The sequence below is a fragment of the Callorhinchus milii genome, unplaced genomic scaffold, assembly GCF_018977255.1.
Source record: "Callorhinchus milii isolate IMCB2004 unplaced genomic scaffold, IMCB_Cmil_1.0 Scaffold16, whole genome shotgun sequence".
NCBI lineage: Eukaryota > Metazoa > Chordata > Chondrichthyes > Chimaeriformes > Callorhinchidae > Callorhinchus > Callorhinchus milii.
In genome coordinates, this window is record NW_024704757.1 from 12,591,495 (window position 1) to 12,650,524 (window position 59,030).

The 59,030-nt window shown below is 41.9% G+C and overlaps 3 protein-coding genes across 3 annotated transcripts; all 3 read right to left on the bottom strand.

Moving 5' to 3' along the window:
- Positions 1–6,412: 6,412 nt before the first annotated feature.
- clec19a (C-type lectin domain containing 19A) lies at positions 6,413–18,443 on the bottom strand. The gene is made up of 5 exons (XM_007893730.2): positions 18,225–18,443; positions 14,353–14,530; positions 12,179–12,272; positions 10,693–10,825; positions 6,413–8,775 (listed from the first exon to the last, which is right to left on the bottom strand). The coding sequence occupies exons 1-5, from the start codon at positions 18,310–18,312 to the stop codon at positions 8,696–8,698; spliced, it is 573 nt and encodes a 190-aa protein (XP_007891921.1). The 5' UTR covers positions 18,313–18,443; the 3' UTR covers positions 6,413–8,695.
- A 4,916-nt stretch (positions 18,444–23,359) lies between these two features.
- On the bottom strand, positions 23,360–45,648 carry syt17 (synaptotagmin XVII). Its single transcript, XM_007893731.2, has 8 exons — positions 45,544–45,648; positions 44,040–44,057; positions 43,451–43,599; positions 40,294–40,439; positions 38,388–39,010; positions 36,494–36,614; positions 36,126–36,281; positions 23,360–24,714 (listed from the first exon to the last, which is right to left on the bottom strand). The coding sequence occupies exons 1-8, from the start codon at positions 45,556–45,558 to the stop codon at positions 24,518–24,520; spliced, it is 1,425 nt and encodes a 474-aa protein (XP_007891922.1). The 5' UTR covers positions 45,559–45,648; the 3' UTR covers positions 23,360–24,517.
- Positions 45,649–55,182: 9,534 nt separating this feature from the next.
- LOC103178802 (ITPRIP like 2) lies at positions 55,183–58,533 on the bottom strand. Its single transcript, XM_007893737.2, is given in 3 exon segments — positions 55,183–56,976; positions 57,436–57,856; positions 57,859–58,533. Coding segments are annotated over 3 exon segments (1,683 nt in total). The 5' UTR covers positions 58,379–58,533; the 3' UTR covers positions 55,183–56,234.
- Between the last annotated feature and the right edge of the window lie 497 nt (positions 58,534–59,030).

The window sequence follows — 59,030 nt, forward strand, 5'->3', positions numbered from 1 at the left end:
CCGGTCACTGACTCATCACAGATCAGGCTTTCTGCTCGCCTTTCAACTAAGCCCATGTTTGTGTTTGTTGCTGGCTGTAAAAAAAAAAGAAACAATCTGGAAAAAAATTTTTTGTTTCTGTCGCAGGAAAGAAAATCTTATTACGCTTCAATCACACATTCAAGGATTGTTGGAACTGTTTGACAATCTACCTCTGAGTGTTTTCTTTCCATTCAGCAGAAATTACCAATAATTAGCGGCGATTACGGGAAGTGTAAAATTCAAATGGAATTTCCCGACGCCAGAAACTTGGGAAGTTCTAAACGGTGTCACGGATTATTTGCTAAACATTGACTGCGAGGTAATTAATTTAGAAAGCTGTGATTTGTGCTCTATTGAGCAGTCACGAGTCAAAGACCAGATATCTGTGCTTCGGTGAACTAATTTTCTTTGTCAGAGAAGGTGTCTGAACTGAAGGCCGTAGACATGGGTGACTTCAGCCTACGATAAAATGACTTCTTATGCAAGCGATGAGAATAGAAACTTCCCCTGAGAAATCCTATTGATGCCTTGCTGGAAGGAAAGGCTACAATAATGTCCCAGATTGCTCAAATACTGTATAACGAAACAACAATAACTTGCATTTATATAGCGTCCTTCACACAGGTAGCATCTCAGAGAGCTTAGCAGTGGTAGAATTTGATGTCAAGCTAAGGAAGGGGGGGAGGTGACCATAGGCGCAGATACGATCTGAAGAGGTGCAAGGAGGGGACGAGGCAGAGGGATTGAGGCAGAGTAATACAGCTAGAATATGGTGATCCTTTTTAAAACCCTAAAATAATGAAAACTCTGAGGAATTGGAAATCTTGCAATAAAACAATTAAATCTCTTATAAAAGCACATTGCAATGATACAAAATTGCTGGCACTGGCAATAGATGTTGGGAGTTTGAACTTAAGGCCTTGGTGGACATTTCTATACAGCGCTGGATGAGTTCTGCATTGTTGGAGGTGCCGTCCTTTGGATGAGACATTAAACCAAACCCCTACCCAGCAGTAACAAGTTTAAGCCAGGGTGGAGTTATCAGGAGTTTACTGTCTATTAAAAGTAATGAATTTGGTTTCAATACTTTCCTCAATATTTTCTAGTGCCATTTGCTAGATTGTTTCCCGCCTCAAAGGGAACACTGTCAGTCACAGAGTGGGAAGAAATCATATTGACATGTTTACTGAACTGTTCGCCCACCGTGTTATACTGTCAGGCGTAATAATGTCCGTTTCTGACCAGGTCACAGAGTGTTCAGGCAAGTTCACACACACACACACACACACACACACACACACGCCACTCTTTGAAATAGTTTGGGAAAAAGATTTGAATTATTTCAATGGTGTCACACTGTGCCACACACCTTACTGAAGGCCAATTAGAAAAGGAATGCATTCCCTGAATCAGTGGCCTGTATCTGTGCTGGAATATTCTACGTAATGTCATGTTTTCCACAAATCCTTCACCTAAACAAGAACAGAACAGACCTGGGAAACGCTGATGTGAAGCGATATTTCCTGCTCAGTCGATCCAGTAAAAAAAAAAGAATAAAAACGTGCATTTTGTTCAGAATGGTGAAGGAGCGTTATCGTCTACATTCAACAATACTTGACGAGTATTTGCTGAAGAGAGGGCACTTGCCCCACATCTCCCCTTTAAATTGGCTACTGAAAAGTCTTAGGTCCTCTGTGTTTCGTTCAACACCAACAGTGGGTTCACGTTGGCAGTAACAAAAAACACAGGGTAAAATTTGCAGTATTCTGTAAAGCGTTCCCCAAGTTAGTTAGTTAAGAAACTCAGTTAAGAAGCAGGCCACCAACTGCTAGTGTTGCTTAAAAAAAAGTTAAGGAATACTGTAAATTTTACCCTAGTGTTGCTATCGGTAGCGGTGTTCAGCCCAGAGAGTGACAAACCAGCCCATCACTCGGGGTTAGTTTTACTTGTTAAGTGATAATAATTTTTTTGTGTGTGTATGCCTTTCGCAGCTAAAACATCTTAAAGTGCTTCACAAGAAATGGTCGCCGAGTCTGGTGACTGTGTGTTTGTTAGCAGGCAAACATGGCAGGCAAATTTTTGGCAGCAGGTCCCACAAATAGCCATTGGTGAATACCAGTTTATCTGGAGGCTTGTTGGCCAGGACACTGGGAGAAACTCCCTTCACTTACAGTTTCGCCCACAAAATACACAGTCAATCCACTTTACAGTTTATCTTGTGAAGCCCGCTAAAACGTCTCGACGAGGTGAAAGGCGCTATATCAAATGCAAGGATTATTATTAGATTGAATCATGGGCATCTTTAGCATCCAATTAAACAGGACCTCTCTCTGCTCTATTAACGTGGGGAAAAGATAGTCTAGAAAGGGGCAGGTTAGTGATACACTGACCTCCACCCAATCAGTGGTGCAACCACCAGTCGCAATCATATGAACATTGTGCTATCACAATAGGTATAGTGGATTAGTTGTTTGATTTGCATCAACATTCCTGGTTTATTGAGCACAGAGCTCCGGCATTGCGAGGTCCAGACTGTGATAAAAACGAAACGGTGTTAAAATATTTGACTTGCTTCCTGATGATTGTGCAACACTTGTGGGATTCGAAGCTACAGTGGTGTAATATTAATAATAATAAAAATCATAATATTTTTCATCCTTGCATTTGATACAGCGCTTTTCACGTCTTCTAAACGTCTCAAAGCACTTCACAGAATACTCTGTAAAATTAATTAACTGTATATATTTGTGGGTGAAACGCGGCAGCCAATTGTCCACAGCAGTGTCCCACAAACAGTGTAAAAGCATATACTGGATCATCTGGGTAGAGATGGCAAGGGAGCAACATTTAGTTGTGTTTTTTGAGTGTTTCCATGGTAACGTTGAAAAACAATATGCATGCCTTGCAGTTTAAACCAAGGGAAAGCTATGTTTTATTGGTGCTGTTTGTGCCAGCTCGGTTTGCTTTTCTTGGACAGAGAGGCACGTAAAGTGCTAATGTATAATATTCAACGTCATCGTAAAATCAAATGTGACAGTCAAATAATGGGTGCAGAAGTTGAACTCTTCCACTCTCATGGAAATGTTATTTGGCTGAAGTGGATATAGTAATGAAAGGAGAAGCAGTAGAAAAGTCAGGATTGGCAGAAAAGCCAAGCCTTTTGGAGAGACAAATAAGATAGCATTATTTTTACATTACGGTTCCATGACAAAGAATTTGAGAAGAGGGGATTGCGGGGGAGGAAGGGAAAGGGAATCCTGAGTAGGTGCTAGAGAAAAGAGCTTTTTATATTGAAGATAAAATTGTTTCTGGTTGCATTGTTTACGATCGGTTTGACATAAAAAAGAAGGGCTGCTGTATTTATAACTAGCAACAACTTACATTCACATACCACGTAGGATAATGTCTCAGAGTGCGTCTAATGACAGAGTCAGACACTTACCCTGGTTATTAAGAAAGTCACCTTGGAAATCAGAGGTGAAAAAAAAAGCATAAAAGATTGTTTGAAAATGCTATTCATTCAAAGGATGATGTGGCTTAATAGGATTCCTTAACACGAAATCTATGTTGATTGCAGAACCTTCAGAATGTATTCCCTCCCTTTATTACTGGATGATCGACCCTATTTATACCTTTGTTTCAAATTAATCTTTACTCTATAATAATCTTTGCACTTGACATAGTGCCTTATCACATCGTCATTGTCAAAATGTCTGATTGCTTCACCAGATTTTTGCTGTAAAGTATTGCGACTGTGTGCTGGTGGACAAATACCTTCGGAGTTCAGTTCAGCGCAATGGGTTGCAATCCTGATTGGAAAGTTCCTTTCTCAACCCGATTCAATCAAGAATCCCTTTAGCCTTCCGCACTTCCATGTTATTTCAGGCCTCAACCGTGCCTCACAGCAGATGAGATAATACAGCACACTGATCATTTTGAAAATTGCAGCCAGGACCCAATCAAATTATCCGTCTTAAGATACGCTCAATCTCTCTTTTCCGGCTTCATCTAAAATGTACATCAACTGTGATTCTAGCCACACAAAGAAATTATAATGAACTTTCACAGGACCAAATAACATCAATAACAAACTACTACGCACTCTGTTCTATGATGTATAACTCTTCCTTTAATTATGGTTAAGGGTAAACCAAAATGCTACTTTGCTATTGTATTTGTTTTGCATTCAATGACACAGAGTTCAATTATTCCACTTATCTGAAGCAATATAAATGGAAACGAAACAATAGCAAAATAATGCAGCTATAGATTATTTTCATCGCTGCTAAAACAGATTAGATGTTTTGTTGTTGCAGATCTTCCACAAGTGGCATGAACAGAAGAATATTTTGCAGCTGAGCATGTAATATAACACAATAGTTGTGAATTATGTGCTTACCTTCGCTGAGAGATATTCATCAGAAGCCATTGCTTGCCGCTGTTTCCCAAGAGGATTTGGTTCTGTCAAGAAGGCTTATTCGTGTTATGTGGTAACCAGGAATTTAACATCGTTGTAGGTAATTAATAGGAGAATAAGGTAGATCATTGACAGGGCTCCCATTAATGATAGGATCAGGAGTTCCAAATTTTACCCTAAAAGTATTACTATTATTATTATTTTCACCCTATAGATTAATTTGCAGTATGTTATTATACTAAACTGGAGCGCAAAGCATTGGGAATTTGGGGATGTTGGATCTCAAAGAGTGGAACAAATGGAAAAAATGGGGAAAAAAATGGAATCAAAAACTTTACAAGTGGATCCGTTTTTTGAGCTGCCAAACCGACACTTGCTCAGGACAGAATGTCTCTTACAAAAAAAAACACTGCCAGAGACTATTCCCACTCTCTCGCACCGTCTTCTCGATTACAGTAGCATTTTTAAGGTGCTAATGGGATTGGAGTCCCGAATCGCTGTACTTTTTTTTTAATGAGAACTGCAGCAAAGAAAATCCACAATAGAGTAAAGTGCCCACAAATCTCTCGTTCCTGTTCATATTCTTTAATTAAATATTATTAATTGCTTTTATATTTTCTGGAACGAACCCAGTTAAATCACTTCAGAATTCACAGAGATGAATGGATGGATGGAGTGGCAGCTATTGATCCCAGTTTCATAACATACCAGAAGGATATTTCAAGCACGTTAGGTAAAGAAATGGTTATTTTTTTTGCCAGTGTTGTGTCTGTAAAAGTGACCACTCACACCACCAAAGTCCCCAAGCCTGGGCTCTTGCCAACCTGCGCCTAATTCTTTCCGGGATTAGGTAAGCGTGTAGATGGGATACATGGACTTCTCAGTTTGGTTTGGATACTCTTAAGCACAGTGATGGGTTTCCGCATGTGTCAGACACCCGGTTGATCACGCCACACATCCTGTGTCTCCTCTCGTGAGACAGCAGATGGTGGAGATTTTCCAGGAACGAACAGTCCTAGCTCAGAATCTTCCGAGTCTGGTTTCACAGGCCACGAGAAGGTTTCTGCACTCGTTTCAGAGGAAAAGCTGGACAACTACTTCGCCAAATGCTACAGAGATTACTAAATGATGAAGAATTACTCATTTAAGAAACAGCTTGATGCTGTCATAGGAGGAGAGCAGGGCGTGGATTCTGGAAGGTTGAGATCAAATGGGCCAAAGGGCCTTCTCCATCTGAACCTCTTGTGCAATTGGCTGACATTTAACGGAGAAACTTATCATTAATTACTAATGAGTCTTTCAAATAGTGTGCGGCTGCTAATCCCGTAGATATATTCGCCTTTTTGTCTTTCGGCTTCTGTTGAATTTGCTTTAATATGCTGTCCCCAACCATCCCTGGAATCTTGTTATATTAATCTTGTTATCGTGGAGTCCTGTAGCTCAGTGGTTAGAGCACTCGCTTTGCAAGCGAGAGACCTGAGTTCAATTCCAGGCAGAGGGCGAAACCTTGGGCAAGTTTCCTTACTCCACACAGAGCCTAATAATAATCCCTCCAAAACCAAAACAATAACAAATTGGTCATTTTCAATCCACGACTGTTTGTGGGACATTGCTGTGCACAATTGGCTGCCGCGTTCGCCCACAAATATACAGTCAATTCACTTTACAGTGTGTCCTGTGAAGCGCTTTGGGACGTCCTCCCGACGTGAATAGCGCTATATCAAATGCAAGGATTATTATTATTATTATTATATCTTTGCCCACAAAATACACAGCAAATTCTCTAAGCGCTTTAAGACGACTCAACAAGTGATAAGGCACTACACCAAATGCAAGGATTATCATTATGTCTCTAACACATTCAGGTAATAATTAAGTTACGCAAATAACCTTTATTTAGAACAATTTCAGGCAAAGAAAATCTCCCCCCTCCCCAAAAAAGCTCTGTTTGTTATGAATAAATTGATACACGACTGAAAGATTATTTTTTTTATTTTATATTAAACTGTACAGAAATTAAAGACCTTTACAAGTCAGTTTAACAATAAACTATATGCACATCTCATATTTTCTGTAAAATACGGTCTAAGAAAGTTACAGCTAATTTTTCGCACGACTATTTGTCCTTAAAATACATTCATAATAAAAGGGAAATAGAAAATGCTATATATACCTGTAACTGTTCGCCAATCTAACATAAGAAATAAATAAGTTTGCTGTTACAGTAACATTATGCCTAAAATCACTGACAGTTTCCATACTCAATCCCAGTGTTTATGGCACGGCACTAACAAAAAAAATGCAATGACATTAATTTTAACTGAAGAGAATTTAGCATTTTATGAAATCAGTTGGACTCATTTTCATTCCAGTTCTCGAGTTAGGGAGCACTGTTGGCGGTAAATAAAAAGTATCTGAACTTCCTTAAGAATTCATAGCTTTTCAATCCGTGTGCAAGCAGATCAGAAATGATTTCAGGATCAAAAGCCTGTTAAGAACTTGAAAGTGTTAGCAAAAGGGTTCACTGATTTTGACAATAATCACCTGACAAAAGCCTTTGCATGTTTTGTCGGCTTATTCTCTGCCACCATCATTTTTAATTCTGCTATGCAGAAAATTGGCAGCGTTTAAAAGTACTCAGTAAGTTTCCTTATTTGCTTTTCCTTTCTTGGATACGGTGAAACTATTTTTTTTCAATAAAAAAAGAGCGATACAGAAAAAAACCCGATTGAAATCTGCCTTCATCAGTGGTACAGATTCTCTCCTTATACATCACTGTCCTGTACATTGTTCCTTACAATGACACAATGCACCTGGTTTACTGCTTTTCAGTTCTACATAAAATAAGTCTAACCAACTATTCAACGCAACCATTAAAAATGAAAAGGAAATCTTCACAGACATTACGTAATACAGGGGAAAAAATGCTTCACAGTATTTTGATAGCCTCAAAGAGCTTTTAGCACTCAGATGTTGAACAGAAAATTAATTTCTCTGTTACCATGAACAGTGTAAAGGAAAATACACTCAGCGGTGATTTCTTTGGCCTCTGTTACTTATGCTTTGCAACTGCTGAAAAAAGACAGCTCAACGCAAAACTGTTTGAATAGAAAATACCCATAGCCTTTTTTTCCCCCCTCATGAAAAATTATTTTTTGAATATTTTATCAATGGGAGTGGAATCTACCATTCACAGAGAGAGACTCTGGAGGGAAGAGGTCACTGGTGGGAAACCACATGTCCTCGCTTGATTTTCACTGGAAGAGAGTCAATTCGGAAATTGGTCTTCAACTGTAATGCCTCTTGAACTCACTCGCATAGAACTGGCCAGAATGAGTCATTGTCAACGTTTTAATTTATTGTAATCATCTCTCAGTATTTTCCAGCTAGTCTATAACTTGCTAATACCTGGAATCACAAACTACCGGCTTATTACTATATTTTACATTGGACGATTATCAGTTATGAATACAACTCCCCTCTATCATGTTCAGGTTCACTAGCCAGTGGCAGTGGTTGCTGGCAAAATTTAGGGCCAAACTATCTGACATTTTCAACAACTAAAACATTTATTTCTAATGCATCTGAAAGATTGAAAGTAAAATGTATTGGACAAATTAAACAGACCCAAGATTTGCATAAAAGCGTCTCTGATGGCATAGTATGGTTCTTCGAAATATAACAACATTCGGATTGTAAATTGACTGTATTGGAAACTGACAATATTACTGAACTGTTATTTCAACTGCAATTTTGCATCGCGATGATTTATGAGGCGCAGGTACTCATTTACATAGATCTTTTGAAAAACTATGTGCATCTTTAACAAATACACATTATTGGTGTGGGTGCGGCTGAGACATCCAGCACAAGGCACGTCAAACCTCCAATTTACGTTGTTGGAAACCAAATTGAACCAATCAATCAAAAATCACTAGCGTACGTACATTGAGATTGAAAGTCATTCGGAGAATATTGCATTTCTCTGCTTTGACATTCACCGTGAAGTCACACTGTCCATCAGAAAGGGCTGTGATTAATTGAAACCTGAAAGTAATGAAATCAGAAGAAAGACCTGTATTTTTTTGTCCAGTGCCAACATATTGATGCTGTGTTGGTGCAATACAGTACTTCAACCCGAGCTACTAAAATTGGTTTCACCAGTTGGCTAGGATGCCGTTTGAGTCAATGCTGTTAATTCCAGGGAAACAACCTTCAAAGCGAATTGGAAACATCAGTCCATGATGCGTATGCTGGCTAGTTGTTCTCTAAGGACGGAATTTTACAAACAAATGGAAATTCGCGGCTGCAACGGTTGTCATTCCAGGACCTGAGAGCTGGGAATAGAAAAGGAGAAATTTCCGCGAGTTATTTTGCCATCCAATTGTAATTTTTTGAACATCAAAAACAGTCAGGGGGAAAAAGTACATTTTATACTCGACAACTGCTGAATGGAAAATGTTACTAGTTTTGCACCAGTGTCAGCATGATACCATTTACACATTACACTTAGCCTGGATCGGACGCAGTGCATTGCCCTCTTCACTAACAGTGCCTTCCCGATTTCAGATCACATCCGAAGACTTGCCTCTTCGACCGTGCTTACGGTCATCTCCCCTCAGTGTCAAGCTACGCCATTGTTCAGCGCTCTGAGAAGCTATTTAAGGGCGCTATATAAATGAAAGTCATTGTTGTTAGCTCCCGACCTCAGAGGTAACAGTACTTAGTGATTATAAATAAGAAGGGTATCAAAAAAGGTTTGAATGCAACTGTTTCAATGTCATACAAGCACAACAGCAATTGCACTTATATAAAGCAATGATTATGAAGTGGCTTATAAAGATGTAGTGGGAGCGTGAGCTGGGAGGGGCTTGGGTTGGAGGGTTGGGGATGGTGGGGGGAGAGTAGAACAGTGGCCCGAAAGTGAACCATTCTTTCTTCTAGACATCAGGTAATAGTAAAGGTTAGCAATCCTTCCAACTTTCCAACTCATAACACAAGGCAGTCACTGGCAGAAAAAATTCACACTGTATACGGCATTGCTGAATACCTTTGTCTTGTGGGGAAAGTGTTTGCTTCAACACTCCTTGTGTATTTTATTAACGGTCCAATTAATAAAGTGGGCAAAGATTACACACGTTTCCGGCTGGCATCCATGAACTGAATTGCTGGGCTACTATGGTTACCCAATTCCACCGTGATCTGGAGCCTGGCAAGTTTTATTAATGCCGCCAAAAAACACGTACTGATTGGCAGCTGAGTCTGTGGCTCCCCTGCTGCTCATCCATCTGTTATTTTATTCACAGGCATGAAATCCGTTATAGTTCAGCCAATTATTATTCACCAGACATTCAGGTGGGACATTAGGTTTCTGCTGTGGCTGGATGCAATGCACTCAGATCCTCAGAGGTTTGCAGTGTTTTGTGGATGTTGCTACTATAATTTGCAAGTTTACACCAATTTATGCTTTGCAGGAGAACAGCCTGACAATGTTCCTATTTATTAACTGTGTGGTGTGCAGCAGGTGACTTGGATTCTTCCATTCTCTGCAGATTCCCTACAGATGGGCATTCGAGTTCCACAAGGCTAATTTCAGTGCAAATTACTGCTGCAAATACAACTGAAATACAAGCGTATCTGGGACTGTTTCAGTGGATGATTAGAGGAAGCAGTGGCCTTGTCTTTGGCTGAACGTACATGCTTAATGAAGATACACAGCGAATCAATGCGACAGTCAAGGACTTAGAATTCTTACACGTGAAAGGCGCTACACAAATGTAATTTGTATTGTAATTTGTATTGTATTTCATTCCATCTTCACGGCTTTCCCATCATGCTGGCTCTTTATGACGCACACCATGTGCCTGTGGAACGCTACACCACCAAGTCACGGTTGACTAATGATCACGAGAAGGAAATTATCCAAGATAGAATTTAAACGGACGTTCCTGTGCGCAATTGGCTGCCACGTTTCACCCACAAAATACACAGCCATTCCACTTTACAGTATATCCCGTGAAGCACTTTGAGATGTCTCAACGATGTGTTGGGGCGCTATATCAAATGCAAGGATTATTATTATTATTAAGTATACAAGGATTATTTATTCACGTCTAAGCATTCAACAGACATGTAAAATTCTAGTCTTTGATTCAACATTGTCAATGTTACATCACTTAAGTGACGAGAGGAATTTGGACTGGGTTTGAGTTGAGGCTGTTGCAGACGCATTCTAAGTAAACGAGATCTCATACCACTGTTTTGTCGAAACCATATCTGCACACAATCCTCTTCCTCCGGTATTAACTGGATGCCATCATCAGGTTGGTTTCCGTCCCAGTAACTGTAGCTGTATGTTGTCCCATCTGTCCATTCAAAACTCCCTTCCTGCCGAGAATGATTCATAGGTTGACGATTAAAAAAAAAGGTATCTCTGGGGCTAAACACTGCAGCCGATGTATGAAATGTTCAAATTAATCTTAACTCACAGTCTGTCCTGTTGTACATTGCAATTTCAAAAAACAATTAAAGTCACAACATGTATCAACACCTGAGAACAGCGCACACCTGGTTAGGTGTTACACTTTGGTCACTCGATCCACGGCTGTTCGTGGGACACTGCTGTGCGCAATTGGCTGCCCTGCATTTTGCCCACAAAATGTACAGTCAATTCACTTTATGGTACATTCTGTGAAACGCTTTGTGACGTCTCAAAGACGTGATGAGGCGCTACATCAAATGCAAGGATTATTATTATTATTATAGGGTTGAGGAAACGCAGAGTAAAGCTATTCTATACAGCCACAGAGAGACCATCTAAAAACAAGAGCCGATAGTGGGGCAAAGAAGGAAAGAAACAATATCGAAAGTTCACGTTTGTAAGGTTCGATTGTCTGGCAGTGATAGAAAGCGTGCATAACGGATTATCAAACTGAGCAAAAGCTTGCCAACTGAAAAGGCACGTTTTGTTTATTTTATCCTCTGCGGGACATATGGATGTTTATTCTTACTCATAAAACAACATTTTCACAAGGCCCCTTTTTTTTAAAAAAAGTACTGTAAATTAACGCGATGCAAAGTGCTGGTAAGGGACCTTGTATTTGTCCAGCCAGGACAGCCCCCACCCAACAGGATTTGGGCTCACAGGGTTCAGAACATGTTGACATCTAAGTTTAATGTATGAGCCAGACTGACTGTTCAACGATGCCTCGGATTACTGTGCAGTCAGCTGGCTTCATCAGCCAATGTGTCCAAGAGGACCTTGCTGTGTGCCCCTGGTGTAGTGCTCGCTGCTTGAGCTATCTGAATGTTAAAAAAAAAACTATACAGCAGAGAATTTCGACACAGATCAAAACACAGAGAATACTGGAGGCATCGTGAGTTCCACGTAATGTCATCTTAATTGAGCGGCACACCTTTCAAAAAGCGTTTTCACTTGCGTTTAATCCGCATCGTTTTTTTTTTTTTAATCGCTCCAATCTGTTACGCCCTTTCGGCACAAATCATTCACGACAGGTACTAAATAACGGAGATTTTTTTAAAAAAAAAATATATGGATCTTTCATTCTTCTGAGAGAGAGGAGGAAAAAAGCATTTTAATAGGGAAAGCACATCGGATGACTGTTTTGACGATTATTAGTTTTCCCGGGCTAGCCAATTAGCCGAACTCACCAAATTTAAGTTCACTGAAATATCAAGGCAATAAAAATGACTTATTAACCGTAAGTAATATGGACTCACCACTCTCCTATCGTGAAGTCCTATCCAAATATCCGTGGGGATTCCAGGAACTCGACTGTTAACCAAGTCATAAACAAACACATTTTCTTCCCAGCTGGTAAACAGCAACACAGAAATATGAATTTAGAATGCTTGTTTGCACACAATGCGATAACCTTAGAAAACCGCTCTCCTCAAACTCGATTCGACATAATTTATTTTTCTGGGAACGACAGCGAGGACAGAGTGTAAAACTTTGCATCAAACGTAATTTCACAAAAACAGGACTGGAGGGAGAAAATAAAACAAAATCATGAGATAGAAATAACGGCTCAGTACTCAAAGGTCGGGTGGAGAGAAAGCATTATAAATGGTCGGCAAATTATATAGCAAACAGCAGTCGTTTGAGCAAATAGCATACAAAGTAGTATTAGCTTGTAGTGCCACAGGCTGCTACGAATTCTCATGTTAGGTGTAACAAGGCATTATAAAATGACAAAAATAAGGACAACACAGTGTGATCCTAGAGAGGGGATGAGATTTTCTGTCAATGGAAATGATGATTCATAGTGAAATATCAAATGTTTCCATGAGTCAGATTTTTACTACGATTTATTTATTGACCAAGTTAAGATTCACAGGTCAAAATTGTTTAACACGGAGAATGAATGAAGAATAATTGTGCTGCTGGCCATTTTTTTTTGGTGGGTGGGGGGGGTGGGGTTCAGCCGGGTGTCTGACGCATGCGGACACCCACCACCGTGCTATCCAAACCAAACAGAGTTCCATGCATCCTTTCTACCCGTGGAAATTTCAGAGATATTTATTGGAATGGAATGCGAACTCTCTCCCTGGAAGGATGTATGTATAAGTATGTGGATTTTGTGGTTTCCATATAGTACGGAGTCCAATAGCTCAGTGGTTAGAGCACGCGCCTCGCAAGCGAGAGACCTGGGTTCGATTCCTGGCAGGGCGAAACATTGGGCAAGTTTCCTTACTCCACACTACCTGGCAGTAAGTACGAACCCGGTTGTTAGTCGATTGGTGGATTGTTTTTCTGGGTGTAACATTCCTTAAAAAATAAATAATAATACATTGGTCACTAAATCCACGACTGTCTGTGGGACGCTGCTGTGCGCAATTGGCTGCCGCGTTTCACCAACAAATATACAGTCAATTCACTTTACAGTATATTGCGTGAAGAGCTTTGACACGTCTTGAGGACGTGATGAGGCATTATATCAAATGCAAGGAAGATTTTCAAGCGAGAAAAGGGGGACAAACGGGCCAAGTGGGAGGGATGAAGGGGGAGTGTCACAGAGTTTCGGGGCGTAGTGGCTGAAAGCGCGACCTCCGATGGTGGGATGGAGGGTGCGAGAGACGAGCAGGAGGCCGGTGTCAGTCGAGCGGAGACGCCGGGTGGTGGATTGGGGAGTGAGGAGGTCGGAGAGGGAGGGAGGGAGGGAGGTGCCAGAGAGTGAAGGGATTTGAACACGAGGGAGAGGATCCTGAAGTCGATCCGTTGGGTGATGGGGAGCCAGTGGATCCTGGGCAGAACTGGTGAGATGTGGGTATGGAGTTTGGTCCGGGTCAGTAGTGGGCGGCAGATTTTTTGATTTTTTGAACAGTGGAGCTGGGGAGACCGGCGAGGAGTGCATTGGAGTAATCCAGGCGGGAGGTGACAAATTCATGCAGGGGATTTCGGTTGCATTTGGTGTAAGGTAAGGTCGGAGGCGGGCAATGTGGCGGAGGAGGAAGACTGTGTCGAACATGGCAGAGAGATCCAGGAGGACGAGGAGGCAGAGGGAGCCCTGGTCACAGATGGAGAGGATATCGTTTGTGACTTTGACAGAGCTGTCTCTGTGCTGTGGGCAGTCAGGGCGAAAACCAGAGAGGGCTTGAGGATCTGCACGGAGGAGGTGATGGACGGTGGAAAACAGCGTCTTTGGATTATTGTTTGCCTCCAAGATGACTTTGGAGTAAAGGTCAGTTTTGGCCTGTCATAGGGAGAGGCATTGGGTGAGGAGATGCTCAAGCCACAGCTGGCGGTGAACTGTGAGGCCGGATTTCTGCCATCTGGGATCTGGGTTTGTGTTTTGAGTGAACAGAGATGGCTGTTGTTCCGGGGAGAGCGGGTGGGTTTGGAAAGAACCCTGGATTTCAGGGGAGCTGGGAATTAAAGATGTGCACATTACCTATGAATAGATGCTAATTTTGCTGATCTGAGACCATTCGAAAACTCAGCGCAGTACAGGTCAGCTTCAGCCCACGTTTTGTTCTCGGGGAAGAAACGGAAACAGTATCCGTTGAATTCTGTCCAGAAGAGCGGACAGGAGTACGCGGAGAAGGTCCCAGTTAGTCGAAGAGGCAGTTCTGCAACATAAATAATCAACGGAAAGCATGATTGGCAATTTAAAGGACACTTTAATCATCAGTCTCCCACTCTTTACTTGACTGGGTAACCGAAGCATAGCAGAACAAAACAGTAAGGCACGCAAGGTGATTGATGCTTGCCACTGCGACTCCGTTAATTTGTAATTGAAATGTTACCTGCATGATGGAGCCCATTAAAATACAATTGCTCATGGGGAATTATAAAAAATACTAAAAATATTGACATAGCTCCGGTGTTCGACCACTGATGTCAAATCCAAATGTATGATGTTGCTCATGCAGAACAACAATTACTGAGTAGGGAGTTACACAGGAGTTCAACTAACATTTAAACCTCAAGGGTGAAGCTAAACACTATTTAAATCATGTAAATCCTTAGCTATTCCCTCATTCATACACAACATTTAATGGCAGCAGAATTTTTAGTCGGAGAGGCCCTATTGTCTTGTTAGCTCTCCTGCTGGAGCTATCTATTATGTACTCGTGCTTTTCACACCACCTCCCCCACCCCATGCTATTTTGCATTGACACTCTTCAAGTGATTATCTGTTCGAATTAGTTTGGAATGTCTCAAGCAGCACCAAATGGTATCGGTGAACTCACAAGCCTGTGACGGACGCAAATTCATAATAGAACAACTTGCTTTTTTAGCGCTTTACAAAGACAAGGTCGGACACCGAGAGGTGTCGACAGATGCTGTCGAAGGTGTAATAATTTTCCTGCGATGGGTAGAAAGCTAAAACTACAGCTGGTTGCTGAGAGCCAATGTTAGGACCCAAGTCTTCCCGCTGGGGCGATTGTCCACAAACTAAGTTTATCTCAAGTGGTGGTCACTGAAGCTTACCTTATTTGTCCATGTGCTTTGGCCTGGTATGTAACAATAAGTTAATCTGCTCGTTTTTCAGATAAGTGTGTTTTTTTAAAAAAAGATAAAGCTCATCACATGAATGCCAATTACTGCAATTGGCTGCCGCATTTCGCACAGAAAATATACAGTCAATTTACTTTACAGTGAGACAGTCTGAGAGGCTATCATTTCAATGATTTGGAGTAGAGAATTCAGAGGAGTTGTTAGAGTGTGCTAAAATATACACAGCTAAAATGCATCGCCTATGACGTGGTATGGGTTTGCTCTGTGCAGGCTTCTGCTCACCATAATGTGCAGCTAGGTACATTATATATTGCTTTATGTACACTTCTGTTTTACTTTCAACCAAGAACATCTGGAGAAAGCACACAGCCAGAATCTGCACTATTAAGTAATACGGTATTCCTTGTTCGACTGCAAATGATTTCTTAGTATTGTGCTCTGGGGATCAGTAAAAGATCCAGACGTCAGTATAGTATATAGCTGAAAGCGAGATGCAACCAGTTGGGGTTGGATGTTGGCAAGCACAAGCAAATAAACACTTCAAACTGAATATAGCGGAAAGTTATTGTTGAAATACTAACAATGAAAAGTTTATTGGGAAGTGAGACGGTTAAAGTGAAAATAACTTGTTTTTTCATTTATAGTTCTTTATTCACAGTTTTTTTTTAGTCTATTTTAACAGTAATAAGTTGGTCACTTCAATCCACGACTGTTTGTGTGCAATTGGCTGCCACGTTTCGCCCACAAATATACATTCAATGCACTTTACAGTATATTCTGTGAAGCGCTTTGAGACGTCTCGAAGACGTGAAAAGCACTATATGCAATGCAAGGATTATTATTTATCAGTTTAATTCTCTGATTCAGCTAATTTGCCTTGGTGTCAACTACATTGTGTTTAAACACCTTAACTGGTTTATATGGTTCACCCCCACTCCTGAAATGATCCAATCACCTGAAATGATAGTATATTCTGTGAAGCACTTTGACACATCTCGAAAACGTGATAAGGCACTCTATCAAATGCAAGGATTATTATTATTATTATTATCTCCATCTTCCCACATCCAGTACAATGGCAGCTACTAGAGAATTCGCCTCACAAGCGTTCGATTCCCAGCAGGGCGAAACGCTGGGCAAGTTTCCTTACTCCACACGCCTCTGTTTACCTAGGAGTAAATAGGAACCTGATTGTTAGTCGATTGGTGGATCACTTTTCCATGGGTAATAATTCTTTCCAAAAAAATAATAATAATAAATTGGTCACTTCACTTCACGACTGTTTGTGGGACACTGCCGTGTGCAATCGGCTGCGGCGTTTCGCCCACAAAATATAAGTCAGTTCACTCTACAGTATGTTCTGCGAAGCGCTTTGAGGCGTCTCGAAGATGTGAGAAGGCGCTATATCAAACGCAAGGATTATTATCTCATTCTTACCATCTACTCAGACCACCCTTAATCACCTCCATCTTCAGTCAACATCGGAAGCAGAGACAACCTGTAGATGTCTCAGCACCAATTCAAGCGCTTTAATTGATTTCTTTAAGAAATATTTAAAATGTCCGTATCACTCAACCCTTGTCCCCGAACAGGCATTCATTTCACTGACAGTTTGGAGACTGTCTGTGTTGTGCCTCTGAAAGGTTTTAATGAGGTGTCAGCCTGGCTCAGTCATTAGCCTGGCTGCCACGTCCGCCTGTAAAATGCACAGTCACTACACTTTACAAAATATCCTGTGAAGCTCTTGAGATGCGACATATTAAATGCAAGTCTTACAGGTACAGTGTTTAATAATCTCTCTCTCTCTGCCCCAGCTATTAGTCACAGTCAAACCAATGGAAGTTGAACTGCATCTTTAACTAATAAAATTTAAATAATAATAAAATATATTACGCCTCCATGTGCTGACCAGACTCCTGTCACACACTGTGTTTATTACATTTAGTCCAGCTAGGTAACAATTTCACACGATGATCAGAAGATTAATATGTGTGGTTAGCTTGATGATACTTGTGAATTTAAGAGGATTAAAATGATGCAATCGAAGTCCGAAAGAGTGGCATTGGCAAGTTAGATTTGACTAGTGTTCCTGATCCAAAATGCAGAGTCTTTCTCTTGGAATTGAAATCAGTAGGAAAACAGCGGAGCAAAAGTGAAACTGACAAAAGTTTAGCCAACAAAGTTTCAAATCCAGCCTCACTCAGTGTTTAAACTGTCCAGTTGGCTCCCATGTAGAACAGATCATTTAACGAATATGCGACCACAAAAAGTCGTGATAACTACCCTATTATCTAAAAAAAATCATTTCTTTAGACTTATTAAACAAGGTAATGGGATCACGACTTTATGGTCACCCTACAGATAGGGCAATTGTTTAGGCTGTTTTTCAAGGACTGTTTGCTTTACTTTTTTTTCACAGAACTTCAGAACAGTATCAAAATTAAAAAAACTCAGACAAATAACACTAAACAGCAAACCAAGTCCACAAACTGGATTGAAGGGACTTGCCACTTGCTCTCTATCCTGTTTGATGAGCTGAAATAAAATCAATTCTGTTTCGAAAGAGCCAGAGAGATAGAATGTGCAGCCTCCAAAAACACTTCCGAGTAACTTTCTTTTAAACCAAAAGTCTGCGATGGTGATGGTTAACAACGTGTGTTTTTTTGCGCCCAATTTTCTCCCAATGTTGTGTTCAGTAATTATTCCGGGACCACTGATTATTCATTCCCGGGCAGTCAACCTCCACCTCCCTCCTTCCCTTCTTTTCTCTTTCCCCAGTGTTTAATGAAGGTTCTTACTTACCTTGGCTGATCTGGATATGCGTTGGGGGAGCAGCTTCTCCTAACACCGCGGTTACAAACAGTATTGCACACAAGTTCCATCTGACCATTGTGATGGCAATTGGATCGTTGCCCACTCGCTGATCAGACCCAGAGTATAAGTAAGCTCTCTCAATCGGTTCGGGTCTTAACTCAGTGATCCCTGGTGCTTGATTTCCACCCTCTGACTACACACACACTCCCCTTTATGGAAATCGGCCCAAGGGGGCTGGATTCAGAATCTCAGAAAGTTACACCAAGCTCAAAAAGGACAAGTTAGATTGAAGGACTTTCTTTCTGCTGGTTAGGAGTTGGCTTGTGGGGGTGGGTGGGTGGGAGTAGGGGAGGGTTTGGATTCCGTACAGCTACAAAACATGTGATTGTTGGTCTACTGTCGGAGTCCTGTAGCTCAGTGGTTAGAGCACTCGCTTTGCAAGCGAGAGACCTGAGTTCAATTCTAGGCAGAGGGCGAAACCTTGGGCAAGTTTCCTTACTCCACACAGAGCCTAATAATAATCCCTCCAAAAACAAAAAACAATAATAAATTGGTCATTTTCAATCTACGACTGTTTGTGGGACATTGCTGTGCGCAATTGGCTGCCGCGTTCGCGCACAAATATACAGTCAATTCACTTTACAGTGTGTTCTGTGAAGCGCTTTGGGACGTCCTCCCGAAGTGAAAAGCGCTATATCAAATGCAAGGTTTATTATTATTATTATTTACTGCAAGCATGCTACCTAATATTATACCTTTGTTGCACAATCAATTTGAACCGTAAACCACTTTGGATGATCCAAGATGATCTTTCACATTATGTAACTGAAAGGTTTTGACTCAGGTTCGCTTTGAGACATCTCAACCACGCGATGAGGCGCTATATCAAATGCAAGGATTTTAAAAATTATTCTTAGTAGTAGTAGTACACATATAAGTAAAACAAATTAAAAAAACCATCGTGAGACTTCATATGGCAGCACGATTGTATTTGGGGTTTGGACAAGGCAAATTTGATCAGGGACACAATACCTCATCTGGGGACTGTCCCTGGAAATCAAGCACGTATGGTTACCCTACCCTAAATGGCTCCTTGAATGCTTAGCATCTTGTGCAGCCCAGTTCAGAAGTTCCAGTTAAACCCGACAAAGTTTTTAAACGCACGGTTGTTTCACGCTTTTTTCTGCCCCCACCGCAAATTGGCATCCCCATGAATGAGTGTCCGACATTTTACATGACGTTCCTGAACCAGTCTACCACTGAACACCACTGCCACAGACAACACGTAACCTAACTCCCCAGAGCACGACCCAGTGAGCTCCTTACAGTGACAGACACCAGAAAAACTCATTAGCCTGATTGACTTTCCAGCTTATCTCCGGCTCTCAAATCTTTGCGCTGAACTCTCAGAGGGCACGTTTGATTGTCTGGGATGTGTCGCACATGTAAGGAGTTCTTAACCCACCGAGTGACAGTTTGGACTAATCGATGGCACGAAGCTAAGGCAGACCGCACCGTACTCTGTGAAGATACCACATTTAGCATTTTTAAAGCCATCACTTTGAGTTTGAATGTCAAGATTCTGCATCCTGCCCCCAGCACCTACTCAGGGAACAGGACTCACTTCATTATAATTCCTGCATCAAGCAGAGGGTGGGGGCGGGTAGAGATAGCACCCCGGTTCGATATGCTTTACATTCAGTGTGTGTTTTTTTACACACTGTTCTGCCAAGTGGGTATCGGAATGTCCCGTTAGTTACAGCAGAGTCTTTGCACAAATCGTTTTGTTTGATTGCAGTCCCGAGGAACAAAGCAGTTCAACAGCAGGGTTTCTTGATCTGCGAGGCCCGTTTGACTGCAGGAGACACTTCATGACATATAGATGTCAAGAGTCGAGTGCAGTCAACCACAACGCCAGTTTGTCACAGATGCACAGTCACACCACAGCAAATAGAGGAGTGCAAGAGAAAGATCATAGGGGGAAAGGGAGGGGGGGGGGGGGGGAAATCGGAGAAACCTATAACCCTTAAATAATTTGCTTTTATGTCTTTTTCGAAGCTTTTAGATTTAAAAAAAAGATTATTTAACTGCGCAAGGTGGTAGGTAAGGGCTTCTCAGGAGAAGGCTTGCCTTAAATGCAGCTGGCAAGGTGACAGTCAACAAAACAACGATGGCCACATGCAACTCGACGAAAGGAACTCGGTAAAATACAGAGCAGAACCATTGCTAAGCGAAAGCAATCAATGAGTCAAAATGATAATAAAGGAGACAGTAAAAAGGTAGAACCAAGGAAAATAGCAAGTCAATGTACCGGTGCAGAATGAAAGGAAGCGTAAAGGAGGATTTTGAAAAGGGGCGAATTGTCTTCACGAAATGTGTCCTTTCCTTTCAACCTTTCCTTTTTTGCTTGGGAAGGGACCGCAGCCTAGATTACTTTGATCGTTTTTGTTGGTCAGCCAGATGTCCAACACATGTCTGACACATCGCCACGCTTATGTGTGCACAGACCAGCCTGGGGAGTTCCAGAAAGGCATGCAAATTTCCCTTTGTGTGGAATGGTGTGCGCACTCTCCTACCGGAGGGATGCGCGCTGCTTACCTCATCCCGGAACTTATTAGTGGCAGGTTGTCAGAGAACCCCCAGAGTGTGTTAAAAACTGCACAGCTGTTTGTCAAGCTTGAGTCACCCTACCCTCTAAGTGGGGTTGACTCGCGGGCGTGAAACAGAGCAGGATGGGGAGAATCATAGGAACCCAGGTAAGGTCAACACATTACACTTGTATAGCGTCCTTCACGTCGGGAGGACATCCCAGAGCGCTGGGTAACTAACCAGCCATAGACTAAAATAAAAATAATTCCAGCATCACGCAATCGTTCGTCTCTCGTCGTGATTGATGTCACAGAATTATATTTCCTCAAACTATTTGTCATTGCCTTGATTGTGAATGCAATGTTTGCCAAAGACGTGTGTGTGTGTGTGCGCGCATGTGTGTGTGTGTGTGTGTGCGCGCACGTGTGTGTGTGCGCGCACGTGTGTGTGTGTGTGGGTGTGCGTGTGAGGACGGTGTCCCTTTTAAAGCATAAATATAACCAGTCATAATATTTATTGTCCACTGAAATGCGCAATATCACTCACATCCACTGGCACACTTTCACATTCTCTCTCACTCACTCGCTCGCTCACTCACTCACTCACTCACTCACACGCACACGCATGCTCTGCCTCTCTGAGTCACTTTAATGAATTATCCAGGATGTCAGCAATTGAACTGGACTTGCTCCACAATAGACTTACAGCTGCTGCTGTCTTCAGTCCACCCACAGCCTGATCCTATTTCCAGAACAGCATTTGGTCAGGAAGAGCCAGATTTAAGGAGACAAGTCACACCCTACAAGGTTTGACTATCCATCTGGTCACGAGAGATCACGTGAGAGGTGTGAAAGAAGAAGATCCTTCAGCCCATTTGGTCTTATCCTTCCAAACACAGTTGTTACTTGAACCAATTTGCCTATAAACAATTTGCTTTGAAGAGTGAGGTTTTTTGTGGGGGGGTGGAGTGGGGGCAAGCAATGGGGTGGTAAGCCAATTCTCTTATCTCCTTTCAGTTGTTATCTATGAGCTATCATGTGATTCCAGTTCACCCAGAGGCAGCACAGGGTAACTTGGGCTCTACATATCTTTCATACCCGGCACAGATACGATGGGCCTATTGGCCTCCTTCTGTGCTGGATAATTCTGTGATTCTATGATCAACTAGTATTTTTGTCCGTTGTCTCATTTTATCCTCTCTTTTCTTCTCCTGTGGTTATTTGATTCCTTTCACATTCTTTTTGGTTTAATTCCACAGTGACTAGGGTTTTTCCAGGTGCCTCCACCAAGTGGGTACTGTATTACTCATGTGTGAGCCTTAATTATGAGTGTTGACGGGCTATTTGGCCACAGCTGGCACTGCAATTGAATTCCAATCAAGTCTAAATCCTCACACGCAGCGAAGGTATGCATTCCTGGTGGCGTTCCATCTTCTCTTCCAACTTGTCTCAGCCAAGCTTCACAAGAAAGCTCCCCAGAAGACTATCATTTGGCTAAATGCTAGCCTTTATACAGAGGCCTAAAGAAACATGCCCTCAAAGCTACTTTCACCCAATTACTTTTACATCTCTTCGTCGGAAATGTTCTTGATCTCCATGCCTGTTCAGAAACGTATTAGGAACATTCCTTCCAAGTTGGAGGCTACTTGGGATTGTTTGCCTCAATGTCCAGACAGACTAAACATTATATCACCACAGATTTACTTTGCAAAGTTTGAGTGCAAACATTTCACAGTTTGGTTACCACTTTAGCAGGGATTTGTTACCTATCTGCCTGTTCAAGGGTAAGATCTCCTCCCAGGCCTTGCCCTTGCTCACTGAACTCTAAGGTTTCACACAAGGCCTGATGGAATCGGATGGAGATTCACTATTGCTTCATTCGCTCAGTAGTTACTTACAATTATCAATTAACCCACAGTAATTTGGCGGAGTGGGTTAGTGCAGTACTGTGGAAATGGAAAAGTAATGCAGGAATATATTTTGCAATCTGTATTGCACATATTAGAATCAGATATAACACTAATAACAGGAAGCAATCGAGCTGAACTTGGTGTGTTCACTAAGTAGGATGATATTTACTGAAATCCCTTATGATTATATTTGACATTAGAAATTCCTTGTCTAGATTTATCATATCTGATATCAATAAAAACCTGGCCCATTGCAATTCTGTGTGAACAATCATAATGTTTTATGTTGGCGCTTCTTCAATTCAGTTTTTTTTAATTCAAATTCAATTGATTGACATTTTCTCCTTTTTTGATTTAGCAATTCGTCAAATTTAATTGTTGGTGGTGAAATGTTACTGTTATTAAAAGACATAAACAGGCATCTACATCTATCTACACATCTGCACACGTTCACAGTCAGATAGCATTAGGACAGAGTAGAGAGACAGCCCTCATACCAATCATTTTGCTCTTTAAAGAGTGGCCAAAACAGTTTTAGGGATTCACTTTAAAATAAGAGTCTTGCTCATCTAAGACAAAACAGTTTTAATACAGTACTGAAGTACGGTTTGAAACATCTTTCCACTGCTTTCGAAAGAATATTTTGAAAATATAAAGTTTACTTTTTTAATCTTCACTCTGTTACAGCCCATCACATACAGGTACAGAACATACATTTAATATAACTTACACTAGACATGTCTATTACATCTGTGATATCCATACAGGTGAAGGAAGCTTTAAGTCCAAGGCAGAGCCATGTGTCTCTGTCTGTGGCGATCCCACTACCATATTGTTTGCGGTTTGGCTTAAAATGGACACAACCGAGTTTGTTGATCAGCATCGTCAATGCAAGACAAGGTGAATGCATGGCATCTATATGTTGGCTTTATTCAGAATAAATATTTCCTGTATCTACCAATGTGCTTTATTGAAACACTGATGGGAATTCGGAATAGTTGTTACTTTCTGACTGATTAACTAGAGCTACAGCCGGACATCCTTTTACCTAAGTACTCAAACACTGCATACCAATCACGCAAAGACCCAAGACTCTCTGTAAAACACGTCGCATCAGTAACTTATCCCATCAACATGTCAATATAGCAGGAGGTTCCGAGACTAACGATATATGTGCTCACAGCTATTCTGCACAATTCATCAAACAGTTCTACGGATCTCAGATTGTTCATTATAGCAACAATACGTTCAAATACCAATGTAATATTCTATTGATAATCTATCGACAGTGGGGTCTTGTTATTCATAAGCATTGTGGCATGACATACAGCACTAGAGACGACACGTTCCAGTCATATCCACACAATTACAGTAATCCTCCAAATATTGATGACTTCCACAAATACCAGACCCATCGAAACACTCAGATTTCACCAATGACACCAAAAAAAGCTCACATTGACTTTTTTTAAAAAAATCTATAACAACATAGGGACAATCAAGTGTACCTTAAACTAGTTGTTTCTCGCATTTGTATCATATGACGGCACATTACCCAACACGACTACATGAATCACTTTGTCAGTGCTCATCTATCTCTGGAAATGAGGATACGAATAAATTGTGGATGCCGTGGCAGTGTTTGATGCATGATTGTACGTTAAGATATTTGTTTTCTTCTTCTTTGTTGAGGTACATAGGCGGAGTCTGCCCCTGTCCTTCATCCAGTTGGTGACTATTGACTGTAACAGCTTGGTTTGCAGCTTTGGCAGAGGTGGTTCCATCACGTCACTTCCAGCGACGCAGGCGAGACCCGGTCGCACTCGGCGCGGGATCGCAAGCTGTGCCATTGCTCCGACGAGGTCCGATGTAAGCTAAGCATCCGCCGCCAGTGGTTGGATTCCGGGGCCCCTGTGGAGTATTGGCCGATGACAATCCTGCCGACAAAATCATTGCTGCTCTTCATGTTGTGACCGTAAACTGTAAGGAAACCGAAACACAGCCGTCAGGACAGTAGATTTCAACGGAGCAACTCGTAGGTGTAAATTAATCTCAGTTTACTCTTTACAAACTCTTTACTCTTTGTGGTGTCCCAGTTGATAAACAACAACAACAACAACAACAAGATTCCATTTATAAAGCGCCTTTCACGTCAGGAGGACGTCCCACAGGATGTCGAGGATCAACATTTAACAACAATAACAATCCTTGCGTTTGACACAGCGCCTTATCACGTCTTCGAGACGTCTCAAACCGCTTCACAGAATATACTGTGAAGCGAATTGACTGTATATTTTGTGGGCGAAACGCGGCAGCCAATTGCGCACAGCAACGGAGATCTGAGTTGGATTCTGATAGGAAAAAGGAAGTAAGAAGCCCACTGAAGAGGGTCACAGGACATCAATAACAACTTGCATTTATGTAGCGGCCTCCACATAGAGCAATATCTTGGAGCACTTTACAGTGGCAAGGAATGGACCTGGAGCGGGGGGGAGGAGAGAAGAGGGGAATGAAGGACCACCCAGATTGTGAAATAGAATCCACCTTGTGAGCCAATATTTACAAGCAACGTGAGCTAATTCCTTCGATGGATTGAGGACATGTGTTCCCACTGTTCCGATTTAGAGCATTTTCACCTGGTGCTACACTAGTACAGTTATCATTGTGTTTGCAAATTCACTGAAAATAACTTTCAGACAGGCCAAGTTAACCGGACTAATTCTTAAACCGTGCCACGTGGTAAGATTGCTCGGTCGGTTAAAGAGTGACGAGGCTGCCAAAGTTGAGTTTCAACCAATCGTGCAGCTTTTTTTCCGATTGTCCCCAGTGGATTCCGAGATACAGATGGTTGGTAGCTGCTAATCCTGAGGAATTTAGCAGCCAAATACAAACTCTTGACCCTACCAGTCACATTTATCAGCAATCTGTTAGAACACATTGCCGAAAGCTGTGTACAGTCAAACGACATCTAATTTAAAGTGAATAGCTATTAAACACTAAACGTAAGGATGCCCGACTCTCTACTCCATTTGCCGAAGTTACTGGCATTGAACACACATTTCTAAGAGAGCACGCCTAACTATATCTCGGGCCTCAATGCTCAACTTCCCAGTGACTGATTCAGGAGTGAGATATAAACAGAAACTTGGGATGAAGTAGTCTGTCCCCCTCTGTTGGCTGGAGAAATGATTGGGGAGAGAGTTAAATTATAAAATACATTGAAAGGCAGGAGAAGGAAAAATAAAAGGGGAATAATTCATGGATTTGTTACAGAATAATTTTTAGGTTTAATCCCAAACCACCCAAGCATCTCTCCGGAATAAATCCACATTGATATATTTTTTTAAACATATGTTCTGTGATAGAAATATCCTGTGAAGCGCTTTGAGATGTCTCAGTGACATGATAAGGCGCAATATCAAATGAAATAATTATAACTGTATTCCAATGTTGACCTTCCGCTTAGGTATGGGAATGGACATCAGAAATCTAGGCTTAATCCACAGAATGAGGAAACGTTAAGAACTATTAAGGGAAATTAATTCGGACAATTGCAATGAAGGAAACACGCACCCAAATTGGGGACAATAAATTGGGACATTGCTTGGTGAATGGTTCTAAGGTTGAAATGTGACCCTTACAGTTGGTGGGATAGCAACACCAACAATTAAAACCTCTGCTGCCCTCAACAGGTCTCATTTTGAAATGCGGGACCTTATAATAATAATAATAATCCTTGCATTTGATATAGCGCTTTTCATGTCGGGAGGACGTCCCAAAGCGCTTCACAGAACACACTGTAAAGTGAACTGACTGTACATTTGTGGGCGAACGCGGCAGCCAATTGCGCACAGCAATGTCCCACAAACAGTCGTAGATTGAAAATGACCAATTTATTATTGTTTTTTTTTGTTTTGGAGGGATTATTATTAGGTGTGATAAAGTGCTGAAGTATTCTCAAATAACGCAAGCTTCGCACCGAAATGAGAATAAAGAACGAAAGACCAAGCGACGGCACATTGCAAAAGAAACCAACTGTTAAATAAAAACTGCAACAACTCCAGAACTCAGTTCAAGCTCTATTCAAGGATCGATAGCGACAGAGTCAAAATGAAATACGGGCACTTTCAAAGCAAATCGTTCAAGAGAATAGCTTCTGGACGATTCATTCATTTAGCTTTAGTGGGGCCTTAGGATACTGAGGTTTCCTTTGCCATTGTCGCTGAAGAAAATACTGAACCTCTCAAGCGTTTGGTGGAATTGAGATATCATAAAAATAATATTCACCCACAAAATACACAGTCACTACACTTTACAGTAAACTTTGCGACGTCTCAACAATTCGATAAGGTGCTGTACCAAATGTCAAGATTATTATATTTTATTATTATTATAATTGACCCACCGGATAGCAGGAAAAGAGCAGACAAACATTAGGACGGGAGAACTCAGAAAGATTTTTTTGACTTTAATTTGGACATTTGTGTTTATTGTAATGTGTTACGGCTCATATTACAGTAATAAAGCTGTCCTGATGTTTGAGTGATTGTTATTGCTGTTGTATTAGTGCTAGCAGCTGGTTAAAGAGTGGCAGTGGAAAAAGATTGGGGACAAACCTCCAGCCCAGCTTCTGGGCGAGAGAATGATTGACATTAATGCAGGAAGATGTATGAGCAAAACGAGAAAACAGTGCACGTTTCTGGCATCCAGATGGTGTGTTATTAAATATGGATTTGTGCCATTGAATGAACCGATGATAAAGGTGAAGCTAAGCCAAATGTTTGCCTGTACTGTTGACCTAAACACGGCTTATTCAGCAGTTCAGAACAGGCTTCGTTCGTTTAGGATCAGATCAAGGGAAAGACCAAATCAAACTGATTTCTTATTGAAATGTCCTGCGACATATATACACACTGTTACATTTGCCTGCAAAATGCACAGTCACTACACATTGCACTTTATCTCGTGTCTGCCCGACGAGAAAGGCATTCTATAAAATGTAAGGATTACGTTTCTGATTGTATTAAAGGAATACTTTTATTCACAATACAGCTAAACATTAGACTTAACTTGATTTTTTTTAAGTTCAACTTTGCCTCAAATGTACCAGTTTAAAAATATAGTATGTAGTAATATTCTTAAACATGTTAACAAGTTAATATATTGTATATAACATGCTATCAAGTTAATATATTGTATATATTCATTCTATATATACATATATAATTAATATAATTGCGTGAGGAATTTGCTGCCGCATTTTGCCCACAAAATATACAGTCAATTCACTTTACAGTGTATTCCGTGAAGCGCTTTGAGATGTCTCAATGACGTGATAAGGCGCTATATCAAATGGAAGGATTATTATTATTATATAAAGTTGGAGTGATGTGCTGGCATCTGAACCAAAAGGAGATGAACAAGAGTTTGCACAAGAACCAAAGGCTTTTTTTCCAGCTCTGCTTTGAAAGCCTTTGCATTGTAGGAATTTTAAAAAGATTGTAGGCGAACCTAGGTATGATCAGGATACCGTACATATCTATTTCATTTCAGTTTAGGTTAATTTAATCTTTGTAATGCAGTTAGTTCTCGGAAGCTGTGGTCATAATTTCATTACAGACCTCGGAAAGCAAAAAAAAAAATCAATGAGCAGTGTTTTACTATCCAATTTCTCTATTTGTGCTGAGATTTGGAAGATGTAAAATGTCAAGCATAATTAAATAGATGCTTGCCACTTAGATAATGCATAGAATAAAATTTACAAATCATATCCATTGTAACCATTAATAATCCCAAATTGCTATTTAAATAGCTTCCTTGCCGCAGTACAGAACTAGATTGGAGTCTGCAGCATCAGAATATGTAATAGCAAGGATAATGTTACATTGCTTATCCTCGTGCGGAGAATGCGTGATCATGTTTGATATGAATAGACAAGAAGGATGGAAGGATAGCCTATCGTACGATGCCATTATTTTCTGCTCAAATTACAGTATTCAGGTATCAGATCTTTGCAGAAGGCAACAAAGGATGTAAGTGGCACTGTGTAGCTTCACCATGTTGAGCACAGCTTTTCAATACTGCAATAGGTTTAGTGTTTAGTCGTCTTGGACATAGTTTCTCCCATGTCCCCCCAGATAAAACTGGCCATTCACTTCATGGCTGTTAGCGGGACATTGCTCTGAATACATTGTCTGCCACATTTGTCTATAAAATGCACACAATCACTACACATTACAGTATATCCCGTGTCTGCCCAACAAGAAAGGGGCTTTTTTTTAACCATGGTACATGAAATTGCTGAAAGAATTAGCAAGGGCACAAACAGCAAATCTATTAATAAGGTTCATATCAAATGTAAGTATTACGTTTATGATTTTATTAAAATTAATTTTGCTCAAAATAATGAGGCCATCTACATTTCAATCCCCAGAAGATACACTGATTATAATAAAGCAAAAAAAATCATTTCTAATCCATCAATTTTTCTTATAATCTTACTATATTGATATTCCTGACACCTTTTCCTCTCCTTATTGACATCTGAATGGTTAATAATTTGTGTATTTTAATACAAAATTAGGAAGAAATTGCCCCCAAAACTGTCTTTCTCTCAGTAAGTCCTAATAACACATCAAATGAAGATCATGTGAGTTACTGTTGACGTACTGAGAATGCTGCTTTTTAGTAGTTTCTATTGCCTAACATACATTTTTTTTGTACCATGATACATAAAATTGCTTAAAGAATTAGCAAGGAAGCAAACAGTGAATCAATTAACAAGGTTCATTAGCTCTCGCTAATAAATCTGTTGAACTCAACGGGGGGTTTGTTTATTTATGGTTCATGGCTCTTTAAACATAATCTCTCTCATTTACCATCTTTAAGAATGAATTGTGCAGCATTGTAAACAAACCAGAACCAACGATATCTCAATACCATTGGCTACTTTCGTAAGACTTAGGTTTTAAGGTTTGTTAGCATTTGACTCCATCCTTTCATTAAATGCAATAATGATGTAATGAGATAATATAATGCATTGTACTTATTCTCTTGATGTAAGGTATTCAGTTTTCAGCCGTAAATATTCTGCCACCTGAGTTGTTGCACAACGAGCAGTTAGAATAGAGCCCTTTACAGAGGAGTAATGTGATGGATGTGATTTAATGACATTGCTTTTTCTGATACCATAAACATAGAATATGTTGTCGTTTGTGCGGGGGTGGTGGAGCAGGGAGCAGCAGCTAGAAACGGAAATGATATGATTCAAGTCACAATTTCCAGAAAGTCTTTACGAGAATTTGTATTGCATCTGTTGACAAGCTTCGACAATACCATTCACAGTAGCTTCTTCCTACAGTAAAACTGTCACTTCTGTAACTGATCGTATTTTTTATGTTGGAAGAATCAAAGGACTTTGCGAATCACCCATACAGATAATCTTACTGAAAGCTATCACAAAGCCTCTAGTTTAGGGTTAGAAAGTGAGGATATTATATCCATATTGTATGAGGACATTACAGTTGAGTTCAGTGCTCTCAAAGAAGTCTCATTTGGAATCATTTCAGAAAATAAAGGAATTTGATCCGAGCAACTATATCCAGAAAATAATAATAATCCTTGCATTTGGAGGACGGCACCTTCATCAATGCAGCCCTCCCCTGGCATTGGAATGTCACCCGCCCTGGGCTATGTGAGCTCCACTGCTGTACAGTATGACCGTAGAGATTGGAAAGATTGGCAGCTGACCCTCAACGTTTGGGGTCCTGAACTCTTGGAGAAAGGTTAACAGCCATTTACCAATTTAATAGGACGGGTTTTAATGACACCCTATGGGTTCAGTGGAATGCTCTGCAAACATAAACTTGTATTGATTTCATTCAGTTCACTCTGCTTCCCCACACTAGCAACTGTTTGCCTTTCAGTGCTCCATTCAGAAAACGCTTGACTCTACATATTAAAACGTCCTCATTGGACACGGCGATGCTAACAATGCTTGACGTACAAAATGTTTGGTGTGTGCTACGGTTCAGCAGGAGTGTTTCGGATAGAAAACCTAGTGTCACAGTAAATACAGTGTTTTAATAAATTCTAGTGTGACAGGTTACAGTGGCTCACAGTCACAGCTGAGTCGTCAGTAGCCATGCAATTGTCCTCTCCATCACCTAACGCCCACTAAAAGAAACCGTGCTGCTGGCAACAATTCCACCAGCCATTAATAAATAATTCTCCCAAGCGTTGTGAAAGATTTTGGGCTTCAGGGGGATTTTTTTTTTAAACTTTAGTGATACGTTGCTTTTTCACCTTTATCATTGCAGATATGGATTTCTGCTAGGTAATTACAGAGATTTTTTGAAGTAGGTTAAAAGCTAACCCGCTTGTCCTAAGTGATTTGCCAGTACACCATTCCTGGTTTTCAAAACCTCACAAAATTGGTACATCTGACAGTATTGTTCTGGGTTTACTTTCTTAATGCTATATAGTAAAATATTCCTTGCTTCTAATATTACGTCTTCTCAAATCAAAGTGCCTCAAAAGAGCTTCAGAGAGTTTTTCTATAAAGCGTACTATGTATTTTTATTAATCCTTGCATTTGATATAGCACTTTTCACATCTTCCAGACGTCTCAAAGTGCTTCACAGCGGCAGCCAATTGCACACAGCAGTGTCCCACAAACACTCGTGGATTGAAGTGACCAATTTATTATTTTTTTAGGTGAATGAGGCAGCCAATTTGCTTAGAGTAATTAATGCCCCACAAACAGCCATAAAGTGAATTAACTACCTGGGGGATAGTTGGACCAGGACATCGGGTAAACACCTTAGATAAGGTCTATCATGTCTTCTCTGAGACATTTCATTTCAAAACTGAAGAGCCCCAATTTATCTGATCTTTCCACAGAACTGATCCTTCGAACACATTGCCTCCACTGCCTGGCAAACCCTTTATGTACAGTGAGGTTAGTACAAATTATGATACTGACAAACTGATTAGACTGTCAGCCTAGACTATGTGAGCTAAGCAGTTTATAGAAATCTTGATCCGTGTAATTTGCCCATCGCAAGGACTTACTTTTTTTTCACGTACAAAATTCAGTATATTTCGCAGCAAATCCCGTGAAGCGCTTTGAGACATCCTCCTGTTGTTAAAGGTGCTACATCAAAAGCAAGGATCATAATTATTTTTAAATCTTTTCACAAAACGCAATACTTTTTTTTTCCACTTGGAAAATCCCAGCTGTATGAACTAAACCCTCTTTTCTAATTGGCTTTACATTACTTGATGAAAAAAAACATTTGATGTAGACAAAAGACTTTTCCCCTAATGAAACACGTGCCCACTGCAAACAAATTCATACAAATTGCAATCAGTGAAAAACAAAATCTTGGGTTCAGCATAAATCAGTCGGAGAGAATCAACAGAACATCATGCGACATGAATACAAACAAAGAATCCACAAGTCTCTGGCAGTGATTCCAATAGCTTAAACTTTGCTCCTGGATTTAAAACTCAACACAAGACCCTTTCTATTTGCAGCATTGTGTAGAGATGCGATCAATATCCAAATTTGACTGGTTTACTCCTTCACACAATTTATATATCACTGCAAACTTTTCAAGACTAGAAATGATGTAGGCCAAATATCTCATGATAATGTAATGCAGATGTCAGCAACATAGCGCTCAATGGGTAGCACTCTAGCCTCTGGGGCAGAAGGTTGTGGATTCATGCCTGATATTGGGATGTTATTTTATAACCTAGGATGATAATTTAGTATGGAGCGGGGGGTTGGCTGTGTTTTTTTTGTCGGTTGTAACATTTTATTTTAGACAGGGCCATAGCCATTAAAAATCGCATTTGAAAAGCGAGAGGGGTTTCTCCTGGTGTTAATATGGACATTAATCCTCCATATTAATTAATCATTCACCTCTTGGCTGTGTACAAATCGACTGTTATGTTTGCTGCAAAACGCAGTCACGACACGAGACAATAGTTAACACGAAGCTTTCTGAGACATTTTGACATTATATGAGGTGGAAAGACGCAAGTTCTTTCTTAATGCAGCTTTAATTAAAAGTCAAGCAGAGCAGCATTGCACACCTGGAGAGGGATGTCAAGTGTGGTCTTAGAAAACTGCCAGGAAACTGCTAACCGTTCCATCGTGCAACGTGTAAAAAAACAGAAAAATCTGAAGAACTGCTCAAGAGGTTCATAGTGAGCATAGACTAATGTGGTTAGGAAGAGAATTGGACTGGTCAGGAAGCAAGGCAGTTGTTCAGTGTATACAGTGAGAGCAAGAGAACTTTAAACATTGACTTCTGTCCCATGAAGACAATCTAAACTAACACAGTGGCACAGTATTGCATAAGGAAGCAGCCTGGAGGGATGCATTTTGCTTACTTAATTCCGGAAAGTATTAGGCGCAGGTTGGCAAGACCCCAGAGTGCGAGTTGGGGTCCTGCTGCAGGCTAACCAGCTAACATCACATAGCTTGCCATTGATATTGCTATAGTAGGTTTTTTTTTTAAATTGATAGAAATAGCCTGAAGAAAGATCTTTGAAGTTGATCATAATTATTGTTTTGGGATTTTGATGGGGAGGTAGCGTTTATAGTCTTTTGAGCATTCTCCCACAGAATTTACAGTCAATGTATTTTGCAGTATATTCTGTGAAGCGCTTTGAGACGTCTCGAATTCGTGATAAAGCGCTACATCAAATGTGCGGATTATTATTATCATTCTTTGCTTTTTTTTTCCCAGCACTGTGAGAATCTGATTCCAGGTGATGGAAAGACAATGGAACATCAGTAACAGAACTGGCGTGAAGGAAATTACAGCACCAAAGATGTCAGGGAGTTTGAACTAACTTAAAAGAGGTGAAATGTCAAGTATCAGAAATCCTGGAAGTGCAGGACACAGAACACAAAGCCGTGATTGATTCCGGTGATGGATGCCATCGTGGTTTATTGGATTATTCGGAAATTAAATATTATTGCTTTGTTTACACAGCGGACAGATGTTAATGGTCATCACTAATTCAGATTGATATAATATTCCAGCAGCTGCCTACAAAAGCACAGTCACTTCGCTCAGGAGTGCTGAGAGACATGATAAGGCACTATCGAAACACGAGTTCTTTCTTCATCACGACGTGGAGCATGACATTGCGAAGGATCCTCCTCCATGGGGTTTGATTCGGAATTAAGTGGCACAGTTAGCACTTGAGGCTATTCCACCAATCTCTCCAATCCAGCGCATCAGGGGATTTCAAGGAGCTGTGACTTGCAATGACTTTGAGCTGAACGGAGGAAGATGGCTGGTCACACATCATTGTAGACAGCAGGCTGATGATGGGAACAAGCTGCGTGGCTAACTGTGCTCAGCCAACTCGCACGTTTTAACGCACAAATGCGTCTCTGGTATGACAACATTCAGCACATTTTTGGTGACAAAGCAAAGTGCTGCCAGTGCTGGGAAACTGAAGGGACCGACAACTCTCGATTTCTCTGTCTGATGTGCTTTCTTCAACGTCTGTCTGGGTATCTTTTCAAATGTTTTCAACCATCTTTAAGGTGTTTTTTTTTGGGATCGAGGATTGTCGCTAACACTGTCCTCTTTTCTCTCCCCCAGCTGTGTTCTCAGATGCTTGATCTTCATTGCTGGGAGAGTACAGGGCTATTTTGTCTTCTCTTCTCTTGCTCAGACTCAACAATCCATCAGGCACAGCAATGAATCATTGGAGTCGGAAAAAGTCAGCCGTGAATTTGGGTGTGAATAATCATCGGTGCAGCTATCGATATGTGGTTTTCAGTTGGGAGTCATCTGAGGAGGATATTTATTGCAGATTACTACATAGGATATTCAAATAAGTCATTGCATTTAAAACATGTGCGGATTTCATGTAGGCAAGAGTATGGTAAATGTATTTTGATTATGCTATGGAGAGTGATACCAGGATCCGTGTTCATTGGCTGCATACATGTGAATGAACTACATATATACAGCGAATGACTCAGTGTAGCATAGAAGATTTAAAAGCTTACCATAATGTAAGGAGTCACTGCATGGGCTTCCTCCTGTTTGCCAGTCAGGGAGCTTCAGTTCTTCTGCGAGTGGCACATCTCTAACCTTGACCTTCCTTTCCAGATCTTTACTACAGGTCAATCTTTGATGGCAATAGACCTTGAAGGTCACTCAAAACTCAAACTCCCCTGATAAGATGGAACGCTTTTTTCATATCAAAAATATCTTGCGCTATTTTAGTCCAGGCAGCCATTTCAATCCACACGACGAGTTATATTTCATTTGGGGAAGGTGGGGACTGCAAATATATGATAACTTCTTGGACTGAAACATACTGTGAAATGTGACTTCTCGATTTGAATGTTATCTTCCGCACTTTACCATCCGTGAACCAGACTCGTTAACAAAGATTGGCCTCTTTGAAGTGGTGTTCAAGTGCTGGATTTCCATAATTTCTTCCAATTTGTTGTTTGATGGCCTAATGTGCTACCAGCAGTCAAGCACCAAGTGGGTCGTTCATTTATTTTGGCGTCAACTTGTATCGTTTTCTGTTTCTCAAGGAATTAAGCAGTGAAACTTGCGGCAAATCTCTGATTGAGCATCTTGTGAATATCACAGGGTTTCTCTAAGGAACCTACTATTCAGAAATTGAATGGCTTGAACCAACAGTTACTCCTAGCGCACAGCAAATGAAAACTTGGCCCTATTATTTTTTAAAGCTGCTCTGATGTGCACAGAATTTCCTCTTGCTGTTAGCATCAGTGACCGACATAATCAGTCAGAGTGCTACTAATCACTAGGATGCTGCAAAGGTGGAGAGAAAATCAAACAGAATTTAATTATAGTAATTTTATCAAAGGAAATACTAGCGTTTGCAGGCGGGATTGGCACTGTTGAGTCGCAGATGTTTTTGTTGGTCAAAGTTTGTTAATAAGTAAATTTGCAAAATATTAACTAATCTGTTGTAATTTTATTTTGCATTTGAGAACATTCTTCTGACGTGAAAGGCGCTGTATCAAATGCAAAGATTATTACTATTCATTTTAAATGAAACACATTAATGTCATTCATCTAAACACAAGAACACTAATGCATTCAGGTGCAAAGGTAATAAAAATCCAAGTATTTAATAAACAGGATCATAATTTTTATTAGATTTTACGTTCACTTCTATTGCAACAGATATTTTAGCAAAATTGAATTCCTTCAACAACAATAATAAATACCAATTAAAAGAGCTCTTTGTGGGGGCGAAACGGCTTTGAGGGACAGATAGGATTCATAACCAATTGAGAAAATGGATGGATATATAATTTTCATTTGAGCAATTATTATTTGAAAATCAGAAATGACACTGTGCAGTCTTACCTGTGTAAACTAAGCTGATATCTTCCAACTCTTCAGATGGAACTTTGAAACTAAAGGATTCATTGTAGAACGGGTCTATGGTTCCCTTCATGCAAGATGTCTTTTTGGTTTTCACCAATTTTAATCCGTGCACCAGCTGAACTTTCACAAATGGATCTAAAGAGTATAAACATAAAAGAAGATTAACCTCATTATAGCCTAGAATATCTTACATGAATCATATAAATAGCTTTCACTGCCAATTTTGTTTTATTATGTGTATTAAATTATTAGTTTAGAATAGTCTTAAAACACACAAATCCTTACCAGTTTATTGTGTAATACAGTTGGCATTAACGGCATTTCGATTGACAAAGCTTCCCACTTACCTGATCCTTGGCTCATATCTGTCTGTAGAAGCTGTTTTGCCCTAATGATATCCACATTTAGCCTTCCTGCACTTGGCAAATAATTAAGAGAGATCAGTAGCTCCCCTAGTTCCACTTCATTCTATGGGGAAAATAAATACAAACAGAATATCAAACACTGGTGGATATTATCAGCAAATATCCTCATACATCCTCATGAGGGATACCTTGTCTTCACAGGCTGGATATAAACAATTGCATTGATATCTTCCACGTGGACAGTTATATATTCACACTCAAGCATAATAATAATAATAATCCTCACATTTGTTGTAGCACCTTATCACGACTTTGTAACATCACAAAGCACTGCACAGAACATACTGTCAAGTGAATTGACTGTATATTTTGTGGGAGAAACATGGCAGCCAATTGCACACAGCAGTGTATCATGGATTGAAGTGACCAATTTATTATTTTTTTGCATACAGTAATTAATGCCCCACAAACAACCATGAAGTGAACTACCTGGGGGATAGTTGGACCAGGACATTGGGTAAACACCTTATATAAGGTCTATGAGGTCTTCTCTGAGACTACTGCAAATCACTGCAAACAAAATTGATCCGTAAGCAAGACCCAATTCCAACTTGTCACAGAACCGCTCGCCTGATTTGATGCTTTCTTTTCGAAATCTCAGAAGAAGTCGCAGAGCCTAGGACTGACTTATAATCAATAGCATTGTCTGACTGACTGGCTAAAGGTTCTTTAGGAGCTGAAATTTCACTGCATCTGGTGTGTGTTTCAAAATATATTGTCAAATTGCATCACAACACTTCACTGAAATGTTAATTATGATCAGACATCTTTCAAAAGACATTGGCGCCATATTCTTTGCTTTGATGGACACAACAGCTTGTCATGTCAGAATGTCTCAAAGTGCTTCACATACCAACTTACTTTGATTTATACGAAGAGCAACAACACTCACATATATCAAACATCATTGGCAAAATTGACTGATCAGTCTGCGCTTAGCCATTCTGAATTTTTATTAAAGAGTAACTAATTGAATAAAATGTTAGTAAATTCCATAGTGCAGTGGCAGAATAATGGGTGACGAAACACCCGGGCAAACTAAGTTTACGGAACTCGGCATGTGTTTGTTAGGATACATTATTCACAGATTGTAAAAATACCCAAGTCAAGAAAAGAGCATTAACATCACCTGACCAGTGGTTCATCTTTTTCTAAACAATTCTTGCACTTTGGTCCTTCCTGATTTCACATAAACTGTCGGCAACAAAAGGAAGTGCAATTCCTCGATTCACATCCAGGCGAACTCACCAAATAGACCTCTCAACATGGAAAGACATCAATCCCCCTTGACAAAGCTAGTTTTTTCAACCATTAATGATTTATTTTTCCTTATTTGGTTAAGGTCTGTATGGTCATTGTTAATATAGTGATTCAGCTAACAATCTGACATATTGCTGTGTCCCACATGTGCTGTGCGGAAATTAACTGGCCCATTCGCTAACAAAATGCTCTACACTTTACACTAAACCCTGTGAAATGCTTTGAGTTGTCCTCCTGAAGTGAAAAGGCATATTAAATGCAAGGATTATTATTGAGTATTCTTATTGATTAAAGAATAGTAATTAAAAATCACACCACTTCTACCAACCTGACTAGCAAACATGACCTAGTAATCGGCACACAACACACACACACACAAATGTAACCAATGTTTGCACTAACCTAATTAGGACGTATGCCACATCATTAATGCTATTGAACCTGGTATTTTCACTGATGTAACCAGCAATTATGTTCCAACTCATACTCAATGCCACAAAATAGTATTCTACGATTGATCAGACATAAAAACAAATGCACAAATTCGCACAATTACCTGAGAACTTGGAACTAGTGCCTTCCACCAATGTCCACCTTTTACCAGGTCAACTTCGTTTAAAGACATTGCAACTTTCCCAATAACACAATGACGTGAAAATTTATCAAAGTCAACAACTGTTAAAAGGAGAGTCCTTCTCTGCGTTTCTAAAAAAGGAACTTCAAACGTGTAGCGTTCCTCAAAAACCGGGTTCTGAGTCTTGCGTTTGACTCCTGTTTGCCTTGAGTTCTTCTGATCTGGTAGGAGGCACATCTTGACGTATGGATTAGAATGAGCCATATCTTGTCTGGAACCATCGTATGAGATAGGAGGAGGCAGATCCCTGGCTTCGATCACCCGCACTGTCAGATAATTATGCAGGAGGTCGTATTGAGTGCTAAAGTGGAGCATGCCAAGCTGATACCTGGACAGAATCTCCTCATCGGTCAAAGAGTCCACATCGTCACTGTTTGAATCAACAGAGTAGAGTCTCGGTTCAAATTTCCGGAAGTAGTCCTCGGGAGCATATGGTTTCCTGAATACTTTAGGTTGAACTATTTCCTTCTTCGATCCAATTGTCCAAAACTCAATAGGTTTGATGTCAATCAGCGGAGAGCTCGGGCGTCTGGACGTCTCTAGATCTGCAGGATTGGGGAATTCAAACAACAAAAGTAAGTCATGAAACAATTCACACAGTGTTACTTACACTGAACAAATGGTCAACTGAACAGGCGGAAAAAACGGCTGCACAATATTCCAACTTTAATTCTTCACATCCGTACTTTCATTTTGAGATTCTGAAAACTGTTGCACCTTGTTAGTTTTCCTTTATTAGTCAGGGGCAATTTTACTCCTGTCCAGTTTTCTTCGCTGAAAGGATACAGTTCCATAGGTTCCGATCACCCTTTGGGACTTCACCCAACTGCCCATCCTCGATGTGAGCATTTGGCTATGATTGTTGGCTAGTGATTCAACTGTGGTGGGGGAGTGAAGGGTCGGAATCACAGGTAAGCCTGTTATTTGCTCACATGCATTGACTACAGTTGCTAGCAGAAGTATATACCTTGATTGATTGTTTGATTGTTTGATTGGTTGATGATTGATTGATTGATTGATTGATTAATTGATTGATTGATTGATTGATTGATGGACAGGTTGACTGACTGACTGACTGATCTATTGACTGATTGATTGACTGACTGATTGACACCAAGGCTAGTCGCAATGTCCTAACTGCTGCACTGACTGGGATCAGCAATGGATAGCACAAAGTTTGCAGTGAGTTAAACTAGCTATCATTGGGTGAGAAGCACAAACCTCATGAGCGGAGCCTTGGGGGATGGTTTTTAAAATATGACTCAAACCAAAACCATAATAAATTACTGGTTTAAAAAAACGCACATGGAGTATAAACGTTGTAGGTATGTAATTCCTCCTGCGTATTCATTATTCTTCGCACAATCAGGTTCTGTTTTGCATGACTCATCATATATCCTCACAGGACATACCGCAGTTAACCAACAAAAACAAGAATAATCAGTGCCTTCAGCAAATGGTATGTTTAAACTGCTAAAACAAGGCAACAATGTCATGGTATCTAATTCCTACAATCCTTTAGATTCCCTAGAACTCTCACATTTCTGGCTTTGTGCCCTCGACTAGATTCTTACAGATCCCATTGTGGGATTTAGGTATTAATTCTTGGATTAGTCAGAAATATTACTCACCTGTGGAATAAACTGCAGGTAAACAGCCCACAAAATACACAATCAATCCACTTGATAAAATATTGTTTGAAGCGCATTGAGACGCCTCAATGAAGTGATAAAGAGCTACATCAAATGCAAGGATTATTATTATATAAATTATGATGTACATTTAACGTAGAGGCAAAGCCAAAGTGCTAAATGTGCTCGGCTCTTACTCGAAATTCGTCTGGTCAGGCTGTAAGTGGAACGTGATGTATCTGAGGATCTCCGTCTATCAGAAGAGCTGCTTTGAGGAGTCTGCGGAGGGTCACTACTTGCACTGTCTAAATCTGCCTCCTGGTCATTGGTACGATCGCTTATCCTGGTTCACAGAAGAAACACAGAAATTAATCGCTGCAATTTTACGTGTGTTTACCGCACAGACGTCTGATCAATCTACTTTACAACAAAGGCCTGAAAGAGCTCTCTTATATCACGAATTACCCTTGTTCCTGTTCATATTTTACCTTTGCCTTTGTCTGCCAAGGGTTCTGACCCTTTGGTGCCATAAAGGAACTTCTTCCCCAAACAGCATCCACTCTAAGAGTAGGAAGTCTACTGTATAGGGCCTTGGTGAGACCGCACCTAGAGTATTGTGTGCAGTTTTGATCTCCTTATTTAAAAAAGGACATACTTGCCCTAGAGGGGGTGCAGCGTAGATTCACTACGTTATTTCCTGGGTTGAGGAGACTGACCTATGAGGATAGGCTGAATAAACTAGGGCTATATTCTCTAGAGTACAGAAGTATCAGCAGAGATCTTATTGAAACATATAAGATTCTTAAAGGGCTGATAAAGTAGACACTGAGGGTCTGTTTCCCCGGTAGGAGAATCTATAACCAGGGGTCACAGTCTGAAAATTAAGGGTCAGCCTTGAGGGTAGTGAATTTATGGAATTCACTACCTCAGAAGGCTGTAGATGCTCTTCAAGGCTGAGACTGATAGATTTTTTAAAAAATAGAGGGATTAGTAGATATGGGGATAGGGCAGGTAATTATAGTTAGGTCAGAAGATCAGCCGTGATCTTATCGAATGACGGGGCAGGGCTCGAGGGGCCGAATGGCCTACTCCTGCTCCTAATTCTTATGTTCTTATGTTCTAATGGAATAATTTTTCAAGCACGTGTCAGGCCTGGAGCAGCTTATATCTTTCCTTCGCGCGCACACACACACACACACACACACCTGGACTGGGCACACTTAAACATCATGTGTGAGTGATGCTGGCGTGGAGAACAGAAATTCCTGTTTGTGGGTCCATTGTTTTGAAAGAAAACTTCTAGATTCGCTACGGTAACAGACAGCGACTAAATCTTGCTACCTCCTTAAATGGGATTTATTTGCATCTCTTGGTGAAAATAATTCATATCAATGACCGGCGCTTCTAACGAGAGATGTATTGGCTTGCAAGCCAAAGTGCACACGGTCAGCTCGAGGGCATAGTGCACAGCTGTGACCCATGGCGTCCTTGAAATTGTTCAAAGCTGATGTTACAACTCAAATAACGGGGCACTACGGAGCTTGACTGTGGCTGAATTAGTCCCACATAGCTTCTGTTTGGCAAGGATTTCTCAGAGCACGGCACAACTCCCTTTAAAACCAGGCCTAATTGCTCGCTGTGTGCTAAAGGGACCTCTTCCATTACTATTACGTATGTCGTGTGGGGTCGTAACAGTGTCACAGAGTGCACACTTCTGACACTGTACTGCAGATTGCACGGTCCCATCAAAAATGTGCTCCAGATTGGATGTTATTTTAACGGTAATGATGGTATCATCGTTGAGAAAAACTTTCAGATAGGATTTTCAAGAGCTCACAGTGTTTTCGGTGATTGCTCCTGCAGGCACACACAGCAGCAAGATCTGCACATAATGAGTCATAAACTGCATCAAATTATCGCCGGTATCACGCAGGGAAACAATGCTTCAAATGATACCTCCCAAGCTTAAGTATCACAGATTGAACTGGAGTCTTAATATAATGTGTTATTTGTGTTATTCGTCTACGCTGACTGAGTTACGCTTGCTTCTATTTATGAAAGCATTTCAATTGATACCCCTACTTTTTTTTTTGGGGGGGGGGTGGTGGGTGGGGTGGGGGTGGGAATCTTCACAACAAATAAGAGAGAAACTTTGCCCCAATTGTATCACATCGCCATGTATTTATGCGACGGGCTAGGTTTAAATAGCAAGTACAGCGAAGCTGGTGAATCAATGAAATTAGAAGTAAATCATGCTTTAGGATACTATCGTGGATATTGAAGCAATCTCTTTTGAGCTCATCAGCAAATGTGTTTGAGCGACAGGTGATTCAGTGGTGCTCCCAAGCATTCAGAATACAGGCTTCAAAAACGGTTGTGCATTTCCAGCACAGTGTAGCAAAAGGAAATTATTCAATGCAAAGATGCGTGGCCACATTATATTAAGATCAAACACATTAGAAACACATACATACAACAAAAACAACAGCAACTTGCACACACGCACTGCACGGTACACAAATGAAGAAACACACAGAAATACACTAAACATGATTCCTCCAAACACACACACAAACCCTTTTTTTAGCAATTTTCATCCAAGGCATTTTCGAACTCTCTACGACAAGTAAATCACATTCAAGGGTTGTTGTGCATTCAATTTTAATATCCTTCTAAGAAATGAGCTCAGCTTAATCTCATTCATTTTTGAATAGGACTGTTTTTTTCCCCCCCAATCGGCCTCTGTGCATCTCAGGGTATTCAAGGAAAACGGTGTGGGTGGGTTTGCAAATTTGCCCGGCTGGTATTCTCATCGACTCTCACCGCGAACTGCACACAGCCAGACCTACGCAGAACGTAATATTGTACATGCAATTCTTTTCATCCACATCGCTGCAACAGGTGATGAATCGAGATGTAATGTTAATAGCGGCCACTGTGCATCAAGTCAAAGTACGGGTCTGTCTGCTCACAGGGGCCTCACGTATCACATAACATCACATCCATTCGGACATCACACAGCAGTGACGTGGCATTTAATGCCTTTACCTGCAGGACTGTGCTAACTGAATGAAACAAGCCTGACAAGCCTGTATCTGCAGGACTTTGCTAACTGAAACAAACCGGGACTAATAGAATAAAACAAGCACAGCAACAAATCGCCCCGTTACCTCATTTCCACATTCACACACTCGCCAATCACACAGTAAGGCAGACACCACTGAATAATAAGTTAGGCTCTGGAGCACCTGTTACACGCATCAGATCGAGACGCCGTGTTAAAGAGAAAATGAATGTGTTTCTTTTAATAAAACACACACACACACCTACACACACCCACACAAACGCACTTACAGCCAAGGTGGTGTCTGAGCAGGAAACGGTCCTAAGATTTCCACCTCATCTTCACTGGTCTGACAGCAACTGCAGTCATAACACTTTTCACAACAATTCCTGCAAGTCCATCTGCACAGAAGAAAATCTGATATTCGAGAGAGAAACCCCTGTTTTCACGTGGGAGAAATGGGGAAACAAAGGGAAATTAACAACAACCTGGTATCTTACTGTATATGCTATACATCATCAGTGCTCTCATTGTAGGCTGACACTGGCAGCTGATTTCAGCTTCTCTTGTTAGCTTTAATGTGCTTTCTTACACCATCGCTGCTTACAGCCAGCACGGCAACATCCTGATGAATAGAATAACACGGCAAAAATAAGGCGAAAATAAAGAGTTTGGCTCTCTTTTCGCAAAGGAATTACTGTTTGAAAAATGGAAATAATAAAAAAAAACTGTCTATTAAATCTGTGTCGGGACACAAAAAAAAACTACACAGAAAAAGCAAACACATACAAAAGTAAATTCCGGGTTCAGAAATTATAATTTTTGGGGGGGGTTTCTTTTAAAGAAAAATCGCATGTTATGAATAAAAGGAAAGCTTACCTGGTTTATTGGTTCCAACTGTCCTTTTAGAGACCCGTGAAAGGCGAGAGAGGGAAGGGGAGACAGAAATAAACTAGTTTAATAATAATCATAATCCTTGTAATTAATACCTTGTCTTATCACGTCTTCGAGACGTCTCAAAACGCTTCACAGAATACACTGTAAAGTGAACTGACTGTGCATTTTGTGGACGAAACAGTTAGCGCAGCAATATTTAGCATTCGAGGCTGCCACCGAATCTCATGTTGTTTTTTTGACAAAACATATTACACAAAATATATATGAACAAAAAGATAAACCTCAGTATATTTCACCCTCCCTCCACCACAGCTCAGATTTGAAGGGGGAGGGTGTGTGTGGGGGGGTGGGGGGTGGGGGGGAACAGGTGCAGGTCTTGTGAGGATAAGATTAAGGGTTAATTGACTTTTTAGTTAGGGCATCTGGGTTTATATAACAACAACTTGCATTTATATAGCATCCTTCACGCTGGACGGTGTCTCAGAGCATATATATATATATATCTAAGGGTGATTTTTTGTTGTTATTGTTGGTCACAGTTGCAGGAGAGGGTTAGGAAGAGGAATTGTTCTCTCTGGGTTGCTCTCTCAATCAGCCAGTGATGGATGTCACCATGGAAACACTGGATCAGAGAGCTGAGCCATCGCCTGATCTGTTAAACCACTGTAACCACCCAACTACCTATAACTAACTAAGTGACCAGAGACCCAACCAACCTCACACCCATTGCCAGTCTCAGGTTGTTGCATTTTCACCAACTGTTGCTTCCTTTCACCCCCAGAACAAGAGGGAAAGAGGGAAAAACACAAAAAAAAAACAGGTTTGCACTGAAAGCCAAACCCTATCAAACAGCTCTTACTGAATGCACTACACAACAACAACAACAACAACTTGCATTGATGTAGCATCACTGTCAGGAGCCAAACACCATCAATGTTTTGCAACAAAACGTGAGGCTGGGAGATGGAGATGGAGATGGAGATGGGGTGGGGGGGGAGTTTGCCTCTTTTACATCAACCCATGGATGTCTGGAGGCTTCAGTTAATTGTGGTGACTTCCATATTTTGCTCCTTTCAGGGAAAGGGGGAAAGGAGAGGAGAGGAGGAGAGAGGGGAAGAGAAGAGAGAGAGGAAGAGAGGAACAGTGGAAGAGAGGATAGTGGAAAGGGAGGGGAAGAGAGGGGAGTGGAAGAAAGGAGAGGGATGGGGGGGGGGGGGGGGGGGAAGAGGGGAAGGAGAGGTGGGAGGAAGAAAGGAGAGAGGAATGGAGAGGGGAAGAGTAGAAGAGAGAGGGGTGGGGGGGGGGGAGAGAAGAGAGGGGAAGAGAGAAGAGGGGAGAGGGGGAAAGGAGAGGCATTGCACGAGAAAACTGGGGTGGGGGGGGGTTTGCAAATCAATCTCAAGTCCATTCCAGACACTGGTATGTGACAAAGCGTTGCAAAAAAAAAAGAGAAGAGAATGTTACCTTGAAATATTTACAAACCCACCTGTATATACGCCATCTCCACTCAGGGTCTCACTACTTCATATGTACCTGGTCCTTGTGCATCACTCTCTCTCCCTCCTCTCTCCCTCTCCCTCTCTCCCTCCTCTCTCCCTCTCCCCAACTGTGGCTCTCAACCAGAATACTGTGCACAACAGAGACGTGACCTGTGTGACTGAGAGATGCTGATGTGGTCCAGGCGACGTCTCGCTTTTGGATGAACCGCATTTCATCTCTTCCCTCCTCTTCTCTCCTCTCCCCCTCTCCTCTCTCCCCCTCTCCTCTCCTCTCCCCCCTCTCCTCTCTCCTCTCCTCTCTCCCCCTCTCCTCTCCTCTCTCCCCCTCTCCTCTCTCCCCCTCTCCTCTCTCCCCCTCTCCTCTCCTCCTCCCCCTCTCCTCTCCTCTCTCCCCTCTCCTCTCCTCTCCTCTCTCCCCTCTCCTCTCCTCTCTGTCCCCTCCTCTCCTCTCCTCTCTCCCCCTCTCCTCTCCTCTCTGTCCCCTCTCCTCTCCTCTCTCCCTCTCTCCTCTCCTCCCTCTCCCCCTTCCTCTCCTCTCTGTCCCCTCTCCTCTCCTCTCTCCCTCTCTCCTCTCCCCCTCTCCTTTCCTCTCTGTCCCCTCTCCTCTCCCCCTCTCCCCTCTGTCCCCTCTCCTCTCCTCTCCCCCTCTCCTCTCCTCTCTCCCCCTCTCCTCTCCCCCTCTCCTCTCCTCTCTGTCCCCTCTCCTCTCCCCCTCTCCTCTCCTCTCTGTCCCCTCTCCTCTCCCCCTCTCCTCTCCCCTCTGTCCCCTCTCCTCTCCCCCTCTCCCTCTCTGTTCCCTCTCCTCTCCCTTTCCTATCCCTCTCCCTCTCTGCCCCCCCCCCTCCTCTCCCACTCACTCCTTTATTCCTCTCCTCTCACTTCTCTTTCTCTCTCTCTTCTCTCCCCTTCTCCTCTACCTCTCCCTTCTCTATCTCTTTCCCTCTCTCCTCTCAGACTGACTGCCCTCCTGTGAGTTCCCCATCCACTCCCTTTCCCAAACTCCAGATGAACCCAAGTCCATCCAAATGGCTCTCTGTGCCACTTCTGGTTAGATAGACATAATTTGTCTGTGTGTGTGTGTGTGTGTGTCTATCTATCACAACCTCTCTCTACCCCCCCACTTCCCACCAGTTTTCTTAGTGAGAATAACATTAACATTGCCCCCCCCCCCCCCTCACCCTCCTCCTGCTTTCACTGCTCTCTGGTCTATATTAAAACCCCAGTCTATATCTCCCTCTAAACTGAAGTCCCAGTTGATATCACCAATTCTGTGCAGCCACCAACCCAGGACTGAATTAATAGGAGAATACATTGACCTGTGGTGTGTGGAATGTATTTAATGTTCAAGAGGTTGGACACCACCAGCACTACACTAAGGGGGGGGTTTAGGATGCTTTAGTTTAAAGCCAACACATTGCTGAGTAGCATTTTTTCAGTCAAAGGCATTCATTCCAGCTCTGGAAATGACAGGAGTGTGTGCGTAAAAAAAATATATATGGGATTAAATATTTTTTTTAAGAAAGAGAAGAGACAAAAGAGGGAACTGATCTCTCCATCACTCTTCTAACGAATTGATAAGCAACGAGGCTTTGCTCACCCTTGAGTTTTTCTGACTGATTCTGAGTTGTCAAGGTCTTGGAGGAGACAGCATCCAAGCTGAATCAGGCGAATTTTCTTTAGAACAGTGTGTGAAAAAAAATGACACTCACTTGTAGCTGAATTCTGACAACTGCTCCTTTCATAACAGGAAACATCCAGAAGCAGAAAAGTCATCAGGAAAAAAAAATGCAGTCCTGGAAAATTGTAGCGATGAATATTTAAACTGCATTAAATGAAAGTGCAGTAGTAATGATACTAATAATAACAATTGCATTCGATATAATGCACTATGTCACGTCGTTGAGACGTCTCAAAGCGCTTCACGTGATATGCTGTACTGTGAAGTGGATTGACTGTGTATTTCGTACAGAAAATTGGATTTTGTGTATGGATTTAAGTTCACACCATTCTTAGAGCAAAGTGAGGTGTAAAACCAGTCAAAACTCCAAAGGGAAGTTTATGATAAATCCTTTTTGATAAAGGATGCCCCACATATTAAAAAAAACCTAATTAAAACATGCATACAATATTATTCTGAATGCTTGGAAATAAATAATAACAATAATAATAATAATAATAAAGTCCAGGATTATACCATATCGTATCAAGATATCATTAAAGATTAGCATTTGCTTAAAACAAAAGAAAATCCGTACGTTTTATTTATTAATGCCTAAATGTAACGGAATCGCAGTCGCTGCGAATCGGCTCCTGAAATGGTTCAGTTTAAATGGCTTCATTCTGCGATTCCATTTAACACATTGCAAACCTGCGGGTCCAGCTCCAGCATTGCATTTGATCATTGCTTCCACTCAGTTTCCATCTGGAGTCACACAATAAATAGTTAACACCAACAACAACAACAACAAAATTCCCAGCAAATTTGGGGGATGATCTGATTAACAGTATCCCCCACATCACAGGGTTTTTTTTTCAAACTACTCCTATATTCTCTTTGACCGAGCCTTCAGCTCCCCTCTCGACTCTCTTCCCCCTCCTCGCTCCCTCCCTTCCCTCCCCTCACCCTGACCATTTCCCCCTCCTCGCTCCCTCCCTCCCCTCCCCTCACCCTGACCATTTCCCCCCAATGCTCGGGTCATGACCCAACTGTGCAGCGCCTTGGGACGTCCTCCTGACGTGAAAGGCGCTTTATAAATGGAATCTTGTTGTTGTTGTTGTATATATGTATATATATGTAAGAATAAGAGTTAAGATAAATGCCATGGCTTAACTTCTGGTTTGCATTTCAATTTAGGCAATAAGATAATGAAACATTAAAAGAAGAGCAACCGCATTTTTCTTTTCAATCAAGATTGTGGTGTCTGACCGTCTTCAGATGCCCTCGATTTAGCAGCATTATAAAGCATTTTAACCGGTTGATAGCAGTAACTCGACCCTGACAATAGCAAAAATGCAAAGGAAAATAAAGAAAAAAAATAAATAAGTACATTTAAAAAAATAATAAATGCATTTCAAACTTCAAGAGTTCTTCTTTTCTTTTCACCTGAGTCTTTTCCAGCTGTAAAGTACATAATCTGAAATTAACATCCTGAATGTGGTAGTGAATGAGGTGCTGAGATGACTTTATGGAGTCATAAAGGACAATAAATCAAATAGTTTTATTTGTTTGGTGGATTAAAAATTCGGGCACATTCATTAATAATAATAATAATAATAATAATAATCCTTGCATTTGATATAGCGCTTTTCACGTCGGGAGGACGTCCCAAAGCGCTTCACAGAACACACTGTAAAGTGAACTGACTGTACATTTGTGGGCGAACGCGGCAGCCAATTGTGCACAGCAATGTCCCACAAACAGTCGTGGATTGAAAATGACCAGTTTTATTGTTGTTTTTGGTTTTGGAGGGATTAATAACCTCCCACATTGCGAACACAAGGAGGGAGGGATTTTCTTAAAATTATTATTTCCCCCCAAACAAAAAATGCACACTTCAACAGAGAAAGACTGATTGGGACAAGATGGATTGCGGAGGGTGGATGATGCTCCGGCTCCCCAGATAAACCCTCCAGACACAGACCAGTGTACAGCACCACCAAGCGGGGTGTTGTAGTACAGCGACCCCTATCGTTCGAGACCAGGTACTGCACCACCAGTTCCTTCCAACTCCCCACCACCCACCCCCCCCCCCACCCAGTGAATCCCATCCAAACCTCTGGCTCTGGCAAACACATCATTGAAGCTTTTATTTTCGTTCGCGGCTGCAAGCGTGTGTATGTGTGTGTGTGTGTGTGTAAAAAAAAACTCTCTCACCTACGCTTTTGATCTATGATTGAATTGGGTTGTGCCAAGTGCTGTTGGCTACACGTTAAGATGTGTGTGTGCATGTGTGTATGTGTATGTGTGTGTATATGTGTGTGTGCATGTGTGTATATGTATGTGCGTGTATGTGTATGCGTGTGTGCGCATGTGTGTATATGCATGTGTGTGTATATGGGGTTGGTCTACTTTTGCTCTAAGCCACTTGTTGCCCTGGGACTGCTTATTGCCCTCAAATGACTGAGGGTGGAATAGGTTCCATTCAGTGGGATAAGCAAATCCAGTTTCTTTACATCCATCGATTAACAAAGCAAATAAAAGCACAAACAATCTCACCTTCCTGACACCAAGCAGCAGTGAAAGCATTAAGCCTGCAAGCTGGCATCTCAGAGCTTCAAGTTACAGCATTTTCTGTCTATTGACTGGATGGATCAGCTCTGACACATGGAAATCAAGCAAAATTATTGCGGTAATACCCCCAAACCCTTTCCAAGTCTCTAGTGGTTATCACTTTGAAGATACTTTAGATATTGGAGGCAAAAGTGGCGTTGCTCGGAGCATGATCTCAACATCCTGGAAAAAATATGGGTCCTGTAATTTTCACCTTCATTTGGTTATCAAGAGAAGAACGTCTACTTTGGCTATCAAGGGAAAGAACTCTACTTTTCCTTTGGCATTTACCTGCTCATACCCTCCGTTCCTCTGGCTCCGGTCTGCTCCAAATCCCCCGCCCTACCATCAGTGGCCGGGCATTCAGCCTCTCAGCCCCGAGGCTCTGGAACTCCATCCCCCAGTGCCTTCGCCGCTTCCTCCCTTTCCTCCTTCAAGGCCGGTCTCAAGAACTTTCTCTTCAACCGTGTCTTCAGCTCCACTCTCGACTCTCTACCCCCTCCTCGCTCCCTCCTTTCCCTCCCCTCACCCTGACCATTCCCCCTTGCTCGGGTCCCGACCCAACTGTCCAGCGCCTTGGGACGTCCTCCCGACGTGAAAGGCGCTTTATAAATGCAATCTTGTTGTTGTTGTTGGTATCAATTCTGTTTTTAAATGCTCTTTCCAGGCTGCTAACTCTTGATTCAGAAAACCGATGATTTATAATTTTACACTGTAGGGTAAGACTCCCTAACTCATTGACACGATACAGAGAAAGTACAGCTACATTCAACATTGTTCTCAAAACCTTGTTACATAGGAAAGTCTATGGAATATGATTTATGTCCCAATGGGATAACCTTATAATTATAATAAATATAAATAAAAACAATCCTTGCATTTGATATAGTGCTTTATCACGTCGTCGAGACGCTTCAAAGCGATTAACAGAATATACTGTAAAGTGAATTGACTGTGAATGTTGTGGGTGAAGAACAAAATCAAGAACCCACATCCCTTCAGCCGTTACTTGAGTCTTCCATCAGTCCTGTGGTTGCAGCACTCAATGAGGCAGAAGAGCATTCACAAACCTCGAGGGGGAGAGAGAGAGAGAGAGAAATGACGACACCAAGGCAAACGTTGTCTTGTTGCAAAACACATTGCACATCTGCCAAAGTGATACCCATACCCACTTTGCTACAGACCTAAAACACCTTTCCTCTCCAGCTGATTGCATGTTTCTGAGAGGGCTCCGAGAGGGAAATAAAAGGGGAAAAATAAATCCAGGCACAAAAAGGAAAAAGCAAAGTAAAAGCATTCTCACTTTCAATCCAATGCCTCTTTCTGATGGGAAGCTAGCAACTGAAATTCAGCAATATTTCTTCCCTGAAGCAAGTAAATCTTATTAACAAATTAGTTTGTAAGATCTAATAGGTTGGTCTGTCTACCCACACAATGGTACATTTCATCCACTGAGATTTTACATAATATTAAACCATCTCAATTGAGGTATCATATTAATATATGTAGATGAAAGGTGACACCACCTGAATGTTGAGACAGAGGTCAATGTGTCTGCCTTATTTTTACTATTATAACACCTCCTGCGGTGTTAAACAACAGCTGCTGCCGTGGAACGAAAAAGGACTTTATATGCAGCAGTGCATTTATCAAAGTCTATTTTCTTACCTGCTAATGGAAAATAGATCCCACATGGTGTTTCATTCAGCCATCACATATTGGAAGGTTTACAGTACCTTCTGTGTAGGAGCATTGTTTTTGTTGCAAAAGAATTACATATAATACTCCTGATGTCAAATATACATTGAGAGAGAACTAACAGGTGGTATATTTAATGTCAATGGTGTCTGGTAGAGGAGAGTGAATTAAATATTGATTTGAGTTGGGACTGTAATGTGAAAAGAATTTGCTTTGTGTTTTCAGGTAAAAGAAGCTTTTGCTCTGGAACTCCATCCCCCAGTGCCTTCGCCGCTTCCTCCCTTTCCTCCTTCAAGGCCGGTCTCAAGACCTTTCTCTTTGACCGTGTCTTCAGCTCTCCTCTCGACTCCCTACCCCCTCCTCGCTCCCTCCCTTCCCTCCCCTCACCCTGACCATTTCCCCCCAATGCTCGGGTCCCGACCCAACTGTACAGCGCCTTGGGACGTCCTCCCGACGTGAAAAGTGCTCTATAAATGAAATCCTGTTGTTGTTGTTGTTGATCTGGGCACAATAAGTGGATGACGATCCTTCATGAAAGAAACAGCTCCCTGGAAATGTAAGAATGGCATATTTTAAGAGAAAACATAAAACACGACAAAGAATGTTCATTGGCAAAGGTGAAAAAAATGTTAAAGCGCACTATTGCCCTCTTTAGCTACACGATTCATCCTTCAACTATCAGTTAGAACCACAGAACTCGCCATTCTGTTCCACTGTTTATTATTAATAATACTAAAAATTAATAGTAGTTGCAATCGAACTTGCGCCTCTAATTATAAAACATCTCAAAGTGCTCCACGGGTATTTGCTCTTAAATGTAATGATTGTGCACGGTGGGCAATTACCACAGCTAAGTTGAGCACAGCAAGGTCCCACAAACAAGTGAATACCACCAATTTATCTGGGAGATTGGTGGTCTGGACTCCTGGAGAAATTTGCTTCTCTTTTTAGAATAGTCTTGTGGGATCTTTAATCTCCACCTGATCAGGCAGACCAGATACTTGGTTTTAATGTCTCGTCTCAAGGTTGACACCTCTGACAGTGAGCTCAAAGTTCCTGCGTGGGATTTGAACCCCAATCATTTGCCATTATGAATTTATAAATAAAATCATCCCTCGCGATTCTTGATGTTCCCACAAGCTGTTTAGTGGAGCTCCGAAGAACAGCCTGACAATTGTGAGTAATCACTGGCGAGTTCCTGATGGCTGATCAAAGCACAGTTTTGCCCGGATCAATAGCTTCGAAAGAGATAACAGTGTTTTGACTGAGCGCATGCAAAGATCTCATCAAATATTAATGAGCAGAGGTTGTGAGTGGAGGTTGTGAATCATTGCCCACTTTCCCCTTCTCCATACGTTCATGATTACAGCTGAGAGAAACAACAACACGATGTGGGGTCATTGTTCTAAGTGTGAAAACCCACACGCCACCACCTTGGCACATCTTCCCGATGTGAAAGGAGCTTTATAAATGCAATTTGTTGTTGTTGTTGTTAACCAAATCAGCTTTGAAAAGACCTTTCGTCAAGCGTTCCTATTCTACTGATGTGACGTATGGGAAATTCATCTTGTGGTGTTCACGGAAATAATGGTTAGGATTACTTTCTTTTCAATTTACTTCTGCGATGATTGCAAGACATCAGGGCACATGGGATATTCGTGCGTTGATTCATTTGGCTTCAAATTTGCCGTTAAATTAATTTCTACGGCATTTGTAATTGTCCAGGTTCCAAGTGCTACGGATGTGAAGAACACAGCAGCGATATGAGTAATCAGTATCACTGACACCAATGGACCACATTGTTCCTCAATGTACCACTGGGTGGTAAAATGATTTACACTGTGAAGTGATGCACAGTAAAACATGTCCTAGCAGTAGCTTGCAAATGAGGATAATCATTACTAGAAGGTGCTTGTCCGCAAAGTTTTTGAAAGCAACGAGCGCAGTCACTACACTTTACAGTAAACCCAGCGAAGCACGTTGAAGAGTCCTCCTTCCCCTAACGGGCGCGACGTCGAATGAAAGAATCGGAATTGCTTTGGAGGTGGGCAGTTTTCGACCAACCCTGTAAAGGAAGGTGTCAACAACACGACAACGTCAATCTGATCAGTCGCTGTGCATTCCTTCGTGTGTCCGTAAAAAGGAATAAAAGAACTTCACTGTTTCATGGAATTCAATCGTCCCGTTGAGCAGTAATTTCCCAGAATACAGATGCCCGAAGGCTGTCTCACGTGACTAAAACTGATGTAATATTCTGTAATGGGGCTTGACACATTCTGCAGAGTTCCTTTACCACATGACTCACACAGCAGCAATTGCAGACTGCGATTTAATTGAACATTACAGGGAACTAACATGCACCCGCACACTGAGTTAAACTAAGAGTGTATTTACCGCACAGTTACCTCTATCTCTGGTCGCCTCCATCCCCTTCATCGGCATCCTGGCCAAATACATTCGACACATACGTCAATGGAAGATTGATACCGTTTTACATGTTGAAAACGCCCTTCACAGGTCAGACATGAGACCCTCCATGAATCAGACCTTTCCATACATTTAATTACCAGCTATAATTTTGTGGGCCCCACAAAATTACTTTGTGTTTCCCTTTGGATAATTAGACATCCAGCATTAAGCAAAGGCATTTGTTTCTTTTTAATAGCAGCAACCTATCCTTTCTCAAAGCCTTTTTAGCAAGGTTTTTTTTATATACAGCACGCTCTTTTGCAAAATGTGCAAAAGTCCATTTTTTTAATTATAAACTAAGTAATTATATTATTTAGTTTGACGGAAGCTGACGCATTTGACAAAGTCTGAAATGATGTGTCATTGTCTGGGGTCTCAGTTCCTTCTGTGCATTTTGGTAACCTAAAAGGAAGTGATTACTCAAAGNAAAAATAGCGAACATACAGTGTTTTTCTACTTTGACATTATAACCTCATCCAGTCACAAAGTAAACAGTCATTACTTCAGAATGGGTGGGTACGGAAGGAACTTTAACTGGACAAGTTGGTACTGGTTAAATCTTCTCAAACATGCTTTATTACCCTTATGATCTTCAGATCTGAGAGGAAATACAGTAATAAAAAGGGAAAAGTGGTATTTCTGATATAACATTTGTTTCAAAAACAACAGCCAACTAAATTGAAATACTCTTCCTCTCTGTCATGGGCTATTAGTCCTCCAGCATCGTATACACTTATCAGAAATTCATATCTTTTAAATAGCGATTTCCTTTGTGAATTCCTCACAGCAACAGTTCTGGGGTGGAAATATTTAAAGCACAAAAGTTATCCATGATCCTCGAATTGATATACAAACCAGTGATAAATGGAACGGTGCCAAAAAGTGTCAGAAAGTAACACAACAGCCTTTCATTTCTGTTTCTTGGTTTTTGTGTGGTTTTCTGTGTGGGGGTGGGGGGTAGAGTAGCATTTTGTATGAGTCAATTAAGATGCAAATGACTATGTATAATCATGTACATGAGTATAAGTTAAAGTAAATATCTCCCACACAGGAAGTTGTGCATCAAGGAACCATTACAAACTCTTACATCTGTGTACCAACGTGTTTAAGCAGTCAGTTTGACCGGCTCACTGACTGTGGAACCCGTACCACATGTGTTCTGTGAAGCGCTTTGGGACGTCCTCCGACGTGAAAAGCGCTATATCAAATGTAAGGATTATTATTATTATATTATTATGTGGAACAGGTCAGTTTGCATCGCTGATCCACCTTTTGATTTACGTTCATTACCTTTTTGACTATATCTTGGAGAGGAGAAAAACAGAGACGTCACAGAAATGGAAACTTTAAAGTAAAACTGGCTGAAATACATGTTTTTTTCAATGCAATCGCTTTGTTATCAAAGATTTTAGAACTAATGCGGTGAATTACCGATTGTGTTCCCCCTCCCCACCACCCCTTCTCCCCCCAACAAAAAAAATGTACAAGTACTACATTCAGAAAAAGAAATATAAAGATTCTTTCAAATCCAATCGGACGAGATGTGGGATTGACAGCAATACATGGGAGGAAATCTCCACAGACCACAAACTGTGGTCATCTATATGTCGGTGAAGAGTTAATGATTTTGACCCCGCCAGGATTGTCAAGGACGAAGAGAAACGTAAACAGAGGAAGGAGCATCAGTTTGCTGAGACCACACCATCAACTGGGTCATCTCTCGTCTGTCAGATCTGTGATGAACTCTGTCTGTCTAGGATTGATCTACAGCCAACTAAATAGCCACCAAAGATGAGGTCAATCTTAAAACCCAACTCCCCTCCCGCCATGTAACATAGGCAAACAAGGACTAAAGATATTCACTGCAGCCATGTCACCTTTGCGCCTCAAAGTGTTTTAATTTTGCGTCTGGGTTGAAAGTCGGTTAATTCATTAAAATATACGGATTGAAGCGCTTTGGGTAGGGAGAAAAAACACACAGATTTTAATTTTAAAACAAATCAAGTACATATCTTCCTCTAGAATATTATTATTACCTTTTTCTGAACCGAGGAGAGCAGTACAGTAGGATACGCTTTCAAGAATTGTCTGGACTGGCCCAGAAGTGGTTAATGGGCCGATTATAATCCAGTTGTACCATCGAAACTGACAAGCAGTAAATTAGGAGCAGCAGAAGAGACAAAATGTGTTATATCAGCATGAGCACAACGATCCGATTGAGGCTTTTTTTCGTCGTTGTTATTAGTGATTCCTTGGCAAGTGTTTATGATGAGTTAACTTCATCTTTAAATGTGAACAGTTCCACGTCTCCAAAAGTTGAACCGAAACCAGATCCAGCAGAGCAGCATCGAATCCAGCCAACAAGTTGACTGGCAAGGCTTCCTTGATCTGCCTGGGCACTGTCAAAAAATCCGGCACCTTTTTATTCCCCAGGAAAAAGTGCATCAGTCGCTGCTGCCTCAAACGTTCCCTCCAGAACCTGACCATGTCCTCTAACCTTTCCATCAGGAACCTCTCGTCCCAAGCCTCCAACGGGCCCTTCAGCACCAAATAGAACATAGCCGTTTTCAGGTTGTGAGAGGAGAGCACCGTGCTCCACTTGGCGGAGACTTTCTTCCCCAGGTCCTTGCAGCCCACGTCCCGCAGTGCTTTCAGGACCTGGAGGCACTTCAGGTGGCACGAGTTGGCGGGAGTTTGCTCTTTGAGCCAGTTCAGGAGCTTCTGCTCGTGTTTGGGCAAATAGACGCGCCAGAGAGCTTCTGGCTTTGCATGGGCGGGAGTGGACCCGGGTGGCTCTGGGCTCCGGGTCCTGGTCCAGGGCTGAGCCACCAGGAAGACCGAATCGCCCACGTGCACAGCCGGGATCAGCCGGACGGACATGGCGATGTGACAGCAAACGTAGTCGGACTTGGGCAGGAGTTTGAGGGTGAGGCTGTCGTCCTCCACAGACAGTGTCATGGAGCATCGTTCCTGACAGCGATACCTGCGAAACACACAACATATACAGTCAATCCACTTTACACTGTATCCTGTGAAGAACTTTGAGACGTCTCGACCACGTGATCAGGCGCTGTGTCAAACTCAAAGCATTATAGTGGGGTCCCGTGAGGCAGCGGTTGGCACCCTCTCGCCTCTGTTTACCCAGCGGGTAAGTAGGAACCCGGTTGTTAGTCGATTGGCGGTTCGCTTTTCCGGGGGGTAATGATACCTCCGAAAAAACGAAACAAACAAATCCGGTCACGCAATCCGCAAGTGTTTGTGTGGGGACACTGCTGGGGGCAATTGGCTGCCGCGTTTCGCCCACGAAATACACAGTCAATCCACTTCACGAAGTGATCCTGCGAAGCAGTTCAAGACATCTCGACGACGTGCTAAGGCGCTGTACCAGACGCGAGGTTATTATCATCGTTATTATTATTATTAGGAATTATTTCCGATTTACCTGATGACGCTCAGGCACCTTTGCATCTTGGCGTGGAACCACTTGAGCACCAGGGAGGAGGAGAGGGCCAGGCAGAGCGCCTTGTCAGGCCGAGGGGCACAGAAAGTGTGGCTGAAACTTTTGCAACGCTTGCCCCAACCCTCAGGCTTCTTGAAGCCGCCGGGGGGAGAAGAGGGGGAAGGAGGAGAAGAAGAAGAAGGAGGAGGAGAAGAAGGAAGAAGAAAGGGCTTGAGCTGACAAACAGCGGCTCCACACAAGTGCTGGGGGAGCTCTTGTGTGTCCCCCACGTTGGACTCCAACTCAAACGCGGGTTGAGGGCACCAGACCTGGGGCACTCTGATGGGGACGAGCAGGTCGAAGCCGTTGTGGGGGCTGTGGATTTTGTGCTGCTCGTAAGCGCTGCCGATCTGCACGAAGTCCCGCGGAAGGTCAGAGTCGAGTCCTCCTGGGCTTCGCGTTTGCCCACCCTGACCAGCTGGCCGACGATCTGGGTGACGTGAGCCTTGCTGTGCCCCAGGACGTGAGGAGACACTTTCATCTGCTGGTCGTAGTAAGTCTCCAAGGCGCTCCTCCTCCCGTCCGGGCCGAGGTCAGGGCACGGGCAGTCGCCAGCCGGTACCTGGGCTCGTGGCTTCCCCGTCGGACTCGCCTGGAGTCTGGCGGTGATGGAGGAGGAGGAGGAGGTGGTGATGGAGGTGCGGCACTTGATGAAAGAGTAACAGACCAAGAAAGCGGCCGACAGGCTGAAGAGAGGCAAGGCACTGGCTTGGCTGTGGCTGTGACTCTGACCCTGACCCTGCCCCTGCCCGTCCAGGTCAATGTCCAGGGTTCCTTCCACTTGACCAGCCTGGCTCTTCAGGGCTCGATGCAAACACAGCAGAGCTGTGCCACAGCAAGTGGCCAGCAGCCAGCACACCCTCACGCTCGGGGGATAAACCGACATCGTTGTCTCTCGTCCTTTTCTTTTGTTGGTTGCTGTCGCGACGAAATCAACCCATCGCTGTTTGGCAAAAAGGAAAAGAAGCCGACATCCATCCACGTGTGCGGCAATGAAAATCAAATCAAATCAAATCAAAGCTCCCCCCCCCCCCACACCCACCCCCACCTCCCAATTAATTTCTTCCTGCAAAATGCAAACCACCCCTTCTTTCCTTTCCACCGTCCCAAGCTTGCAATCAACTTCACTTAAGTTCTTATTTTTTCCTTCTCTCTCTCTCTCTCTCTCTCTCCTTCTCACTTTCTCCCTCTCCTTCTCACTTTCTCTTTCTCCCACTCTCGCTTCTCCTTCTCTCTCCCTCTCTTTCTCCCCCTCCTTCGCTTTCTCCCTCTCCTTCTCTCTCTTTCTCCCTCTCCTTCTCTCTTTCTCCCCCTCCTTCTCTTTCTGCCTCTCCTTCTCCCTCTCTCTCTTTCTCCCTCTCCTTCTCACTTCTCCTCTCTCTCTCTTTCTCCCTCTCCTTCTCCCTCCCTCGCCTTCTCTCTTTCTCCCTCTCCTTCTCCCTCCCTCTCCCTCTCCTTCTCTCTTCCTCCCTCTCTCTTTCTCCCTCTCCTTCTCTCTCTCCCTCTCCTTCTCCCTTTCTCCTTCTCCCCCCTCTCTT

Excerpts from the sequence above, each read along its gene's own strand:
- clec19a (XM_007893730.2), bottom strand. The coding sequence starts at position 18,312 with ATGGTCAGATGGAACTTGTGTGCAATACTGTTTGTAACCGCGGTGTTA. Across the intron at positions 12,273-14,352 it reads AAATTAGCATCTATTCATAG|CTGGGAAGAAAATGTGTTTG; the intron begins GTAATGTGCACA and ends GCTGTTTACCAG. Across the intron at positions 10,826-12,178 it reads GACTTCACGATAGGAGAGTG|GAAGGGAGTTTTGAATGGAC; the intron begins GTGAGTCCATAT and ends CATTCTCGGCAG.
- syt17 (XM_007893731.2), bottom strand. Across the intron at positions 36,282-36,493 it reads AGATATGAGCCAAGGATCAG|ATCCATTTGTGAAAGTTCAG; the intron begins GTAAGTGGGAAG and ends TATACTCTTTAG. Across the intron at positions 24,715-36,125 it reads TATCAGCTTAGTTTACACAG|TTTACGGTCACAACATGAAG; the intron begins GTAAGACTGCAC and ends GTTTCCTTACAG.